Source organism: Durio zibethinus, chromosome 1 (assembly GCF_047325235.1).
Source record: "Durio zibethinus cultivar Kanyao isolate XHJ-2024 chromosome 1, ASM4732523v1, whole genome shotgun sequence".
Classification (NCBI taxonomy): Eukaryota; Viridiplantae; Streptophyta; class Magnoliopsida; order Malvales; family Malvaceae; genus Durio; species Durio zibethinus.
This window is the reverse complement of record NC_143162.1, coordinates 14,337,556-14,409,644: the sequence shown is the minus strand read 5'-3', so window position 1 is coordinate 14,409,644 and position 72,089 is coordinate 14,337,556.

Genomic DNA, 72,089 nt, shown 5'->3' with positions numbered 1-72,089 from the left:
GAAATGGGGACACTTTTTTCAAATGGTTACAAAATCTTGTACACTTGGAGTTTTTAGCTGAATTTTTTTGTGCATGCCAAAAAAAATAAAAGGATCACGTCTACCAAGTTTGGGGCCAAAACTCCTTTCAAAAAAATTTTGAAAAATCCCGAACCGTAAAAAGTTTCAAAAATTGTGAAAAATAGAAAACGAGTCACCTTGCCATGAAACTTCACATGAAGCCTTAGGGGACCATTGTATGAATTTACAAGCCATAAAAATGGCATTGGCATGTATAAATATGAAGATGTGCCTAAACCACCTACCACCCTATCGATCCACGGCTTGCGCATCCCGTCTCTCAGGCTGGTGTAGTGCCCGCCCGCTCTCTCATTTTGTCAGTTGGCTTAGGCACACGGAGTTCATTCCCAGTCTAAGATCGAATCGGACTGAGGGTTGCGACAGCAGGATCAGTAGCACGCAGAGGGGGACCGATCGATCCTCAGCTTACGCATCCCACCTCTCTGGCAGGTTGAGCGCCCGCACGCTCATTTCGTGGGTTGACTTAGGCATACGGAGTTCATTCCCAGTCTAAGATCGGATCGAATCAAGGGTTTCGACAGCACATGCTAGGTTCGGGCATGTGCTGGTGCCACATTTTTCTTCACTGGGGCACCATCGTCGTAGCATCATCGTAGAACCTGACCGACGGCATTGGGGTTTCGGTGATCGGGGGGGCCGAGGGGTGTACGCACATGATGTACGATGGGTGCTGGTACTTGGCCCTTATGTTGGCGACCTATCCCTTATCAAGCCTCGGGAACTCACACCCCCTTAAAGAGCATTTTTTGATTTTACAGGTTTGCTGCCAGTAGCCATTAAAATGTAAAAAATGGGAACACTTTTTTGAAATGGTCACAAAATCTTGTACACTTCGAGTTTTTAGCTGAATGTTTTTGTGCATGCCAACAAAAATACAAGGATCACGTCTACCAAGTTTGGGGCCAAAACTCCTTTCGAAAAACTTTTAAAAAATCTCGAACCGTAAAAAGTTTCAAAAATTATGAAAAATAGAAAACGAGTGGCCTTGCCATGAAACTTCACGTAAAGGCTTAGGGGACCATTGTATGAATTTACAAGCCATAAGAATGCATTGGCATGCAGAAATATGAAGATGTGCCAAAACCCACCTACCACCCTATCGCTCCACGGCTTGCGCATCCCGTCTCTCAAGCCGGTGTAGTGCCCGCTCGCCCGCCCACCCGCCCGCTCGTATCTTCGGTTGGCTTAGGCACACGGAGTTCATTCCCAGTCTGAGATTGGACCAGACCGAGGGTTGCGGTAGCAAGATCAGCAGCACATAGAAGGGGACCCGACCGATCCTCGGGTTACGCATCCCGCCCTTCTGGTCGGCTGAGCACCCGTACGCTCGTTTCGTGGGTTGACTTAGGCATACGGAGTTCATTCCCAGTCTAAGCATACGGAGTTTATTCCCAGTCTAAGATCGGACCGGATCGAGGGTTACGACAGCACATGCTGGGTTCAGGCATGTGCTGGTGCCGCATTTTTCTTCGTTGGGGCACCATCGCCGGAGCATCGCCTGAGAATCTGACCAGCGGCATTGGGGTTCCTGCGATCGGGGGGGTCGGGGGGGAAGGGTCTGCGCACAGGATGTGCAATGGGTGCTGGTACTTGGCCCTTATATTGGCCCCCTATCCCTCAGGAAACCTCGAGAACTGACACCCCCTTAAAGAGCATTTGAGATTTTACAGGTTTGCTGCCAGTAGCCATTAAAGTATCTGAAATGGGGACACTTTTTTCAAATGGTCACAAAATCTTGTACACTTTGAGTTTTTAGCTGAAAGTTTTTGCGCATGCCAAAAAAAATACAAGGATCACGTCTACCCAGTTTGGGGCCAAAACTCCTTCCGAAGAAATTTTAAAAAATCCTGAACCGTAAAAAGTTTCAAAAATTATAAAAAATATAAAATGAGTCGCCTTGCCATGAAACTTCATGTGAAGGCTTAGGGGACCATTGTATGAATTTACAAGCCATAAAAATGGCATTGGCACACAGAAATATGAAGATGTGCCTAAACCCACCTACCACCCTATCGATCCATGGCTTACGCATCCCGTCTCTCAGGTCGACGTAGTGCCCGCTCACCCGCTCGCCTACCCGCTCGTTTCTTCGGTTGGCTTAGGCACACGGAGTTCATTCCCAGTCTAAGATCGGACCAGACCAAGGGTTGCGACTGCAAGATCAGCAACACGTAGAGAGGGACCCGACCGATCCCCGGGTTGCACATCCCGCCCCTCCGGCCGGTTGAACGCCCGCATGCTCGTTTCATGGGTTGACTTAGGCATACGGAGTTCATTCCCAGTCTAAGATCAGACCGGAATGAGGGTTCCAACAGCACATGCTGGGCTCGGGCATGTGTTGGTGCCGTATTTTTCTTCATCGGGGCGCCATCGCCGGAGCATCGCTTGAGAATCTGACCAGCGGCATTGGGGTTCCTACGATTGGAGGGGCCGGGGGGGGAGGGGTCTGTGCACAGGATGTGCGATGGGTGCTGGTATTTGGCCCTTATATTGGCCCCCTATCCCTCATGAAACCTCGAGAACTCACACCCCCTTAAAAAGCATTTGAGAGTTTACAAGTTTGCTGCCAGTAGCCATTATAGTGTCTAAAATGGGGACACTTTTTTCAGATGGTCACAAAATCTTATAGACTTTAAGTTTTTAGCTGAATGTTTTTGTGCATGCCAACAAAAATACAAGGATCATGTCTACCAAGTTTGGGACCAAAACTCCTTCCGAAGAAATTTTAAAAAATCTTGAACCGCAAAAAGTTTTGAAAATCGTGAAAAATAGAAAACGAGTCGTCTTGCCATGAAACTTCACGCGAAGGCTTAAGGGACCATTGTATGAATTTACAAGCCATAAAAATGGCATTGGGCACAAATATGAAGATGTGCCTAAACCCACCTACCACCCTATCGATCCACGGCTTACGTATCCCGTCTCTCTGGCCGGCGTAGTGCCCGTCTGCATGCCCGCTCGCCCACCTGCTTGTTTGGTCAGTTGGCTTAGGCATACAGAGTTCATTTCCAGTCTAAGATCAGACCAGATCAAGGGTTGTGGCAGCAAAATCGACAGCATGCGGAGGGCGCCCCGGCCAATCCCCGACTTCCACATCCCGCCCCTCTAGCCGGCTGAGTGCCCGCACGCTCGTTTCATGGGTTGACTTAGGCATACAGAGTTCATTCCCAGTCTAAGCATATGGAGTTCATTCCCAGTCTAAGATTGGACCAAACCGAGGGTTACGGTAGCACATGCTGGGCTCAGGCATGTGCTGGTGCCGTATTTTTCTTCATCGGGGCACCATCGTCGGAGCATCGCCAGAGAACTTGACCGATGGCATCGGGGTTCCGACGATTGGGGGGTGTGCGCACATGATGTGTGATGGGTGCTGGTACTTGAACCCTATATTGGCCCCCTATCCCTCAACAAACCTCGAGAACTCACACCCCCTTAAAGAGCATTTGAGATTTTACAGGTTTTCTGCCCGTAGCCATTAAAGTGTCTGAAATGGGGACACATTTTTTTAAATGGACACAAAATCCTGTACACTTCGAGTTTTTAGCTGAATTATTTTGTGCATGCCAACAAAAATACAAGGATCACATCTACCAAGTTTGGGCCCAAAAATCCTTTCGAAGAAATTTTAAAAAATCTCAAACCGTAAAAAGTTTCAAAAATCGTGAAAAATAGAAAATGAGTCGTCTTGCCATTAAACTTCACGTGAAGGCTTAAAGGACCATTGTATGATTTTACAAGCCATAAAAATGGCATTGGCATGTAGAAATTTGAAGATGTGCCTAAACCCACCTACCACCCTATCGATCCATGGCTTGCGCATCGCGTCTCCCTGGCCGGCGTAGTGCCCGCGCCCCTACCCGCTCATTTTATCGGTTGGCTTAGGCATACGGAGTTCATTCCCACTTTAAGATCAGACCAGATCGAGGGTCATGATAGCAAGATCGGTGGCACGTAGAGGGGGACCCAGCAGATTCCCAGCTTGTACATCCCGCCCCTCTGGCCGGCTTAGTGCCCGCACGCTCATTTCGTGTGTTGACTTTGGCATACAGAGTTCATTCCCAGTCTAAGCATATAGAGTTCATTCCCAGTCTAAGATCCGACCAGACCGAGGGTTGCGGCAGCACATGCTGGGCTCGGGCATGTGCTGGTGCCGTATTGTTCTTCGTTGGGGCACCATCGTCGGAGAACCTGACCGACGGCATTGGGGCTCCGACAATCGGAGTGGCCGAGGGGGGTGTATGCACATGATGTGTGACGGGTGCTGGTACTTGGCCCTTATATTGGCCCCATATCCCTCATCAAGCCTCGAGAACTCACACCCCCTTAAAGAGCATTTGAGATTTTACAGGTTTGCTTTCAGTAGCAATTAAAGTGTCTGAAATGGGGACACTTTTTTCAAATGGTCACAAAATCTTGTACACTTCGAGTTTTTAGCTGAATTTTTTTGTGCATGCCAAAAAAAATACAAGGATCATGTCTACCAAGTTTGGGGCCAAAAATCCTTCTGAAAAAATTTTAAAAAATCCCGAGCCGTAAAAAGTTTCAAAAATCATGAAAAATAGAAAACGAGTCGTCTTGCTAAGAAACTTCACGTGAAGGCTTAAGGGACCATTGTATGAATTTACAAGCCATAAAAATGGCATTGGCTTGTAGAAATATGAAGATGTGCCTAAACCCACCTACCACCCTATCGATCCACGGCTTGTGCATCCCGTCTCTCTGGCCAGCATAGTGCCCGCTAGCCCACTCGTTTCGTCAGTAAGATCGGTAGCACGGAGAGGGGGACCCAGTCGATCCTCGGCTTGCGCATCCTACCCCTCTGGCCGGCTAAGCGCCCGTACGCTCATTTTGTGGGTTAACTTAGGCATACGGAGTTCATTCCCAGTCTAAGATCGGACCGGACTGAGGGTTGCGACAGCACATGCTGGGCTCAGGCATGTGCTGGTGCCGCATTTTTCTTCGCCGGGGCACCATCGTCGGAGCATCACCGAAGAACCTAACCGGCGGCATTGGGGTTCTGGCGATCGGGGGGGCCGGGGGGGTGTGCGCACATGATGTGCGATGGGTGCTGGTACTTGGCCCTTATATTGCCCCCTATCCCTCCTCAAACCTCGAGAACTCACATCCCCTTAAAGAGCATTTGAGATTTTACAGGTTTGCTGCCAGTAGCCATTAAAGTGTCTGAAATGGGGATACTTTTTTCAAATGGTCACAAAATCTTGTACACTTCGAGTTCTTACCTAAACTTTTTTATGCATGCCAAGAAAAATACAAGGATCACCTCTACCAAGTATAGGACCAAAACTTCCTCCGAAAAAATTTTAAAAAATCCCGAACCGCAAAAAGTTTCAAAAATCATGAAAAATAGAAAGTGAGTCGTCTTGCCATGAAACTTCAAGCGAAGGCTTAAGGGACCATTGTATGAATTTACAAGCCATAAAAATGGCATTAGCATGTAGAAATATGAAGATGTGCCTAAACCCACCTACCACCCTATCGATCCACGGCATGCGCATCCCGTCTCTCTGGCCAGCGTAGTGCCCGCCCGCCCGCTCGCCCGCTCGTTTCGTCAATTGGCTTAGGCATACGGAGTTCATTCCCAGTCTAAGATCAGACCGAACTGAGGGTTGCAGTAGTAGGATCGGCAGCACACAGAGGGGGACCCGGCCGATCCTCGGCTTATGCATCCCACCCCTATGGCCGACTGAGCGCCCGCACGCTCATTTCGTGGGTTGACTTAGGCATACGGAGTTCATTCCCAGTTTAAGATCAGACCAGACCGATAGTTGCAATAGCACATGCTGGGCTCGACCATCTGCTGGTGCCGTATTTTTCTTCCCGGGGCACCATCACCGGAGCATCGCTAGAGAATCTGACCGACAGTATTGGGGTTCAGGTGATCGGGGGGACCGGGGGGTGTGTGCGTACATGATGTGCGTTGGGTCCTGGTACTTGGCCCTTATATTGGCCCCCTATCCCTCATCAAACCTCGAGAACTCACACCCCCTTAAAGAGCATTTAAAATTTTACAGGTTTGCTGCCAGTAGCAATTAAAGTGTCTGAAATGGGGACACTTTTTTCAAATGGTCACAAAATCTTGTACACTTCTAGTTTTTAGCTGAATTTTTTTTGTGCATGCCAACAAGAATACAAGGATCACGTCTACCAAGTTTGGGCCCAAAACTCCATCGAAAAAAATTTTAAAAAATCTCGAACCGTAAAGTGAGTCGTCTTGCCATGAAACTTCATGTGAAGGCTTAAGGGACCATTGTATGAATTTACAAGCCGTAAAAATGGCATTGGCATGCAGAAATATGAAGATTTGCCTAAACCCACCTACCACCCTATCGATCCACAGCTTGCGCATCCCATCTCTCTAACCGGCGTAGTGCCCACCCGCCCGCCCGCCCACTCGTTTCGTTGGTTGGCTTAGGCATACGGAGTTCATTCCTAGTCTATGATCACACCGGACCGAGGGTTGCGGCAGTAGGATTGGTAGCACGCAGAGGCGGAACCTGACCGACGGCATTGTGGTTCCGGCGCTCAAGGGGGCCGGGGGGGCTGTGCGCACATGATGTGTGATGGGTGCTAGTACTTGGCCCTTATATTGGCCCCCTATCCCTCATCAAACCTCAAGAACTCACACCCCCTTAAAGAGCATTTGAGATTTTATGGGTTTACTGCCAGTAGCAATTAAAGTGTCTGAAATGGGGACACTTTTTTCAAATGGTCACAAAATCTTGTACACTTCGATTTTTTGGCTGAATTTTTTTGTGCATGCCAAAAAAAATACAAGGATCCCGTCTACCAAGTTTGGGGCCAAAACTTCTTCCGAAAAAATTTTGAAAATTCTGGAACCGCAAAAATTTTTGAAAATCGTGAAAAATAGAAAATAAGTCGTCTTGCCATGACACTTCACGTGAAGGTTTAAGGGACCATTGTATGAATTTACAAGCCATAAAAATGTCTTTGGCATGCAGAAATATGAAGATGTGCCTAAACCCACCTACCACCATATTGATCCACAGCTTGTGCATCCCGTCTCTCTAGCCGACGTAGTGCTCGGCCGTCCACCCGCCCACTCGTTTCGTCGCTTGGCTTAGGCATATGGAGTTCATTCCCAGTCTAAGATCAGACCGGATCAAGGGTTGCGGCAGCAGGATCGACAGCACGCAGAGGGGGACCCGACCGATCCCCGGCTTGCGCATCCCGCCCCTCTGGCTGGCTGAGCGCCAGCACGCTCGTTTCGTGGGTTGACTTAGGCATACGAAATTCTTTCCCAGTCTAAGATCGGACTGGAACGAGGGTTACGGTAGCACATGCTGGGCTCGGGCATGTGCTGGTGCTGTATTTTTCTTTGCCGAGGCACCATCGCCGGAGCATCGCGGGATAACCTGACCAACGGCATTGGGGTTCCGGCGCTCGAGGGGGCCGGGGGGCTGTGCGCACATGATGTGTGATGGGTGCTGGTACTTGGCCCTTACATTGGCCCCCTATTCCTCATCAAACCTCAAGAACTCACACCCACTTAAAGAGCATTTGAGATTTTACGGGTTTGCTGCCAGTAGCAATTAAAGTGTCTGAAACGGGGACACTTTTTTCAAATGGTCACAAAATCTTGTACACTTCGAGTTCTTACCTGAATTTTTTTATGCATTACAAGAAAAATACAAGGATCACCTCTAACAAGTCTAGGGCCAAAACTCCATCCGAAAAAATTTTAAAAAATCTCGAACCGCAAAAAGTTTCAAAAATCATGAAAAATAGAAAATGAGTCGTCTTGCCATGAAACTTCACGTGAAGGCTTAAGGGACCATTGTATGAATTTACAAGCCATAAAAAAGGCATTGGCATGTAGAAATATGAAGATGTGCCTAAACCCACCTACCACCCTATCGATCCACGGCTTGCGCATCCCGTCTTCTTGCCCAGCGCAGTGCCCGCCCGCCCGCCCGCCCGCTCATTTCATCGATTGGCTTAGGCATACGGAGTTCATTCCCAGTCTAAGATCAGACCGAACTGAGGGTTACAGTAGCAAGATCGGCAGCACGCAGAGGGGGACCCGACCGATCCTCGGCTTACGCATCCCACCCCTATGGCCGGCTGAACGCCCGCACGCTCCTTTCGTGGGTTGACTTAGGCATACGGAGTTCATTCCCAGTTTAAGATCAGACCAGACCGATGTTGCAACAGCACATGCTGGGCTCGACCATCTGCTGGTGCCGTATTTTTCTTCCCGGGGCACCATCACCGGAGCATCGCTGGAGAACCTGACCGGCGGCATTGGGGTTCAGGCGATTGGGGGGACCGGGGGGTGTGTGCGCACATGATGTGCGATGGGTCCTAGTACTTGGCCCTTATATTGGCCCCCTATCCCTCATCAAACCTCGAGAACTCACACCCCCTTAAAGAGCATTTGAGATTTTACAGGTTTGCTGCCAGTAGCAATTAAAGTGTCTGAAATGGGGACACTTTTTTCAAATGGTCACAAAATATTGTACTCTTCGAGTTTTTAGCTGAATTTTTTGTACATGCCAACAAAAATACAAGGATCACGTCTACCAAGTTTGGGCCCAAAACTCCTTCGAAAAAAATTTAAAAAAATCCCAAACCATAAAAAGTTTCAAAAATCGTGAAAAATAAAAAACGAGTCGTCTTGCCATGAAACTTCACGTGAAGGCTTAAAGGACCATTGTATGAATTTACAAGCCATAAAAAAGGCATTGGCATGCAGAAATATGAAGATGTGCCTAAACCCACCTACCACCCTATCGATCCACGGCTTGTTCATCCCATCTCTCTAGTCGGCGTAGTGCCAACCCGCCCGCCCGCCTGCCCGCTCGTTTCGTCAGTTGGCTTAGGCATACGAAGTTCATTCCTAGTCTATGATCACACCAGACCGAGGGTTGCAACAGTAGGATCGGTAGCACGCAGACGCAGACCCGGCCGATCCCTGACTTGCGCATCCCGCCCCTCTGGCCGGCTGAGCGCCCGCACGCTCGTTTCGTGGGTTGACTTAGGCATACGGAATTCATTCCAGTCTAAGATCGGACCGGATCGAGGGTTATGGTAGCACATGCTGGGCTCGAGCATGTGCTGGTGCCATATTTTTCTTTGCCGAGGCACCATCGCTGGAGGATCGTCGGAGCATTGTCGGAGAACCTGACCGACGGCATTGTGGTTCCGGCGCTCGAGGGGGCCGGGGGGGCTGTACGCACATGATGTGTGATGGGTGCTGGTACTTGGCCCTTATATTGGCCCCCTATCCCTCATCAAACCTCAAGAATTCACACCCCCTTAAAGAGCATTTGAGATTTTACGGGTTTGCTGCCAGTAGCCATTAAAATGTCTGAAATGGGGACACTTTTTTCAAATGGTCATAAAATCTTGTACACTTCGATTTTTTAGCTGAATTTTTTTGTGCATGCCAAAAAAAATACAAGGATCCCGTCTACCAAATTTGGGGCAAAAAATCCTTCCGAAAAAATTTTAAAAAATCCCGAATCACAAAAATTTTTGGAAATCGTGAAAAATAGAAAACAAGTCATCTTGCCATGACACTTCACGTGAAGGCTTAAGGGACCATTGTATGAATTTACAAGCCATAAAAATGGCTTTGGCATGCAGAAATATGAAGATGTGCCTAAACCCACCTACCACCATATCGATCCACGGCTTGTGCATCCCGGCTCTCTGGCCGACGTAGTGCCTGGCCGTCCGCCCGCCCGCTCGTTTCGTCGCTTGGCTTAGGCATATGGAGTTCATTCCCAGTCTAAGATTAGACCGGATCAAGGGTTACGGTAGCACGCAGAGGGGGACCCGACCGATCCCCAGTTTACGCATCCTGCCCCTCTGGCCGACTGAGCGCCTGCACGCTCGTTTCATGGGTTGACTTAGGCATACGAAATTCATTCCTAGTCTAAGATCAGACCGGACCGAGGGTTACGGTAGCACATGCTGGGCTTGGGCATGTGCTGGTGCCGTATTTTTCTTTGCCGAGGCACCATCGTCGGAGCATCGCCGGAGAACCTGACCGGCGGCATTGGGGTTCCGGCGCTCGAGGGGGCCGGGGGGGCTGTGCGCACATGATGTGTGATGGGTGCTGGTACTTGGCCCTTACATTGGCCCCCTATTCCTCATCAAACCTCCAGAACTCTCACCCCCTTAAAGAGCATTTGAGATTTTACGGGTTTGCTGCCAGTAGCCATTAAAGTGTCTGAAATGGGGACACTTTTTTCAAATGGTCACAAAATCTTGTACACTTCGATTTTTTAGCTGAATGTTTTTGTGCATGACAAAAAAAATACAAGGATCCCATCTACCAAGTTTGGGGCCAAAACTCCTTCCAAAAAAATTTTAAAAAATCCCGAACCGTAAAAATTTTTTAAAATCGTGGAAAATAGAAAACAAGTCGTCTTGCCATGACACTTCACGTGAAGGCTTAAGGGACCACTGTATGAATTTACAGGCCATAAAAATGGCATTGGCATGCAGAAATATGAAGATGTGCCTAAACCCACCTACCACCATATCGATCCACGGCTTGTGCATCCCGTCTCTCTGGTCGACGTAGTGCCCGGCCGCCCACCCGCCCGCTTGTTTCATCGCTTGGCTTAGGCATATGGAGTTCATTCCCAGTCTAAGATCAGACCAAACCGAGGGTTGCGGTAGCAGGATCAGCAGCACGCAGAAGGGGACCCGACCGATCCCCGGCTTGCGCATCCCGCCCCTCTGGCCGGCTGAGCGCCTGCACGCTCATTTCGTGGGTTGACTTAGGCATACAGAGTTCATTCCTAGTCTAAGCATATGGAGTTCATTCCCAGTCTAAGATTGGACCGAACCGAGGGTTGCGGTAGCACATGCTGGGCTCGGGCAAGTGCTGGTGCCGTATTTTTCTTCGTCGGGGCACCATCGTCGGAGCATCGCCGTAGAACCTGACAGGCGGCATTGGGGTTCCGATGATCGGGGGCGCCGAGAGGGGGTGTGCGCACATGATGTGCGAAGGGTGCTGGTACTTGGCCATTATATTGGCCCCCTATCCCTCATCAAACCTCGAAAACTCACACTCCCTTAAAGAGCATTTGAGATTTTACTGGTTTGCTTCCAGTAGCCATTAAAGTTTCTAAAATGGGGACACGTTTTTCAAATGGTCACAAAATCTTGTACACTCTGAGTTTTTAGCTGAATTTTTTTGTCCATTCCAACAAAAATACAAGGATCACGTCTACCAAGTTTGGGAACAAAACTACTTTCGAAAAAATTTTAAAAAATCCTGAACCGCAAAAAGGTTCAAAAATTGTGAAAAATAGAAAACGAGTCGTCTTGCCATGAAACATCACGTGAAGGCTTAAGGGACCGTTGTATGAATTTACAAGCCATAAAAATGGGATTGGTATGCAGAAATATGAAGATGTGCCTAAACCCACCTACCACCCTTTCGATCCATGGCTTGTGCATCCCGTCCCTCTGGCCGGCGTAGTGCCCGCCCATCCGCCTGCTCGTTTGGTCAGTTGGCTTAGGCATACAAAGTTAATTGCCAGTCTAAGATCAGACTAGACCGAGGGTTGCAGCAACAAGATTGGCAGCATGCAGAGGGGGACCCGGGCGATCCTCGGCTTGCGCATCCCACCCCTCTGGCCGGTTGAGCACCCGCACGCTCGTTTCATGGGTTGACTTAAGCATATGGAGTTCATTCCTAGTCTAAGCATACGGAGTTCATTCCCAATCTAAGATCGGATCAGATTGAGGGTTGCGACAGCACATGTTGGGCTCGGGCATGTGCTGGTGCCACATTTTTCTTCGTCGGGGCACCATCGTCGGAGCATCGCCGGAGAACCTGACCGGTGGCATTGGCGTTCCAGTGATCGGGGGGGTGTGCGCACATGATGTGCGATGGGTGCTGGTACAAGGCCCTTATATTGGCCACGTCTCCCTCATCAAACTTTGAGAACTCACACCCCCTTAAAGAGAATTTAAGATTTTACAGGTTTGCTACCAGTAGCCATTAAAGTGTTTGAAATGGGGACACTTTTTTCAAATGGTCACAAAATCTTGTACACTTTGAGTTTTTAGCTGAATTTTTTTGTGCATGCCAACAAAAATACAAGGATCCCGTTTACCAAGTTTGGGGCCAAAACTCTTTTCGAAAAAATTTAAAAAAATTTTGAACCGCAAAAAGTTTCAAAAATTATGAAAAATAGAAAATGAGTCGTCTTGCCATGAAACTTCACGTCAAAAATGCAGCACACTCGTTTCGTGGGTTGACTTAGGCATACGGAGCATCGCCGGAGAACCTGACCGACGGTATTGGGGTTTCGATGATCGGGGGGGCCGGGGGGGTGTGCACACATGATGTGCGATGGGTGCTGGTACTTGGCCCTTATATTGGCCCCCTATCCCTCATCAAACCTCGAGAACTCACACCCCCTTAAAGAGCATTTGAAATTTTACAGGTTTGTTGCTAGTAGCCATTAAAGTGTCTGAAATAGGGAGACTTTTTTCAAATGGTCACAAAATCTTGTACACTTCGAGTTTTTAGCTAAATTTTTTTGTGCATGCCAAAAAAAATACAAGGATCACGTCTACCATGTTTGGGGCCAAAACTCCTTCCAAAAAAATTTTAAAAAATCTTGAACCGTAAAAAGTCTCAAAAATCATGAAAAATAAAAAATGAGTCGTCTTGCCATGAAACTTCACGTGCAGGCTTAAGGGACCATTGTATGAATTTAGAAGCCATAAAAATGGCATTGGCACGCAGAAATATGAAGATGTGCCTAAACCCACCTACCACCCTATCGATCCACGGCTTGCGCATCCCGTCTCTCTGGCCGGCATAGTGCCTGCCTGCCCGCCCGCTTGTCCGCTCGTGTCGTCGGTTGGCTTAGGCATTCATAGTTCATTCCCAATCTAAGATTGGACTGGACCGAGGGTTACAGCAGCAGGATCGGCAGCACACAAAGGGGGACCCAACCGATTCCCGGCTTGCGCATCTCGCCCCTCTAGCTGGCTGAGCGCCAGCACGCTCGTTTCATGGTTTGACTTAGGCATACGGAGTTCATTCCTAATCTAATCGTACGGAGTTCATTCCCAGTCTAAGATCAGACTGGACTGAGGGTTGTGATGGCACATGCTGGGCTTGGGCATGTGCTGGTGCTGCATTTTTCTTCGTCGGGGCACCATCATCGGAGCATCACCGGAGAACTTGACCAGTGGCATTGAGGTTTCGGCGATTAGGGGGGCCAGGGGGTGTGCGCACATGATGTGCGATGGGTGCTGGTACTTGGCCCTTATATTGGCCCCCTATCCCTCACCAAACCTTGAGAACTCAGACCCCCTTAAAGAGCATTTGAGATTTTACAGGTTTGCTGCCAGTAGCCATTAAAGTGCCTGAAATGGGGAAACTTTTTTCAAATGGTCACAAAATCTTGTACACTTTGAGTTTTTAGCTGAATTTTTTTATGCATGCCAAAAAAAATACAAGGATCACGTCTACAATGTTTGGGGCCAAAACTCCTTTCGAAAAAATTTTAAAAAATTTTGAACCGTAAAAAGTTTCAAAAATCATGAAAAATAAAAAATGAGTCGTCTTGCCATGAAACTTCACGTGAAGGCTTAAGGGACCATTGTATGAATTTACAAGCCATAAAAATGGCATTGGCATGTAGAAATATGAAGATGTACCTAAACCCACCTACCACCCTATCGATCCACGTTGTCACGGACTAAGCTTTCTCTCAATAAGCAATAGACTGTGCGGCACTTGAATGGGTGCTCCCAACCAAGTTAGCCTTCAATAGATCAATAGCTGAACAAATAACCATAAGCTATGGTTAGTCACAAGCATTCACAATAAGGCACAACATATCAAGATCAATCTCAAGCACACATACAAGAAGGCATATTCGCATCAAAAAAAAGAAAAACACATCGAGGCAACAATCGGGACATTCAATCGGGATGAGTTTTATTATAAACGGGACTCATACATTGGGACCTCCCACCGTCACCAGGGCCAGGGGGCAGCCCTTGGTTGGTGGCCTAAGCTCGCATAGCAATCGGTGAGACAGCCCAACACTATGCTGTCGGCTCACCCCCTAAAGAGCCTTAGAGATTTTAGAACTATGCTACCAGTAACCATTACAATGTTTGAAATGGGGACACGTTTCCTAGCACAAGGGATCTACCCGGCCATGGCCCTATACATGGGTGGCTCATGGCAACCTAAGTGCCGGTCATGGCCCTATACAAGGTTGGCTCATGACATCTTCCCCCCACCTATTCTATCGACGTCCTCGTCGACTTGCTGGCTTGAAATTCTTCAATCTTCCTTTGAAATCTCTGGAGGTTGTGTTCTCTCTCCCAGTTGGTTTTTTCTGGTCCTAATCCCTCCCACTTCACTAAGTACTCTCGAACTAGTCTTCAAGATATCTTGGTTTCCCTGTCAGCCAAGATATCTTCAACTCGATGCTCTGAGGGTGGCTTCATGGTGATGGCGGCTCTGGTTAGCTCCTTTCAGCTCTCATCTGTAGGATCTACATGGAAAGGTTTCAGGTTGCTCACATGAAATACTGGGTGCACCTTCATCCACTTTGGTGGGTCAATTTTGTAAAAAGCATTCCTCACCTTGGAAAGGACCCTTACTGGACCTTCATATTTGTACACCAGTCTACGATCTCTCTTTCTCAGGAACCTGGTTTGTTCAGGAACTAGTCGAACAAGAACCAAATCACCAGCTTGAAATTATTGAGCTCTACGACCCTTGTCTACCCATTTCTTCATCCGCTTTGATGCTTTCTCCAGGTAGGCTTGCGTAATCTCTATGTTTTGTTTCCACTCTTTGCTGAGATTGAAGGCTCTTGGATTCTTTCCTCTATATTGTTCTAAGGAAGTGTGGGGTAGCCTTGGTAATTATCTATGACCACCTCAAATGGGCTCTTGTTGGTAAAAGAGCTTTTATTGGAATTAAAGCAGAGTTGAGCCACATCCAATAATGAAGGCCAGTCTTTCTAATTAGCTTGAACAAAATGCCTCAAGTATTCCTCTAATAATTCGTTGAACCGTTCTATTTGACCATCAGTTTGGGGGTGATAGCTTGAGGAGATGTTGAGTTAGGACCCCAATATCTTGAAAAGTTCTCTCCAGAAAGACCCCGTGAATCTCAGATCTCGATCACTGATAATGTTTTGAGGGAGGCCCCAGTATTTGACCACATGTTTGAATAATAGTTGAGCTGTGTCTTTCGCTATGCAATACTTGGGAGCGGGAATGAATGTGGCATGCTTAGAGAACCGATCAATTACCACCAAAATCGCTCCAAGGTCACCAACCTTAGGTAGGCTTGAAATGAAATCGAGAGAGATGCTTTCCCAAGGTCTGGTGGGTACTGGTAGTGGTTCAAGCATGCCTGCAGGTTTCCTCCTTTCAACCTTGTCTTGTTGGCAAATGAGGCAAGCCTTCGTATAGTCCATCACATCTTGTCGCATGTGAGGCCAATAGTATCCCTATTTCAATAACGCCAAAGTACGTTGCCAACCCGGGTGTCCCGCTTATGGTGTGTCATAACATTCCCTCATTAGCATCTGTTTCAGACCTTCTGTTCTTGGCACAAATACTCGAGGTCCCTTGGTCCATAGGACCCCGTTTTCTTGCCAGAAGTACTTGGACTTCCCTTCTTCCACTAGCTTCAGGATGGCACAAGCTTGTGGGTCCTTCCCTAGGTGATTTCCAATCAACTTGTGAATGTCTGTAGTGGCTCTACTAGCTGCCATTGGGGAAATTCTTCTAAGGGCCGCTAGATCTGCTCACCTACTCAATGCATCGGCCACTTGATTGGTCTTTCCAGTGGTGTGCTCAAAACAAAAGTTGAATTTTGCTAAAAATTCCTGCCACCTAGCTTGTTTTTTCGTAAGCCTTGGTTGGGTGAGAAAATGGCTAATGGTTGTATTGTCTATCTTCACGACAAAGTGTGAACCCAACAAGTAATGTCACCAAGCCCTCAAGTAGTGAACCACCATGAGGAGTTCTTTTTCCTGAGCCGCATATTTCCTTTCAGCTTCACTTAGCTTCCTACTTTCAAATGCTACAAGGTGATGTTGTTGCAAAAGCACTCCTCCAATAGCAAAATCGGATGCATCCGTCTAAACTTCGAAGGGCTTTTCAATATCAGGGAGAGCTAAGATGGGATCTTTCATAACAGCATCCTTGAATCCCTCGAAGGCCTTTTGGCACTCGCTCGTCCAACACCATTTACACTCTTTCTTCAATAGCTCTATGAGGGCTGTGGTCTTGTGAAAGTACCCTTCCACAAACCTTTTATAGTAGTTAGCTAGTCCAAAAAATGAGCGGAGCTCACTAACATTCTTTGGTGTTGTCCACTCCTTGATGGCCCTAACCTGTCCTATGTCCATTCGAATGTGGCCACATTCGACAATGCGATCGAGAAAATGGATTCGGGTCTGAGCAAATGCACATTTCTCCGTATAACTGGTGGTCATGTAATCTTTGAAGTACTTGGCACAGGTGCTCTTGACGCTCTTCCAAAGTGGAGCTATATACCACTATATCGTCTAAATAGATGACTACAAATTTGTCTAAGTAGTCATGGAACACTTAATTCATCAATGTACAAAATGTGGCAGGAGCATTGGTCAGTCCAAAAGGCATAACAAGAAATTCAAATGCACCATACCGTGTCACACAAGTGGTCTTTGGCTCATCTCTCTCAGTGATTCAAACCTGATGGTAGCCAGATCTCAGGTCTAATTTGGAGAAGTACTTGGCCCAGCTCAATTGGTCAAACAAGTTTGCTATAAGGGGAATGGGATATTTGTTTCTCACGATGACTTTGTTCAGGGCCCTGTAGTCAACACATAATCGCAAACTTCTATCGTGCTTCTTTTGAAATAGCACTGGCACTCCGAAAGGAGCCTTTGATGGTCTGATGAACCCGACTTGTAGCAGCTCATCTAACTGCTTTCTTAGTTCGGCCAACTCTGGTGGGGCCATGCGGTAGGGTGCTCTAGCAGGGGGTTTCACTCCTGGGAGGAGCTTGATTTCATGGTCCACTGCTCGTCGAGGGGGTAGAACTTTAGGCAACATCTCTGGCATCACCTCTTTGAATTCTTCCAACACTTTTTCCACACCATCAGGTATGGGTTCTACTTTTGACCCTTCTTTGTAAATCGGCACCGCCATAAAAGAAGGGTTCCCCTCTTTTTATCCCTTTCTTAAACTGCAAAGCTGAAATCATTTTCTTCCCACTCTTTAGTAGGATGTTGGCTGGCACCACACATGGGTGTTCTTCTAAGAACAACAAGTAGCTAGCGACGGGGATAGGGATAACCTGAGCCAACATCATGAAGTCCAATCTAAGGACAACATCAAAGTCATCCATGGGGGAAACTATAAAGTCTACCTTCCCTTTCCATGGCCCCAATCAGGTTGTCACACTTTTGGAGCTTCCACTGATTGCAAAGGTTGGCAAATTGACCGCCTTCATTCATCCACAGTGTTTTCTAATCTGAAGACCACACCTTTTTGCTTCTTCTGATGTGATGAAAGTGTCGGTTGCACCCGTATCCACCATGGCCTTGGTGGCTTTCTCATTGATCGTCAAGTTCACATACATCAAGCCTATCTATTCTTTCTTTATAGTGTTCAATTGGGTGTGGAGGGCATTGAGGAACCTTATTGAACCCATCGTGGCTGGTTTCTCTTCAGCTTCTTCAACGCTCTCTGGCACTTTTACGGACTCTTAAGATGAGGTCCTTAAGGCATTAAGGGCTCCCCTGTGCGGGCATTCAGCCACCCAATGCGACCCCTTGCAAAGAAAGCAAGCTAGCGGTTGTCTAGGCTTGAAAATCCCTGCGTTGCTTATCTTGGGCTGGGTGCTATCTCGAGCAAAGGACCTCTTGTCTGATCCCCTATTGAAGCGTCGGTCCAACCTAGTCATCTTTCCCCCACTCCCACAGTTAAAGCTACTGCCAACTGATGGAGGATTTTTCTGTTTTAAAGAGCCATCATTGTAATCGTGAAGACGTTCAGCTGCAGCCATGGCCGTGGCCACATCTTGCACTTTCTGCCTTTATAGTTCTGTCCTTGCCCAAGGCTTGAGGCCCTCAAGAAAATAGAACATCTTGTCCTTTTCAGACATGTCCCGAATATCCAACATCAGGGTGGAAAAGCTCCTCACAAATTCTCACACTGTTCCGGTTTGCACCAACTCTCGAAGTCTCTTTCGAGCCATATACTCCACATTCTCAGGGAAAAACTGGTTTTTCAATTCTCACTTCAGATCCGTCCAAGTCTTAATCGGGCACTCGTCATCGATGAACTTGGAGTGCCACCATAGCTTGGCATCCCCTGTAAGGTACATCGACGCCATTGTCACCTTGTCTTCCTCTGAATTTGTGTGTACAGCTCAGAAGTATTGCTCCATGTCAAACAAGAAATTTTCAAGTTCCTTAGCATCCCTTGCCCCCTTATAGCATCGAGGCTCCGGCACCTTGGGCCTTTGTGCCCTTTTCATCGAGCTTGAACCCAATCTGGCCATAGCCATTTGTAGGATGCTCACCTGTGCTCTGAGCTCCTCAAACTCCTTTTGGAGAATGTTCAAGGCATCTCTAGCCTCTTCACTCACATTGTGGAGAGTATCAGACAACTCCTGCTGGGTTGTCTCGATCTCTCTCACTCGGTCTTTCATCACCATATGAGTTTTCATTGCGGCCACCATGGCCTCAAGTTCCTCAATTCTCTGTCGATGATCCGATCCACCATTTGTGGCCATCTCATCCATTTTTCTAGCACTTCTCAACCGTGCTCTGATACCACATGTCACGGACTAAACTTTCTCTCAACAAGCAATAGACCGTGCGGCACTTGAATGGGTGCCCCCAACCAAGTCAGCCTTCAATAAATCGATATCTGAACAAATAACCATAAGCTATGGTTAGTTACAAGCATTCACAATAAGGCACAACATATCGAGATCAATCTCAAGCACACACACAAGAAGGCATATTCGCATCAAGAAAAAGAAAAACACATCGAGGCAACAATCGAAACATTTAATCGAGATGAGTTTTATTATAAATGGGATTTATACATTGGGACCTCCCACCATCACCAGGGCCAGGGGGCAGCCCTTGATGGGTGGCCTAAGCTCGCATAGCAACCGATGAGACAGCCCAACACTACGCTGCCGGCTCACCCCCTAAAGAGCCTTAGAGATTTTAGAGCTATGCTACCAGTAACCATTACAATGTTCGAAATGGGGACACTTTTCCTAGCACAAGGGATCTACCCAGCCATGGCCCTATACATGGGTGGCTCATGGCAACCTAAGTCCCGATCATGGCCTTATACAAGGTTGGCTCATGACACACGGCTTGCGCATCCCGTATCTCTGGCCGACGTAGTGCCTGCCCGCTCGTTTCGTCGGTTGGCTTAGGCATACAGAGTTTATTCCCAGTCTAAGATCAGACCGGACCGAGGGTTCTGGTAGCAGGATCGACAGCACACAGAAGGGGACCCGACCGATCCCCCGCTTGCGCATCCCGCCCCTTTGCCCGGTTGAACGCCCGCACACTCGTTTCGTGGGTTGACTTAGGCATACGGAGTTCATTCCCAATCTAAGATCAGACCAGATCGAGGGTTACAGCAGCACATGCTGGGCTCGGGCATGTGCCGATGTCACATTTTTCTTCGTCAGGGCACCATCGCCAGAGCATCGCTGGAGAACCTGACAGACGGCATTGGGGTTCCGACGATCGGAGGGGCCGGGGGGTGTGCGCACATGATGTGCAATGGGTGCTGGTACTTGGCCCTTATATTCGCCCCCTATCCCTCATCAAACCTCCAGAACTCACCCTTTAAAGAGCATTTGAGATTTTACAGGTTTGTTGCCAGTAGCCATTAAAGTGTATGAAATGGGGACACTTTTTTCAAATGGTCACAAAATCTTGTACACTTCGAGTTTTAGCTGAATTGTTTTGTGCATTACAACAAAAATACAAGGATCACATCTACCAAGTTTGGGGCCAAAACTCCTTTCGAAAAAATTTTAAAAAATCTTGAACCGTAAAAAGTTTTAAAAATTATGAAAAATAGAAAACGGGCCGTCTTGCCATGAAACTTCACGTGAAGGCTTAAGGGACCATTGTATGAATTTACAAGCCATAAAAGTGGCATTGGCATGTAGAAATATGAAGATGTGCCTAAACCCACCTACCACCCTATAGAACCACGGCTTGCGTATCCCGTCTCTTTGGCCGACGTAGTGCCTGCCCGCCCGCCCGCCTGTTCGTTTCGTCGGTTGGCTTAGGCATATGGAGTTCATTCCCAGTCTAAGATCAGACCGGACCGAGGGTTGCGACAGTAGGATCGGTGGCATACAGAGGGGGACCCGACCGATCCCCGACTTGCGCATCCTGCCCCTCTGGCCGACTGAGAGCCCGCACACTCGTTTCGTGGGTTAACTTAGGCATACGGAGTTCATTCCCAGTCCAAGATCGGATCGGATCAAGGGTCGCGGCAGCACATGCCATGAAAAATAAAAAACGAGTCATCTTGCCATGAAACTTCACATAAAGGCTTAAGGGACCATTGTATGAATTTACAAGCCATAAAAATGGCATTGGCATGCAGAAATATGAAAATGTGCCTAAACCCTATCGATCCACAGCTTGCGCATCCCGTCTCTCTGGCCGACGTAGTGCCCGCCACCCGTCCACCCGTTCATTTTGTCGGTTGGCTTAGGCATACAGACTTCATTCCCAGTCTAAGATCAGATCAGACTGAGGGTTACGGTAGCAGGATCGACAACATGCAAAGGAAGACTCGATCGATACCCGGCTTACGCATCCCGCCTCTCTGGCCGGCTGGAAACCTGCACGCTTGTTTCGTGGGTTGACTTAGGCATACAGAGTTCATTCCCAGTCTAAGCATACGGAGTTCATTCCCAGTCTAAGATCAGATCAGACCGAGGGTTGCAGCAGCACATGCTGGCCTCGGGCATGTGCTGGTGCCGTATTTTTCTTCATCGGGGCACCATCGCCGGATCATCGTCGGAGAACCTGATCGGCGGCATTGGGGTTCCGACGATCAGGGGGGCCGGGGGGGTGTGCGCACATGATGTGTGATGGGTGCTGGTACTTGGCCCTTATATTGGCCCTCTATCCCTCATCAAACCTCGAGAACTCACACCCCCTTAAAGAGCATTTGAGATTTTACAGGTTTGCTGCCAGTAGCCATTAAAGTGTCTAAAATGGGGACACTTTTTTCAAATGGTCACAAAATATTGTACACTTCGAGTTTTTAGCTGAATTTTTTTGTGCATGCCAACAAAAATACAAGGATCACGTCTACCAAGTTTGGGACCAAAAATCATTTCGAAAAAATTTTAAAAAATCCTGAACCGTAAAAAGTTTCAAAAATCATGAAAAATAGAAAACGAGTCGTCTTACCATGAAACTTCACGTGAAGGCCTATGGGACCATTGTATGAATTTACAAGCCATAAAAGTGGCATTGGCATGCAGAAATATGAAGATGTGCCTAAACCCACCTACCACCCTATCGATCCACGGCTTGCGCATCCTGTCTCTTTGGCTGGCGTAGTGCCCGCCCTCCCGTCCGCCTGTTTCGTCGATTGGCTTAGGCATACAGAGTTCATTCCCAGTCTAAGATTGGACCGGACTGAGGGTTGCGAAAGTAGGATCGACAGCACGCAGAGGGGGACCCGACCTATCCCCGGCTTGTGCATCCCGCCCCTCTGGCCGACGGAGTGCCCGCACGCTCGTTTCATGGGTTGACTTAGGCATACGGAGTTCCCAGTCTAAGATCGGATCAGACCGAGGGTTGTGGCAGCACATGCTAGGCTCAAGCATGTGCTGGTGCCGCATTTTTCTTCATCGGGGCACCATCGCCGGAGCATCGTCGGAGAACCTAACCGGTGGCATTGGGGTTCCGATGATCAGGGGGGCCGGGGTGGTGTGCGCAAATGATGTGCAATGGGTGCTGGTACTTGGCCCTTATATTGGCCCCCTATCCCTCTTCAAACCTTGAGAACTCACACCCCTTTAAAGAGCATTTGAGATTTTACAGGTTTTCTGCTAGTAGCCATTAAAGTGTATAAAATGGGGACACTTTTTTCAAATGGTCACAAAATCTTGTACACTTCGAGTTTTTACCTGAATTTTTTTATGCATGCCAAAAAAAATACAAGGATCACGTCTACCAAGTTTAGGGCCAAAACTCCTTCTGAAAAAATTTTCAAAAAATCCCGAACCGCAAAAGGGATAAAAAATCGTGAAAAATAAAAAACGAGTCATCTTGCCATGAAACTTCACGTGAAGGCTTAAGGGACCATTGTATGAATTTACAAGCCATAAAAATGAAATTGGCCTAAACCCACCTACCACGCTATTGATTCACGGCTTGTGCATCCCGTCTCTCTGGCCGGCGTAGTGCCCGCCCGCTCATTTCTTCGGTTGGCTTAGGCATACGGAGTTCATTCCTAGTCTAAGATTGGACCAGACCAAGGGTTGCGGCAGCAGGATCGACAGCATGCAGAGGGGGACCCGATCGATCCCCGGCTTGGGCATCCCGCCCCTCTGGCCGGCTGAGCGCCCGTACGCTCGTTTCGTGGGTTGACTTAGGCATACGGAGTTCATTCCCAGTCTAAGCATACGGAGTTCATTCTCAGCCTAAAATCAGACCAGACCGAGGGTTGTGGCAGCACATGCTGGGCTCGGGCATGTGCTGGTACCACATTTTTCTTCACCGGGGCACCATCACCGGAGCATCACCGGAGAACCTAACCAGCGGCATTGGGGTTTCGGCGATCGAGGGGGTCGGGGGGGGGTGCGCACACGATGTGCAATGGGTGCTGGTACTTGGCCCTTATATTGTCCCCCTATCCCTCATCAAACCTCAAGAACTCACACCCACTTAAAGAGCATTTGAGATTTTACAGTTTTGCTACCAATTGCCATTAAAGTGTCTAAAATGGAAACACTTTTTTCAAATGGTCACAAAATCTTGTACACTTGGAGTTTTTAGCTAAAATTTTTTGTGCACGCCAAAAAAAATACAAGGATTACATCTACCAAGTTTGGGGTCAAAACTCCTTCCGAAAAAATTTTAAAAAATCCTGAACCCTAAAAAGTTTCAAAAATTGTGAAAAATAGAAAACGAGTTGTCTTGCCATGAAACTTCACGTGAAGGCTTAAGGGACTATTGTAAGAATTTACAAGCCATAAAAATGGCATTGGCAAGTAGAAAAATGAAGATGTGCCTAAACCCACCTACCACCCTATCGATCCACGGCTTGCGCATCCCGTCTCTCTGGCCGGCGTAGTGCCTACTCGCCCACCCGCCCGCTAGTTTCGTCAGTTGGCTTAGGCATACAGAGTTCATTCTCAGTCTAAGATCAGACAGGATTGAAGGTTGCGACAGCAGGATCGACACCACACAGAGGGGGGCCCGACCGATCCCCGGCTTGCGCATCCTGCCCCTCTGGCTGGCTAAGCGCCCACACGCTCGTATTGTGGGTTGACTTACGCATATAGAGTTCATTCCAAGTCTAAGCATACGAAGTTCATTCCTAGTCTAAGATCGGACTGGACCGAGGGTTACGGTAGCACATGCTGGGCTTGGTCTTGGGCATGTGCTGGTGCCACATTTTTCTTCACCAGGGCACCATCGCCAGAGCATCCTCGAAGAACCTGACCGGTGGCATTGGGGTTCTGGCAATCGAGGGTGACAGCAGGATCGGCAGCACGCAAAGGGGGACCCGATCGATCCCCGGCTTGCGTATCCCACCCCTCTGGTCGGCTGAGTGCTTGCACGGCCGTTTTGTGGGTTGAATCAGGCATACAGAGTTCAGGCCCAGTCTAAGATCGGACCGGACCAAAGGTTGTGGCAGCACATACTGGGCTCGGGCATGTGCTGGTGCCACATTTTTCTTCGTCGGGGCACCATCGCCGGAGCATCACTGGAGAACCTAACGGGCGGCATTAGGGTTTCGGCGATCGGGGGGCCAGGGCCGGTGTGCGCACTCGATGTGCGATGGGTGCTCCTATTTGGCCCTTATATTGGCCCCCTATCCCTTATCAAACCTCGAGAACTCACACCCCCTTAAAGAGCATTTGAGATTTTATAGGTTTGCTACCAGTAGCCATTAAAGTGTCTGAAATGGGGACACTTTTTTCAAATGGTCACAAAATCTTGTACACTTAGAGTTTTTAGCTGAATTTTTTTTTGCGTGCCAAAAAAAATACAAGGATCACGTCTACCAAGTTTGGGGCCAAAACTCTTTCCGAAAAAATTTTAAAAAATCCCGAACCGTAAAAAGTTTTGAAAATCATGAAAAATAGAAAACGAGTCGTCTTGCCATGAAACTTCATGTGAAGGCTTAAGGGACCATTGTATGAATTTACAAGCCATAAAAATGGCATCGGCAAGCAGAAATATGAAGATGTGCCTAAACCAACCTACCACCCTATCGATCCACGGCTTGCGCATCCTGTCTCTCTAGCCGACGTAATGCCTGCCCGTCGGCCCGCCTGCTCGTTTCGTCGGTTGGTTTAGGCATACGGAGTTCATTCTCATTCTAAGATCAGACCAAATCGAGGGTTGTGGTAGCAGTATCGGCAGCACGTAGAGGGGGACCCGACCGATCCCCGACTTGCGCATCCCGCCCCTCTGGCTGACTGAGCACCCTCACGCTCGTTTCGTGGGTTAACTTAGGCATACAGAGTTTATTCCCAGTCTAAGCATACGGAGTTCATTCCCAGTTGAAGATCAAACCAGATCAAGGGTTGCGACAGCACATGCTGGGCTCGAGAATGTGCTGCTGCCGCATTTTTCTTCATCGGGGCACCATCACCGAAGCATCGCTGGAGAACCTGACCGGCGGCATTGGGGTTCCAGCGATCGGGGGGGCCGGGGGGGTGTGCGCACATGATGTGCGATGGGTGCTGGTACTTGGCCCTTATATTGGCCCCTTATCCCTCATCAAACCTCGAGAACTCACACCCCCTTAAAGAGCATTTGAGATTTTACAGGTTTGCTGCCAATAGCCATTAAAGTGTCTGAAATGGGGACACTTTTTTCAAATGGTCACAAAATCTTGTACACTTCGAGTTTTTAGCTGAATTTTTTTTAATGCCAAAAAAAATATAAGGATCACGTCTACCAAGTTTGGGGCCAAAACGTTTTTCGAAAAAATTTTAAAAAATCCCGAACCGTAAAAATTTTGAAAATCATGAAAAATAGAAAATGAGTCATCTTGCCATGAAACTTCACGTGAACACTTAAGGGACCATTGTATGAATTTACAAGCCATAAAAATGGCATCGGCATGCAGAAATATGAAGATGTGCCTAAACCCACCTACCACCCTATCGATCCACGGCTTGTGCATCTTGTCTCTCTAGCCGGCGTAATGCCCGCCTGCCCGCCCGCCCGCCCGCCCGCCCGCTCGTTTCGTCAGTTGGCTTAGGCATACGAAGTTCATTCTCATTCTAAGATCAGACCGAACCGAGGGTTGTGGCAGCAGGATCGGCAGCACGTAGAGGGGGACCCGACCGATCCTCGGCTTGCGCATCCCGCCCCTCTGGCTGACTGAGCACCCGCATGCTCGTTTCGTGGGTTAACTTAGCCATACAGAGTTCATTTCCAGTCTAAGCATACCGAGTTCATTCCCAGTTGAAGATCGAACTAGATCGAGGGTTGCGACAGCACATGCTGGGCTCAAGAATGTGCTGGTGCCACATTTTTCTTCGTCGGGGTACCATCACCGGAGCATCGCTGGAGAACCTGACCGGCGGCATTGGGGTTCCAGCGATCGGGGGGGCCGGGGGGGGTGTGCGCACATGATGTGCGATGGGTGCTGGTACTTGGCCCTTATATTGGCCCCTTATCCCTCATCAAACCTCGAGAACTCACACCCCCTTAAAGAGCATTTGAGATTTTACAGGTTTGCTGCCAGTAGCCATTAAAGTGTCTGAAATGGGGACACTTTTTTCAAATGGTCACAAAATCTTGTACACTTCGAGTTTTTAGCTGAATTTTTTTTAATGCTAAAAAAAATATAAGGATCACGTCTACCAAGTTTGGGGCCAAAACGTTTTCCGAAAAAATTTTAAAAAATCCCGAACCGTAAAAATTTTGAAAATCATGAAAAATAGAAAATGAGTCATCTTGCCATGAAACTTCACGTGAACACTTAAGGGACCATTGTATGAATTTACAAGCCATAAAAATGGCATCGGCATGCAGAAATATGAAGATGTGCCTAAACCCACCTACCACCCTATCGATCCACGGCTTGTGCATCCTGTCTCTCTAGCCGGCGTAATGCCTGCCTGCCCGCCCGCCCGCCCGCTCGTTTCGTCGGTTGGCTTAGGCATACGGAGTTCATTCTCATTCTAAGATCAGACCGAACCGAGGGTTGTGGCAGCAGGATCGGCAGCACGTAGAGGAGGACCCGATCGATCCTCGGCTTGCGCATCCCGCCCCTCTGGCTGACTGAGCACCCGCATGCTCGTTTCGTGGGTTAACTTAGCCATACAGAGTTCATTCCCAGTCTAAGCATACCGAGTTCATTCCCAGTTGAAGATCGAACTAGATCGAGGGTTGCGACAGCACATGCTGGGCTCGAGAATGTGCTGGTGCCACATTTTTCTTCGTCGGGGTACCATCACCGGAGCATCGCTGGAGAACCTGACCGGCGGCATTGGGGTTCCAGCGATCGGGGGGCCAGGGGGGTGTGCGCACATTATGTGCGATGGGTGCTGGTACTTGGCCCTTATATTGGCCCCTTATCCCTCATCAAACCTCGAGAACTCACACCCCCTTAGAGAGCATTTGAGATTTTACAGGTTTGCTGCCAGTAGCCATTAAAGTGTCTGAAATGGGGACACTTTTTTGAAATGGTCACAAAATCTTGTACACTTCGAGTTTTTAGCTGAATTTTTTTTTAATGCCAAAAAAAATATAAGGATCATGTCTACCAAGTTTGGGGCCAAAACGTTTTCCGAAAAAATTTTAAAAAATCCCGAACCGCAAAAAGTTTTGAAAATCATGAAAAATAGAAAACGAGTCATCTTGCCATGAAACTTCACGTGAACGCTTAAGGGACCATTGTATGAATTTACAAGCCATAAAAATGGCATTGGCACGTAGAAATATGAAGATGTGCCAAAACCCACCTACCACCCTATCGATCCAAGGCTTACGCATCCCGTCTCTCTGGCCGGCGTTCTGCCCGCCCACCCGCCTGCACACCTGTTCGTGTCGTCGGTTGGCTTAGACATATGGAGTTCATTCCCAGTCTAAGATCAGAGCAAATCGAGGGTTGCGGTAGCAGGATCAGCAGCACGTAAAGGGGGACCAGCCGATCCCCGGCTTGCGCATCCCACCCCTCTGGCTGGTTGAGCGCCCGTACGCTCGTTTCGTAGTTTGACTTAGACATACGGAGTTCATTCCCATCTAAGATCAGACCGGAGTGAGGGTTGTGGCAACACATGCTGAGCTCGGGCATGTGCTGGAGCCACATTTTTCTTTGTCGGGGCACCATCACCGAAGCATCGTCGGAGAACTTGACCGGCAGCATTAGGGTTTCGACGATCGGGGGGGCCGAAGCGGGTGTGCGCACATGATTTGCGATGGGTGCTGTTACTTGGCCCTTATATTGGCCCCCTATCCCTCATTAAACCTTGAGAAGTCGCACCCCCTTAAAGAGCATTTGAGATTTTACAGGTTTGCTACCAGTAGCCATTAAAGTGTCTGAAATGGGGACACTTTTTTCAAATGGTCACAAAATCTTGTACACTTCGAGTTTTTAGCTGAATTTTTTTGTGCATGCCAAAAAAAAAATACAAGGATCATGTCTACCAAGTTTGGGGCCATAAATCCTTCCGAAAAACTTTTAAAAAATCTCGAACCCTAAAAAGTTTTGAAAATCATGAAAAATAGAAAATGGGTCGTCTTGCCATGAAACTTCACATGAAGGCTTAAGGGACCATTGTAAGATCAAACTGGACCGAGGGTTACAGCAGTAGGATCGATAGCACGTAGAGGGGGACTCAGCCGATCCTCGGCTTGCGCATCCCGCCCCTCTGGCCGGTTGAGCGCCCGCACGCTCGTTTCGTGGGTTGACTTAGGCATACGGAGTTCATTCCCAGTCTAAGCATACGGAGTTCATTCCCAGTCCAAGATCGAATTGGACCGAAGGTTACGGCAGCACATGCTGGGCTCGGGCTTGTACTGGTGCCGCATTTTTCTTCATCGGGGCACCATCATTGGGGCATCACTGGAGAACCTGACCGGCGGCATTGGGGTTTCGGCGATCGAGGGGGCCGGGGGGGTGTTTGCACATGATGTGCCATGGGTGCTGGTACTTGACCCTTATATTCACCCCCTATCCCTCATCAAACCTCGAGAACTCACACCCCCTTAAAGAGCATTTGGGATTTTACAGGATTGCTGCCAGTAGCCATTAAAGTGTCTAAAATGGGGACACTTTTTCAAAAGGTTACAAAATCTTGTACACTTCGAGTTTTTAGCCTAATTTATTTTTGCATGCCAACAAAAATACAAGGATCACGTCTACCAAGTTTGGGGCCAAAACTCCTTCGAAAAAAATTTAAAAAAATCCCGAACCGTAAAAAGTTTCAAAAATCATGAAAAATAGAAAACGAGTCGTCTTGCCATGAAACTTCACGTGAAGGCTTAAAGGACCATTGTATGAATTTACAAGCCATAAAAATGGCATTCGCATGCAGAAATATGAAGATGTGCCTAAACCCACCTACCACCCTATCGATCCACGGCTTGCGCATCCCGTCTCTATGACCGGCGTAGTGCCCGCCCCCCCGCCCGCCTGCTCGTTTCGTCGGTTGGCTTAGGCATACGGATTTCATTCCTAGTCTAAGATCAGATCGGATCGAGGGTTGCTGTAGCAGGATCGACAGCACACAGAGGGGGACCCGATCGATCCCCAACTTGCGCAACCCGCTCCTCTGGCCAGTTGAGCGCCCTCACGCTCATTTCGTGGGTTGACCTAGGCATAAGGAGTTCATTCCTAGTCTAAGCATACGAAGTTCATTCCCAGTCTAAGATCAGACCAGACTGAGGGTTACGGCAGCAAATGCTAGGCTCGGGCATGTGCTGGTGCTGTATTTTTCTTCATCGGGGCACCATCGTCGGAGCATCGCCGGAGAACCTGATCGACGGCATTGGGGTTTCAGAGATTGGGGGGTCGGGGTGGTGTGCGCACATGATGTGCGATGGGTGCTAGTACTTGGCCCTTATATTGGCCCCCTATCCCTCATCAAACCTCGAGAACTCACAGCCCCTTAAAGAGCATTTGAGATTTTACTGGTTCGCTGCCAGTAGCTATTAAAGTGTCTGAAATGGGGACACTTTTTTCAAATGGTCACAAAATCTTGTACACTTCGAGTTTTTAGCTGACTTTTTTTGTGTATGCCAACAAAAATACAAGGCTCACGTCTACCAAGTTTGGGGCCAAAACTCCTTCCGAAAAAATTTTAAAAAATCCCAAACTGCAAAAAGTTTTGAAAATCGTGAAAAATAGAAAACGAGTCGTCTTGCCATGAAACTTCACGTGAAGGCTTAAAGGATGATTGTATGAATTTACAAGCCAAAAAATGGCATTGGCATGCAAAAATATGAAGATGTGCCTAAACCCACCTACCACCCTATCGACCCACGGCTTACGTATCTCGTCTCTTTAGCCAGCGTAGTGCCCGCCCGCCTACCTGCCCGCTCGTTTCATCTGTTGGCTTAGGCATACGGAGTTCATTCCCAGTCTAAGATCAGATCGAACCAAGGGTTACGGCACCAGGATCGGTAGCACGCAGAGGGGGACCTAGCCGATCCCCGGCTTGCGCATCCCGCCCCTCTGGTCAGCTGAGCGCCCGCACGCTCGTTTCGTGGGTTGACTTAGGCATACGGAGTTCATTCCCAGTCTAAGCATGCGGAGTTCATTCCCAGTCTAAGATCGGACTGGACCGAGGGTTGCGGCAGCACATGCTGGGCTCAGGCATGTGCTGGTGCCGCATTTTTCTTTGTCGGGGCACCATCGCCGGAGCATCGCCAGAGAAGCTGACCGGCGGCATTGGGGTTTCGCCGATCGGGGGACGGGAGGGTGTGCACACATGATGTACGATGGGTGCTGGTACTTGGCCCTTATATTGGCCCCCTATCCCTCATCAAACCTCGAGAACTCACACCCCCTTAAATAGCATTTGAGATTATACAGGTTTGCTGCCAGTAGCCATTAAGGGACCATTGAATGACTTTACAAGCCATAAAAATGGCATTGGCACGTAGAAATATGAAATGTGCCTAAACCCACCTACCACCCTATCGATCCACGGCTTGCGCATCCCATCTTCCTGGCCGGCGTAGTGCTCGCCCGCCCGCCCGCCCGTTCATTTCGTCACTTGGCTTAGGCATACGGAGTTCATTCCTAGTCTAAGCATACGAAGTTCATTCCCAGTCTAAGATCGGACTAGACTGAGGGTTACGACAACACATGCTGGGCTCAGCCATGTGCTGGTACCGCATTTTTCTTTGTCGGGGTACCATCGCCGGAGCATCGTCGAAGAACCTGACTGGCGGCATTGGGGTTCCGGCGATCGGGGGGTCAGGGGGCGTGCACACATGATGTGCGATGGGCACTGGTACTTGGCCCTTCTATTTGCCCCCTATCCCTCATCAAACCTTGAGAACTCACACCCCCTTAAAGAGCATTTGAGATTTTACAGGTTTGCTGCCAGCAGCCATTAAAGTGTCTGAAATGGGGACACTTTTTTCAAATGGTCACAAAATCTTGTACACTTTGAGTTTCTAGCTGAATTTTTTTGTGCAAACCAAAAAAAATAAAAGGATCACGTATGCCAAGTTTGGGGCCAAAAATCCTTCCGAAAAAATTAAAAAAAATCTCAAACCGTAAAAAGTTTCAAAAATCATGAAAAATAAAAAACGAGTCATCTTGCCATGAAACTTCACGTGAAGGCTTAAGGGACCATCGTATGAATTTACAAGCCATAAAAATGGTATTGGCATGTAGAAATATGAAGATGTGCCTAAACCCACCTACCACCCTATCGATCCACAGCTTGCGCATCCCGTCTCTCTGGCCGGCGTAGTGCCCGCACGCTCGTTTCATCGGTCGGCTTAGGCATACGGAGTTCATTCCCAGTCTAAGATTTGATCGAGTCGACGGTTGCAGCAGCAGGATCGACAGCACACAGAGGGGGACCCAACTGATCCCCGGCTTGCGCATGTCGCCCCTCTGGCCGGCTGAGCGCTCGCACGCTCATTTCGTGGGTTGACTTAGGCGTACGGAGTTCATTCCCAGTCTAAGCATACGAGGTTCATTCCCAGTCTAAGATCGGACTGGACCGAGGGTTGCGGCAACACATGCTGGGATCGAGCATGTGCTTGTACCGTATTTTTCTTCGTCGGGGCACCATCGCTAGAGCATCAACGGAGAACCTGACCGACGACTTTGGAGTTCTGACGATCAGGGAGGCCGAGGGGTGTGCGCACATGATGTGCGATGGGTGCTAGTACTTGACCCTTATATTGGCCCCCTATCCCTAATCAAACCTCAAGAACTCACACCCCCTTAAAGAGCATTTGAGATTTTACAGGTTTGCTGCCAATAGCCATTAAAGTGTCTTAAATGGGGAAACTTTTTTCAAATGGTCACAAAATCTTGTACACTTTGAGTTTTTAGCTGAATTTTTTTGTGCATGCCAAAAAAAATACAAGGATCACATCTACCAAGTTTGAGGCCAAAACTCCTTCCGAAAAAATGGCATTGCTCACAGAAATATGAAGATGTGCCTAAACCCACCTACCACCCTATCGATCCACGGCTTACGCATCCCGTCTCTCTGGCCGACGTAGTGCCCGCCCGCCCGCTCGTTCCATCGGTTGGATTAGGCATACGAAGTTCATTCCCAGTCTAAGATCAGACCAGACCGAGGGTTGTGACAGCAGGATCGGCAGCACGCAGAGGGGGACCCGGTCGATCCCCGACTTGCGCATCCCGCATCTCTAGCCAGCTGAGCACCCGAACGCTCGTTTCATGGGTTGACTTAGGCATACAGAGTTCATCCCAATTCTAAGATCAGACCAGACCGAGGGTTGCGACAGCACACGCTGGGGTCGGGCATGTGCTAGTGCTGTATTTTTCTTCACCATGGCACCATCGCCGGACGACATTGGGGTCCTGCGATTGGGGGCGCCGGGGGGTGTGCGCACATGATGTGCGATTGGTGCTGGTACTTGGCCATTATATTGGCCCCCTATCCCTCATCAAACCTCGAGAACTCACACCCCCTTAAAGTGCATTTGAGATTTTACAGGTTTGCTGCCTGTAGCCACAAAAGTGTTCGAAATGCGGACACTTTTTTCAAATAGTCACAAAATCTTGTACACTTCGAGTTTTTAGCTGAATTTTTTTTGCATGCAAACAAAAATACAAGGACCATGTCTACCAAGTTTTGGGCAAAAACTCTTTTTGAAAAAATTTAAAAAAATCTCGAACCGTAAAAAGTTTCAAAAATCATGACAAATAGAAAACGAGTCGTCTTGCCATGAAACTTCACGTGAAGGCTTAAGGGACCATTGTATGAATTTACAAGCCATAAAAAATGGCTTTGGCTTGCCAAAATATGAAGATGTGCCTAAACCCACCTACCACCCTATCGATCCACGGCTTGCGGATCCCATCTCTCTGGTCGGTGTAGTGCCCACCCGCCTGCCCGCCTGCTCGTTTCGTCGGTTGGCTTAGGCATACGGAGTTCATTCCTAGTCTAAGATCAGATCGGATCAAGGGTTGCACCAACAGGATCGGCAGCACGCAGAGGGGGACCTGGCCGATCCTCGGCTTGCGCATCCCGCCCCTCTGGCCGACTGAGCACCCACACGCTCATTTCATGGCTTGATTTAGGCAGACGGAGTTCATTCCCAGTGTAAGCAAACGGAGTTCATTCCTAGTCTAAGATCAGATTGGTCTGAGGGTTACGGCAGCACATGCTGGGCTCGAGCATGGGCTGGGGCAACATTTTTCTTCGTCGAGGCACCATCGTAGGACGAAATTGGAGTTCCGACGATCGGGAGAGTCGGGGGGTGTGTGCGCACATGATGTGCGATGGGTGCTAGTACTTGGCCCTTATCTTGGCCCCCTATCCCTCATCAAACCTTGAGAACTCACACCCCCTTAAAGAGCATTTGAGATTTTACAAGTTTGCTGCCAGTAGCCACAAAAGTGTTCGAAATGGGGACACTTTTTTCAAATAGTCACAAAATCTTGTACACTTCGAGTTTTTAGCTGAATTTTTTTTCCATGCAAACAAAAATACAAGGACCATGTCTACCAAGTTTTGGGCAAAAACTCCTTTCGAAAAAATTTTAAAAAATCCCGAACCGCAAAAAGTTTCAAAAATCGTGACAAATAGAAAACGAGTTGTCTTGCCATGAAACGTCACGTGAAGGCTTAAGGGACCATTGTATGAATTTACAAGGCATAAAAATGGCATTGGCTTGCCAAAATATGAAGATGTGCCTAAACCCACCTACCACCCTATCGATCCACGGCTTGCACATCCCGTCTCTCTAGCGGCGTAGTGCCGGACCGTCCGCCCGCCCGCTCGTTTCGTCAGTTGGCTTAGGCATACGGAGTTCATTCCCAGTCTAAGATCGAACCAGACCGAGGGTTGCGGTAGCAAGATCGGTAGGACGCAGAGGGGGACCCGGTCGATCCCCGGCTTGCGCATCCCGCCCCTCTGGCCGGCTAAGCGCCCACACGCTCATTTCATTGGTTGACTTAGGCATACGGAGTTCATTCCCAGTCTAAGATCAGACCGGACTGAGGGTTGCAGTAGCACATGCTGGGCTCGGGCATGTGCTGGTGCCGCATTTTTCTTCATCGGGGCACCATCGCCGGAGCATCACCGGAGAACCTGACCGGCGGCATTAGGGTTCTGACGATCTGGGGGGCCGAGGGGTGTGCGCACATGATGTGCGATTGGTGCTAGTACTTGGCCCTTATATTGGCCTCCTATCCCTCATCAAACCTTGAGAACTCACAACCCTTAAAGAGCATTTGAGATTTTAAAGGTTTGCTGCCAGTAGCCATTAAAGTGTCTGAAATGGGGACACTTTTTTCAAATGGTCACAAAATCTTGTACACTTCAAGTTTTCATCTGATTTTTTTTGTGCATGCCAAAAAAAATACAAGGATCACGTCTACAAGTTTGGGCCAAAACCCCTTCCGAAAAAATTTTAAAAAATCCCGAACCGCAAAAAGTTTCAAAAATCGTGAAATATAGAAAATGAGTCGTCTTGCCATGAAACTTCACGTGAAGGCTTAAGGGACTGTTGTATGAATTTACAAGTTATAAAAATGGCATTGGCAGGCAGAAATATGAAGATGTGCCTAAACCCACATACCACCCTATCGATCCACGACTTGCGCATCCCATCTCTTTTGCCGGCGTAGTGCCCGCCCACCCGTCCGCTCGTTTCGTCGATTGGCTTAGGCGTACGGAGTTCATTCCTAGTCTAAGATCGGACTGGACTGAGGGTTGTGGCTACAGGATCGGTAGCAAGTAGAGGGGGACCCGATCGATCCTCGGCTTGCGCATCCCACCCCTCTGGCCGGCTGAGCGCCCACACGCTCATTTCATGGGTTGACTTAGGCATACGGAGTTCATTCCCAGTCTAAGCATACGGAGTCCATTCCCAGTCTAAGATCAGATCAGATCGAGGGTTGCGACATCACATGCTAGGCTCGGGCATGTGCTGGTGCTGCATTTTTCTTCGCCGGGGCACCATCGTCGAAGCATTGCCGGAGAACCTGACCGACATCATTGGGGTTCCGAGGATCGAAGGGGTGTGCGCACATGATGTGTGATGGGTGCTGGTACTTGGCCCTTATATTGGCCCCCTACACCTCATCAGACCTCGAGAACTCACACCCCCTTAAAGTGCATTTGAGATTTTACAGGTTTGCTGCCAGTAGCCATTAAAGTGTCTGAAATGGGGACACTTTTTTCAAATGGTCACAAAATCTTGTACACTTTGAGTTTTTAGTTGAATTTTTTTGTGCATGCCAACAAAAATAAAGGATCACGTCTACCAAGTTTGGGGCTAAAACTCCTTCCAAAAAAATTTTAAAAAATCCCGAACCGTAAAATATTTTAAAAATCGTGAAAAATAGAAAACGAGTCGTCTTGCCATGAAACTTCACGTGAAGGCTTAAGGGACAATTTTATGAATTTACAAGCCATGAAAATGGCATTGGCATGCAGAAATATGAAGATGTGCCTAAACCCACCTACCACCCTATCGATCTACGGCTTGCACATCCCGTCTCTCTGGCTGGCGTAGTGTCTGCCTGCCCGCCTGCTCGCTCGTTTCGTCGGTAGGCTTAGGCATACGAAGTTCATTCCCAGTCTAAGATCAGACCGGACTGAGGGCTATGGCAGCAGGATCGATAGCACGTAGAGGGGGACTCGATCGATCCCCGGTTGGCGCATCCCGCCCTCTGGCTAACTGAGCGCCCGCACGCTCGTTTCGTGGGTTAACTTAGGCATACAGAGTTGATTCCCAGTCTAAGATCAGACCGGACCGAGGGTTGTGACAGCACATGTTGGGCTCAGGCATGTGCTGGTGCCGTATTTTTCTTCGTCGGGGCACCATCACCAGAGCATCACCAGAGAACCTTACCGGCGGCATTGGGGTTCCGACGATCGGGGGGGCCCGGGGGGTGTGCGCACATGATGTGCAATGGGTGCTGGTACTTGGCCCTTATATTGGCCACCTATCCCTCATCAAACCTTGAGAACTCACACCCGCTTAAAGAGCATTTGAGATTTTACAGGTTTGTTGCCAGTAGCCATTAAAGTGTCTGAAATGGGGACACTTTTTTCGAATGGTCACAAAATCTTGTACACTTCGATTTTTTAGCTGAATTTTTTTGTGCATGCCAACAAAAATACAAGGATCACGTCTACCAAGTTTGTGGCCAAAACTCCTTCCGAAAAAATTTTAAAAAATCTCGAACCGTAAAAAGTTTTGAAAATCATGAATAATAAAAAATGAGTCGTCTTGCCATTAAACTTCACGTGAAGGCTTAAGGGACCATTGTATGAATTTACAAGAAATAAAAATGGCATTGGCATGCAGAAATATGAAGATGTGCCTAAACCCACCTACCACCCTATCGATCCATGGCTTGCGCATCCCATCTCTCTGGCCGACGTAGTGCCCGCCCGCCAACTCGTTTCGTCGGTTGGCTTAGGCATATAGAGTTCATTCCCAGTATAAGATCAGACCAGACCGAGGGTTGCAACAGCAGGATCGGCAGCATGCAGAGGGGGACCCGATCGATCCCCGGCTTGTGCATCCCGCCCCTCTGGCCGGCTGAGCGCCCGCATGCTCGTTTCGTGAGTTGATTTAGGCATACGAAGTTCATTCCCTTTCTAAGATCGGACCAGACCGAGGGTTGCGACAACACATGCTGGGGTCAAGCATGTGCTGGTGCTGCATTTTTCTTCACCGTGGCACCATCGTCGGAGCATCACCAGGGAACCTGACCGATGGTATTGGGGTTGTGGCAGCAAGATCGGCAGCACGTAGAGGGGGACCCGATCGATCCCCGACTTGTGCATCCCGCCCCTCTGGCCGGTTGAGCACCCACACGCTTGTTTCGTGGGTTGACTTTGGCATACGGAGTTCATTCCCAGTCTAAGCATACGGAGTTCATTTCCAGTCTAAGATCAGAACGGACCGAGGGTTGTGGCAGCACATGCTGGGCTCGGGCATGTGCTGGTGCCGCATTTTTCTTCGTCGAAGCATCGTCGGAGAACCTCACTGGCGGCATTGGGGTTTCGACGATCGGGGGGGGCAGGGGTGTGCACACCTGATGTGCGATGGGTGCTGGTACTTGGCCCTTATATTGGCCCCTTACCCCTCATCAAACCTCGAGAACTCACACCCCCTTAAAGAGCATTTGAGATTTTACAGGTTTGTTGCCAATAGCCATTAAAGTGTTTGAAATGGGGACACGTTTTTCAAACGGTCACAAAATCTTGTACACTTCGAGTTTTTAGCTGAATGTTTGTGTGCATGCCAAAAAAAAATGCAAGGATCACATCTACCAAGTTTGGTGCCAAAACTCCTTCCAAAAAAATTTGAAAAAATCCCGAACCGTAAAATGTTTCAAAAAACTTAAAAAATAGAAAATGAGTTTTCTTGCCATGAAACTTCGTGTGAAGGCTTAAGGGACCATTGTATGAATTTGCAAGCCATAAAAATGGCATTGGCATGTAGAAATATGAAGATGTGCCTAAACCCACCTACCACCCTATCGATCCGCGGCTTGCGCATCTCGTCTCTCTGGCCGGCGTAGTGCCCGACCGCCCGTCCGCTCGTTTCGTCGGTTGGCTTAGGCATATGAAGTTCATTCCAGTCTAAGATCGGATCAGACCGAGGATTGCAGTAGCACATGTTGTGCTCGGGCATGTGCTGGTGCCGTATTTTTCTTCACCGGGGCACCATCGCCGGAGCATCGCCAGAGAACCTCACCGGCGGCAATGGGGTTCCGACCATCGGGGGGCTAGGGCGATGTGAGCACATGATGTGCGATGGGTGCTGGTACTTGGCCCTTATATTGGCCCCCTATCCCTCATCAAAATTGGAGAACTCACACCCGCTTAAAGAGCTTTTGAGATTTTACAGGTTTGTTGCCAGTAGCCATTAAAGTGTCTGAAATAGGGACACTTTTTTTTCAAATGGTCACAAAATCTTGTACACTTCGAGTTTTTAACTGAATTTTTTTGTGCATGCCAACAAAAATACAAGGATCACGTCTACCAAGTTTACGGTCAAAAATCCTTCCAAAAAAATTTTAAAAAATCCCGAACCTTAAAAGGTTTCAAAAATCGTGAAAAATAAAAAACGAGTCGTCTTGCCATGAAACTTAACGTGAAGGCTTAAGGGACCATTGTATGCATTTACAAGCCATAAAAATGGCATTGGCACACAGAAAATATAAAGATGTGCCTAAACCCACCTACCACCCTATCGACCTACGGCTTGCGTATCCTGTCTCTCTGGCCGGCGTAGTGCCTGCCCGCCCACCCGCTAATTTCGTCAGTTGGCTTAGGCATACGGGGTTCATTCCCAGTCTAAGATCGGACTAGACCGAAGGTTGCGGCAACAAAAGTGACAGCACACAGAGGGGGACCCGATCGATCCCCGGCTTGTGCATCCCGCCCCTCTGGCCGGTTGAGCGCCCGCACGCTTGTTTCGTGGGTTGACTTAGGCATACGGAGTTCATTCCATGTCTAAGCATATGGAGTTCATTCCCAGTCTAAAATCAGATCGGACCGAGGGTTGTGGCAGCAGATGCTGGTCTCGGGCATGTGCTGGTGCCACATTTTTCTTCTTCGGGGCACCATCGTCGGAGCATCGCCAGAGAACCTGACCGACGGCATTGGGGTTCCGGCGATCGGCGGGGCCGGGGGGTGTGCGCACATGATGTGCGACGGGTGCTGGTACTTGGCCCTTATATTGGCCCCTTATCCCTCATCAAACCTCGAGAACTCACACCTCCTTAAAGAGCATTTGAGATTTTACAGGTTTGTTGCCAGTAGCCATTAAAGTGTTTGAAATGGCGACACGTTTTTCAAATGGTCACAAAATCCTGTACACTTCAAGTTTTTAGCTGAATGTTTTTGTGCATGCCAACAAAAATGCAAGGATCACGCCTACCAAGTTTGGTGCCAAAACTCCTTCCGAAAAAATTTTAAAAAATCCCGAACCGTAAAATGTTTCAAAAATCTTGAAAAATAGAAAACGAGTTGTCTTGCCATGAAACTTCACGTGAAGGGTTAAGGGACCATTGTATGAATTTGCAAGCCATAAAAATGGCATTGGCACGTAGAAATATGAAGATTTGCCTAAACCCACCTACCACCCTATCGATCCGCGGCTTGCGCATCCTGTCTCTCTGGCCGACGTAGTGCCCACCCGCCCGTCCGCTCGTTTCGTCGGTTGGCTTAGGCATACGGAGTTTATTCTAGTCTAAGATCGGACCAGACCGAGGGTTGCAGCAGCACATGCTGTGCTCGGGCATGTGCTGGTGCCGCATTTTTCTTTGTCGGGGCACCATCGTCGGAGCATCGCCAGAGAACCTCACCGGCGGCATTGAGGTTCCGGCCATTGGGGGGCTGGGGCGGTGTGCGCACATGATGTGCGTTTGGTGCTGGTACTTGGCCCTTATATTGGCCCCCTATCCCTCATCAAACTTGGAGAACTCACACCCGCTTAAAGAGCTTTTGAGATTTTATAGGTTTGTTGCCAGTAGCCATTAAAGTGTCTGAAATAGGGACACTTTTTTCAAATGGTCACAAAATCTTGTACACTTTGAGTTTTTAGCTGAATTTTTTGTGCATGCCAACAAAAATACAAGGATCATGTCTACCAAGTTTGGAGACACAACTCCTTCCAAATAAATTTTAAAAAATCTTGAACCGTAAAAAGTTTCGAAAATCGTGAAAAATAGAAAATGAGTCATCTTGCCATGAAACTTCACGTGAAGGCTTAAGGGACCATTGTATGCATTTACAAGCCAAAAAAATGGTGTTGGCATGCAGAAATATCCCTTATATTGTCCCCATATCCCTCATCGGGGGGGACCTGGCCGATCCTCGGCTTGCACATCCCGCCCCTTTGGCTGACTCAGCGCCCGCATGCTCATTTCATGGCTTGATTTAGGCATACGGAGTTCATTCCTAGTCTAAGCAAACGGAGTTCATTCCCAGTCTAAGATCAGATTGGTCTGAGGGTTGCGGCAGCACATGCTGGGCTCGAGCATGTGCTGGGGCAGCATTTTTCTTCGTCGGGGCACCATCGCCGGACGAAATTGGGGTTCCGGTGATCGGGAGAGTCGGGGGGTGTGTGCGCACATGATGTGCGATGGGTGCTAGTACTTGGCCCTTATCTTGGCCCCCTATCCCTCATCAAACCTTGAGAATTCACACCCCCTTAAAGAGCATTTGAGATTTTACAAGTTTGCTGCCAGTAGCCACAAAAGTGTTCGAAATGGGGACACTTTTTTCAAATAGTCACAAAATCTTGTACACTTTGAGTTTTTAGCTGAATTTTTTTTTGCATGCAAACAAAAATACAAGGACCATGTCTACCAAGTTTTGGGCAAAAAATACTTTAAAAAAAATTTAAAAAAATCCCGAACCGTAAAAAGTTTCAAAAATCGTGACAAATAGAAAACTAGTCCTCTTGCCATGAAATTTCACGTGAAGGCTTAAGGGACCATTGTATGAATTTACAAGCCATAAAAATGGCATTGGCCTGCCAAAATATGAAGATGTGCCTAAACCCACCTACGACCCTATCGATCCACGGCTTGCGCATCCCGTCTCTCTGGCCGGTGTAGTGCCCGACCGCCCGCCCACCCGCTCCTTTCGTCAGTTGGCTTAGGCATACGGAGTTCATTCCCAGTCTAAGATCGAACCAGACTGAGGGTTACGGTAGCAGGATCGACAGCAGGCATGGGGACCCGGTCGATCCCCAGCTTGCGCATCCCACCCCTCTGGCCGGCTAAGCGCCCACACACTCGTTTCGTTGGTTGACTTAGGCATACAGAGTTCATTCCCAATCTAAGATCAGACCGGACCGAGGGTTGCGACAGCACTTGCTGGGCTCGAGCATGTGCCGGTGCCGTATTTTTCTTCGTCGAGGCTCCATCATCAGAGCATCGTCAGAGAACCTGACCGACGACATTAGGGTTTCGACGATCGGGGGGGTCGGGGGGTGTCCGCACATGATGTGCGATGGGTGCTGGTACTTGGCCCTTATATTGGCCCCCTATCCCTCATCAAGCCTGGAGAACTCACACCCCCTTAAAGAACATTTGAGATTTTATAGGTTTGCTGCCAGTAGCCATTAAAGTATCTGAAATGGGGACACTTTTTTCAAATGGTCATAAAATCTTGTTCACTTCGAGTTTTTAGCTGAATTTTTTATGCATGCCAACAAAAATACAAGGATCCTGTCTACCAAGTTTGGGGCCAAAACTCCTTCCGAAAAAATTTTAAAAAATCCCGAACCGTAAAAAGTTTCAAAAATTGTGAAAAATAGAAAATGAGTCGTCTTGCCATGAAACTTCACGTGAAGGCTTAAGGGACCATTGTATGCATTTACAAGCCAAAAAAATGGTGTTGGCATGTAGAAATATGAACATGTGCCTAAACCCACCTACCACCCTATCGATCCACAGCTTGTGCATCCCTTCTCTCTGGGCGACGTAGTGCCCGTCCGCCCGCCTGCTCATTTTGTCGATTGGCTTAGGCATACGGAGTTCATTCCCTATCTAAGGTCAGATCGGACTGAGGGTTGTGGTAGTAGGATCAGCAGCACGTAGAGAGGGACCCGACCGATCCACGACTTGCGCATCTCGCCCCTCTGGCCGGCTGAGCACCCGCACGCTCGTTCCGTGGGTTAACTTAGGCATACAGAGTTCATTCCCAGTATAAGCATACGAAGTTCATTCCCAGTCTAAGATCGGACCGGACCGAGGGTTGCGGTAGCACATGTCGGGCTCGGGCATGTGCTGGTGTTGCATTTTTCTTCCTCGGGGCACCATCGTCGGAGTATCACCAAAAAACTTGATCGACGGCATTGGGTTTACAACGATCGGCGGGCCGGGGGCGTGTGCGCACATGATGTGTGATGGATGCTGGTACTTGGCCCTTATATTGTCCCCCTATCCCTCATCAACCTCCAGAACTCACACCCCCTTAAAGAGCATTTGAGATTTTATAGGTTTGCTGCCAGTAGCCATTAAAGTGTCTGAAATCGAGACACTTTTTTCAAATGGCCACAAAAATCTTGTACACTTCGAGTTTTTAGCTAAATTTTTTTGTGCATGCCAAAAAAAATACAAGGATCACGTCTACCGAGTTTGGGGCCAAAACTCCATTCGAAAAAATTTTAAAAAATCTTGAAAGTTTTGAGAATCGTGAAAAATAGAAAACGAGTCGCCTGCCATGAAACTTCACATGAAGGCTTAAGGGACCATTGTATGCATTTACAAGCCATAAAAATGGCATTGGCATGCAGAAATATGTAGATGTGCTTAAACTCACCTACCACCCTATCGATCCACAGCTTGCGCATCCCGTCTCTCTGTCCGGCAAAGTGCTCGCCCGCCCGCCCGCCCGCTCGTTTCGTCGGTTGGCTTAGCATACGGAGTTCATTCCTAGCCTAAGATCAGACCGGATTGAGGGTTGCCATAGCAGGATCGATAGCATGTAGAGGGGGAGTCGGCCGATCCCCGGCTTGTGCATCCCACCCCTCTGGCCGGTTGAGCGCCCGTACGCTCGTTTCGTGGGTTGACTTAGGCATACGAAGTTCATTCCCAGTCTAAGCATACGGAGTTCATTCCCAGTCTATGATCGGACTGGACCAAGGGTTGCGGCAGCACATGCTGGGCTCAGGCATGTGCTGGTGCCGCATTTTTCTTCGTTGGGGCACCATCTCCGGAGCATTGTCGGAGAACCTGACCGGTGGCATTGGAGGTTCCGATGATCGGGGGGGTCGGGGGGGTGTGCGCACATGATGTGTGATGGGTGCTGGCACTTGGCCCTTATATTGGCCCTCTATCCCTCATCAAACCTCAAGAACTCACACCCCCTTAAAGAGCATTTGAGATTTTACAGGTTTGCTGCCAATAGCCATTAAAGTGTCTGAAATGGGGACACTTTTTTCAAATGGTCACAAATCTTGTACACTTCGAGTTTTTAGCTGAATTTTTTTTTGCATGCCAAAAAAAATACAAGGATCACGTCTACCAAGTTTGGGGAGAAAAATCCTTTTGAAAAAATTTTAAAAAGTCCCGAACCGTAAAAAGTTTCAAAAATCGTGAAAAATAGAAAACGAGTCGTCTTGCCATGAAACTTCACGTGAAGGCTTAAGGGACCATTGTATGAATTTACAAGCCATAAAAATGGAATTGGCATGCAAAAATGTGAAGATGTGCCTAAACCCACCTACCACCCTATCGATCCACGACTTGCGCATCCCGACTCTCTGGCTGGCGTAACGCCCGCACGCCTGCCCGCACGCTCGTTTCGTCGGTTGGCTTAGGCATACAGAGTTCATTCTGAGTCTAAGATCGGACCGGACTGAGGGTTGCGACAGCAAGATCAGCAGCATGCAGTGGGGACCCGACCAATCCTCGGCTTGCGTATCCCACCCCTCTGGCCGACTGAGCGACCGCACGTTCGTTTCGTGGGTTGACTGAGGCATAGGGAGTTCATTCCTAGTCTAAGCATACGAAGTTCATTCTCAGTCTAAGATCAGACTAGACCGAGGGTTGCGACAGCACATTTGGGCTCGGGCATGTGCTGGTGCCACATTTTTCTTCATTGGGGCACCATCGTCGGAGCATCATCGGAGAACCTGATAGGCGGCATTGGGGTTCCGGCGATCAGGTGTGCGCACATGATGTGCGATGGGCGCTGGTACTCTGCCCTTATATTGGCACCCTATCCTTCATCAAACCTCGAGAACTCACACCCACTTAAAGAACATTTGAGATTTTACAGGTTTGCTGCCAGTAGCCATTAAAGTGTCTGAAATGGGGACACTTTTTTGAAATGGTCACAAAATCTTGTACACTTCGAGTTTTTAGCTGATTTTTTTTTAGCATTCCAACAAAAATACAAGGATCATGTCTACCAAGTTTGGGGCCAAAAATCCTTTCGAAAAAATTTTAAAAACTTTCAAAAAAATTTTAAAATGTTTCGAAAACTGTGAAAAATAGAAAGCGAGTCTTCTTGCCATGAAACTTCACGTGAAGGCTTAAGGGACCATTGTATGAATTTACAAGCCATAAAAATGGCATTGGCACATAGAAATATGAAGATGTGCGTAAACCCACCGACCACCCTATCGATTCACGGCTTGTGCATCCCGTCTCTCTAGCCGTCGTAGTGCCCGCCCGCCCATCCACTTGCTCTTTTCGTCTGTTGGCTTAGGCATACGGAGTTCATTCCCAGTCTAAGATTGGACTGGACCAAGGGTTGCGGTAGCAAGATCAGCAGCACGCAGAGGGGGACCCAGTCGATCCTCGGCTTGCGCATCCTGCTCCTCTGGCCAGCTGAGCGCCCGCACGCTCATTTCATGGGTTGACTTAGGTATATAGAGTTATTTTTCCCAGTCTAAGCATACGGAGTTCATTCCCAGTCTAAGATAAGACCGGACCGAGGGTTGCGTCAGCACATACTGGGCTTGGGCATGTGCTGGTGTCGCATGTTTCTTTGTCGGGGCACCATCGTCGAAGAACCTGACCGACGGTAATGGGGTTCAGGCGATCGAAGGGGCCGGGGGGTGTGCGCACATGATGTGCGATGGGTGCTGATACTTGGCCCTTATATTGGCCCCCTATCCCTCATCAAACCTCAAGAACTCACACCCTCTTAAAGAGCATTTGAGATTTTACAGGTTTGCTGCCAGTAGCCATTAAAGTGTCTGAAATGGGGACACTTTTTTCAAATGGTCACAAAATCTTGTACACTTTGACTTTTTAGCTGATTTTTTGTGCATGCCAAAAAAAATACAAGGATCACGTCTGCCAAGTTTGGGGCCAAAACACCTTCCGAAAAAATTTTAAAAAATCTCGAACCGCAAGAAGTTTCAAAAATCATCAAAAATAAAAAACGAGTCATCTTGCCATGAAACTTCACGTGAAGGCTTAAGGGACCATTGTATGAATTCACAAGCCATAAAAATGGCATTGGCACTCAAAAATATGAAGATGTGCCTAAACCCACCTACCAGCCTATCGATCCACGACTTGCGCATCCCGTCTTTCTGGTTGGCATAGTGTCCGCCTGCCCGCTCGTTTCATCTGTTGGCTTAGGTAGACAGAGTTCATTCCCAGTCTAAGATCGGACCCGACCGAGGGTTGCGACAGCAGGATCGATAGCACGTAGAGGGGGACCCGGCCGATCCCCGACTTGCGCATCCCACCCCTCTGGCCGGCTGAGTGCCGCCCGCACGTTCGTTTCGTGGGTTGACTTAGGCATACAGAGTTCATTCCCAGTCTAAGATCGGACCGGACCGAGGGTTGTGGCAGCACATGCTGGGCTCGAGCATGTGATGGTGGTGTATTTTTCTTCCCTGGGGCACCATCGCCGGAGAACCTGACTGGATGCATTAGGGTACCGACGGCATTGGGGTTCCGACGATCGGGGGGCTGGGGGTGTGCGCACATGATGTGCGATGGGTGCTGGTACTTGGCCCTTATATTGGCCCCCTATCCCTCATCAAACCTTGAGAACTCACACCCCCTTAAAGAGCATTTGAGATTTTACAGGTTTGCTGTCAGTAGCCATTAAAGTGTCTAAAATGGGGACACTTTTTTCAAATGGTCACAAAATCTTGTACACTTTGAGGTTTTAGCTAAATTTTTTTGTGCATGCCAAAAAAAATACAAGGATCACGTCCACCAAGTTCGGGGCCAAAAATCCTTCTGAAAAAATTCGAAAAAATCTTGAACCGTAAAAATTTTTGAAAATCATGAAAAATAGAAAACGAGTCGTCTTGCCATCAAACTTCACGTGAAGGTTTAAAGGACCATTGTATGAATTTACAAGGCATAAAAATGGCATTGGCATGCAGAAATATGAAGATGTGCCTAAACCCACCTACCACCCTATCGATCCTCGGCTTGCACATCCTTTTTCTCTGGCCGACGTAGTGCCTGCCCGCCCACTCGTTTCGTCGGTTGGCTTAGGCATACGGAGTTCATTCCCAATCTAAGATCAGACCAGACCGAAGGTTGTGGCAGCAAGATCGACAGCATGGAGAGGGGGACCCGACCGATCCTCGACTTGCGCATCCCACCCCTCTAGTCGACTGAGTGTCCGCACGCTCGTTTCGTGGGTTGACTTAGGCATACGGAGTTCATTTCCAGTCTAAGCATACGGAGTTCATTCCCAGTCTAAGATCAGACCAGACCGAGGGTTACGGCAGCACATGCTGGGCTCGGCCATGTGCTGGTGCTGCATTTTTCTTTGCCGGGGCACCATCGTCGGAGCATCGACGGAGAACCTGACCGACGGCATTGGGGTTCCGATGATCGGGCGGGCCGGGGGGGTGTGCGCACATGATGTGCGATGGGTGCTGGTGCTTGGCCCTTATATTGGGCCCCTATCCCTCATCAAACCTCGAGAACTCACACCCCCTTAAAGAGCATTTGTGATTTTACAGGTTTGCTGCCAATAGCCATTAAAGTGTCTGAAATGGGGACACTTCTTTCAAAGGGTCACAAAATCTTGTACACTTCGAGTTTTTGCCTGATTTTTTTTGTGCACGCCAAAAAAAATACAAGGATCACGTCTACCAAGTTTGGGGCCAAAAATCCTTACGAAAAAATTTTAAAATATCCCAAACTGCAAAAAGTTTCCAAAATCGTGAAAAATAGAAACCGAGTCGTCTTGGCATGAAACTTCACGTGAAGGCTTAAGGGACCATTGTATGAATTTCCAAGCCATAAAAATGGCATTGGAATGCAAAAATATGAAGACGTGCCTAAACCCACCTACCACCCTATCGATCCATGGCTTGCGCATCCCGTCTCTCTAGCCAGTGTAGTGCCCGCCCACCCGCCTGCTCATTTCGTCGGTTGGCTTAGGCATACGGGGTTCATTCCCAGTCTAAGATCAGACCGGACCAAGGGTTGCGGTAGCACATGCTGGGTTCGGGCATGTGCTGGTGCCCCATTTTTCTTCACCGGGGCACCATCGTCGGAGCGTCGCCAAAGAACCTGATCGGTGACATTGGGGTACCGGCGGCATTGGCGTTCCGGCGATCGGGGGGCCAGGGGAGGTGTGCGCACATGATATGCGATGGGTGCTGGTACCTGGCCCTTATATTGGCCTTCTATCCCTCTTCAAACCTCGAGAACTCACACCCGCTTAAAGAGCATTTGAGATTTTACAGGTTTGCTGCCAGTAGCCATTAAAGTGTCTGAAATGGGGACACTTTTTTTAAATGGCCACAAAATCTTGTACACTTTGAGTTTTTAGCTAACTTTTTTTGTGCACGCCAACAAAAATACAAGGATCACGTCTACAAAGTTTTTGGCCTAAACTGCTTCCGAAAAAATTTTAAAAAATCACGAACCGTAAAAGTTTCAAAAATTGTGAAAAATAGAAAACGAGTCGTGTTGCCATGAAACCTCACGTGAAGGCTTAAGGGACCATTGTATGAATTTACGGGCCATAAAAATGGCATTGGAATGCAGAAATATGAAGATGTGCCTAAACCCACCTACCACCCTATCGACCCACACTTGCGCATCCTGTCTCTTTAGCCAACGTAGTGCCCGCCTGCCCGCCCGCTCGTTTCGTCAGTTGGCTTAGGCATACGGAGTTCATTCCCAGTCTCAGATTAGACTGGACCGAGGGTTGTAGTAACAGGATGGACAGCATGTAGAGGGGGACCCGGACGATCCTCGGCTTGCGCATCCCACCCCTCTAGTCGGCTGAGCGCCCGCACGCCCGTTTCATGGGTTGACTTAGGCATACAGCGTTCATTCCTAGTCTAAGCATACGGAGTTCATTGCTAGTCTAAGATCAGACTGGACGGAAGGTTGCGGTAGCACATCCTGGGCTCGGGCATGTGTTGGTGCCGAACTTTTCTTCATCGAGGCACCATCGTCGAAGCATCATCGGAGAGCCTGATAGGTGGTATTGGGGTACCGACGACATTGAGGTTCCGGCAATCAGGGGGCCGGGGGAGGTGCACGCACATGATGTACGATGGGTGCTTGTACTTGGCCCTTATATTGGCCCCCTACCCCTCATCAAACCTCGAGAACTCACACCCCCTTAAAGAGCATTTGAGATTTTACAGGTTTGCTGCCATTAGCGATTAAAGAGTCTGAAATGGGGACACTTTTTTCAAATGGTCACAAAATCTTGTACACTTCCAGTTTCTAGCTGATTGTTTTTGTGCAAGCCAACAAAAATACAGGGATCACGTCTGCCAAGTTTCGGGCCAAAACACCTTTCAAAAAAATTTAAAAAAATCTCGAACCCCAAAAAGTTTTGAAAATCGTGAAAAATGGAAAACGAGTCGTCTTGCCATGAAACTTCACGTGAAGGCTTAAGGGATCATTGTATGAATTTACAAGCCACAAAAATGGCATTGGCATGCAGAAATATGAAGATGTGACTAAACCCACCTACCACCCTATCGATCCACGGCTAGCGCATCCCCTCTCTCTGGCCGATGCAGTGCCCGCCCGGCCACCCGCTTGTTTTGTCGGTTGGCTTAGGCATACGGAGTTCATTCCCAGTCTAAGATCAGACCGAACCGAGGGTTACGGCTGCACATGCTGGGCTCGGGCATGTGCTGGTGCCGCATTTTTCTTCGCTGGGGCACCATCACCGGAGAACCTGACCGATGGCATTAGGGTTCCGCCGATCGGGGGGGTGTGCGCACATGATGTACGATGGGTGCTGGTACTTGGCCCTTATATTGGCCCCTTATCCCTCAACAAACCTCGAGAGCTCACACCCCCTTAAAGAGCATTTGAGATTTTACAGATTTGCTGCCAGTAGCAATTAATGTGTCTGAAATGGGGACACTTTTTTCAAATGGTCACAAAACCTTGCACACATTGAGTTTTTAGCTGAATTTTTTTGTGCTTGGCAAAAAAAATACAAGGATCACGTCTACCAAGTTTGGGGCCAAAACTCCTTCCAAAAAATTTTAGAAAATCCCAAACCGCAAAAAGTTTCAAAAATCACGAAAAATAGAAAACGAGTCGTCTTGCCATGAAACTTCACGTGAAGGCTTAAGGGACCATTGTATGAATTTACAAGCCATAAAAATGGCACTGGCATGCAGAAATATGAAGATGTGCCTAAACCCACCTGCCACCCTATCGATCCACGGCTTGCGCATCCGCCTCTCTGGCCGGTGTAGTGCTCGCCCGCCCACCCATCTGCTCGTTTTGTCGGTTGGCTTAGGCATACAGAGTTCATTCCCAATCTAAGATCGGACCAAACCGAGGCTTGTGACAGCAGGATCAACAGCTTACAGAGGGGGACCCGGCCGATCCCCGACTTGCGCATCCCGCCCCTCTGGCCGAATGAGCGCCCGCACGCTCGTTTCGTGGGTTGACATAGGCATACGGAGTTCATTCCCAGTCTAAGCATACGGAGCTCATTCCTAGTCTAAGATCAGATCGGACCGAGGGTTACGGCAGCACATGCTGGGCTCAGGCATGTGCTGGTGCCTCATTTTTCTTCGTCGGGGCACCATCGCCGGAGCATCGCTGGAGAACCTGACTGGCAGCATTGGGGTTCCGACGATCGGAGGGGTAGAAAAACGAGTCGTCTTGCCATGAAACTTCACGTGAAGGCTTAAGGGATCATTGTATGGATTTACAAGCCATAAAAATGGCATTGGCATGCAGAAATATGAAGATGTGCCTAATCCACCTACCACCCTATCGATCCACGGCTTGCACATCCCGTCTCTCTGGCCGGCATAGTGCCCGCCCACCCACCCGTCTGCTCGTTTTATCGGTTGGCTTAGGCATACGGAGTTCATTCCTAGTCTAAGATCAAGCCAAATCGAGGCTTGCGGTAGCAGGATCAACAGCTTGCAGAGGGGGACTCGGTCGATCCTCGGCTTGCGCATCCTGCCTCTTTGGTCGACTGAGCGCCCGCACGCTCGTTCCGTGGTTTGACATAGGCATACGGAATTCATTCCCAATCTAGGCGTACGGAGCTCATTCCTAGTCTAAGATCATATCCAACCGAGGGTTGCGGCAGCACATGCTGGGCTCAGGCATGTGCTGGTGCCTCATTTTTCTTCATCGAGGCACCATCACCAGAGCATCACCAAAGAACCTGACCGGCGGCATTGGGGTTCCGGCGATCGGGGGGCAGAAAAATGAGTCGTCTTGCCATGAAACTTCACGTGAAGGCTTAAGGGATCATTGTATGAATTTACAAGCCATAAAAATGGCATTGGCATGCAGAAATATGAAGATGTGCCTAAACCCACCTACCACCCTATCGATCCACGGCTTGCACATCCTGTCTCTCTGGCCGGCGTAGTGCCCGCCCGCCCACCCGCCTGCTCGTTTTGTCGGTTGGCTTAGGCATACGTAGTTCATTCCCAATCTAAGATTGGACCAAATCGAGTCTTGCGGCAGCAGGATCGGTAGCTTGCAGAGGGGGACCCGATCGATCCCCGATTTGCGCATCCCGCCCCTTTGGCCGACTGAGCGCCCGCACGCTCGTTTAGTGGGTTGACATAGGCATACGGAGTTCATTCCTAGTCTAAGCATACGGAGCTCATTCCTAGTCTAAGATCAGATCAGACCGAGGGTTGCAGCAGCACATGCTGCGCTCAGGCATGTGCTGGTGCCTCATCTTTCTTCGTCGGGGGACCATCGCCAGAGCATCGCCAGAGAACCTGACCGGCGGCATTGGGGTTCCGGCGACCGGGGGGGCGGAAAAATGAGTCGTCTTGCCATGAAACTTCACGTGAAGGCTAAGGGATCATTGTTTGAATTTACAAGCCATAAAAATGGCATTGGCATGCAGAAATATGAAGATGTGCCTAAACCCACCTACCACCCTATCGATCCACGGCTTGCGCATCCCGTCTCTCTGGTCGACGCAGTGCCCGCCCGACCTCCCGCTTGTTTCGTCGGTTGCCTTAGGCATACGGAGTTCATTCCCAGTCTAAGATCAGACCAGACCGAGGGTTGCGACTGCACATGCTGGGCTCGGGCATGTGCTGGTACCGTATTTTTCTTCGCTGGGGCACCATCGTCAGAGAACCTGACCGGCGGCATTGGGGTTCCAGCGATCGGGGGTCGGGGGGTGTGCGCACATGATGTGCGATGGGTGCTGGTACTTGGCCCTTATATTGGCCCCCTATCCCTCATCAAACCCCGAGAACTCACACCCCCTTAAAGAGCATTTGAGATTTTACAGGTTTGCTGCCAGTAGCCATTAAAGCGTCTAAAATGGGGACACTTTTTTCAAATGATCACAAAATCTTGTACACTTTGAGTTTTTAGCTGAATTATTTTGTGCATGCCAAATAAAATGCAAGGATCATGTCTACCAGGTTTGGGCCAAAAATCCTTTTGAAAAAATTTAAAAAAATCCCAAACCGTAAAAAGTTTCAAAAATCGTGAAAAATAAAAAACGAGTCGTCTTGCCAGGAAACTTCATGTGAAGGCTTAAGGGACCATTGCCTGAATTTACAAGCCATAAAAATGGCATTGGCATGCAGAAATATGAAGATGTGCCTAAACCCACCTACCACCCCATCGATCCACGGCTTGCGCATCCCGTCTCTCTGGCTGACGTAGTGCCCGCCCGCCCGCCCGCCTGCTCGTTTCGTTGGTTGGCTTAGGCATATGGAGTTCATTCCCAGTCTAAGATCGGACCAGACTGAGGGTTGCGGCAGCACATGCTGGGCTTGGGCATGTGCTGGTGCCGCATTTTTCTTCGCCAAGGAACCATCACCGGAGAACCTGACTGGTGGTATTGGGGTTCCGGTGATTAGGGGCTGGGGGGGTGTGCGCACATGATGTGCGATGGGTGCTGGTACTTGGCCCTTATATTGGCACCCTATCCCTCATCAAACCTCCAGAACTCACACACCCTTAAAGAACATTTGAGATTTTACTGGTTTTCTGCCAGTAGCCATTAAAGTGTCTGAAATGAGGACACTTTTTTCAAATGGTCACAAAATCTTGTACACTTTGAGTTTTTAGCTGAATTTTTTTATGCATGCCAAAAAAAATACAAGGATCACGTCTACAAAGTTTGGCACAAAAACTCCTTTTGAAAAAATTTTAAAAAATCCCGAACCACAAAAAGTTTCAAAATTTGTGAAAAATAAAAAACGAGTCGTCTTGCCATGAAACTTCACGTGAAGGATTAAGGGACCATTGTATGAATTTACAAGCCATAAAAATGGCATTGGCATGCAGAAATATGAACATGTGCCTAAACCCACCTACCACCTTATCGATCCATGGCTTGCGCATCCCGTCTCTCTGGCCGGCGTAGTGCCCACCCACCCTTCCACCCGCTTGTTTCGTCGATTGGCTTAGGCATACGGAGTTCATTCCCAGTCTAAGATTGGTGCAGATCAAGGGTTGCGGCAGCAGGATCAGTAGCACGTAGAGGGGGACCCGGCCTCCCCGGCTTGCGTATCCCACCCCTCTGGCTGGCTGAGCATCCGCACGCTCATTTCGTGGGTTGACTTAGGCATACGGAGTTCATTCCATGTCTAATCATACGGAGTTCATTCCCAGTCTAAGATCAGACCGGACCGAGGGTTATGGCAGCACATGCTGGGCTCGAGAATGTGCTGCTGACGGCATTGGGGTTTCGACGATCGGGCGGGCCGGGGGGTGTGCGCACATGATGTGCGATGGGTGCTGGTACCTGGCTCTTATATTGGTCCCCTATCCCTCATCAAACCTCGAGAACTCATACCCTCTTAAAGAGCATTTGAGATCTTATAGGTTTGCTGCCTGTAGCAATTAAAGTGTCTGAAATGGGGACATTTTTTTCAAATGGTCACAAAATCTTGTACACTTCGAGTTTTTAGCTGATTCTTTTGTGCATGCCAACAAAAATACAATGATCATATCTACCAAGTTTGGGGCCAAAAATCCTTACGAAAAAGTTTTAAAAAATCTCGAACCACAAAAAGTTTCAAAAATCTTGAAAAATAGAAACCGAGTCGTCTTGGCATGAAACTTCACGTGAAGGCTTAAGGGACCATTCTATGAATTTACAAGCCATAAAAATGGCATTGGCTTGCAAAAATATGAAGATGTGGCTAAACCCACCTACCACCTTATCGATCCACGGCTTGCGCATCCCATCTCCCTTGTCGGTGTAGTGCCCGCTCGGCCGCCCGCACGCTCGTTTCGTCGGTTGGCTTCGGCATACGAGGTTCATTCCCAGTCTAAGATCGGATCGGACTGAGGGTTGCGGCAGCACATGCTGGGCTCGGGCATGTGCTGGTGCCGCATTTTTCTTCGTCGGGGCACCATCATCGGAGCATCATTGGAGAACCTGACCGACGGCATTGGGTTCCGGCGATCGGGGGGGCCGGGGGGGTTTGCACATGATGTGCGATGGGTGCTGGTACTTGGCCCTTATATTGGCCCCCTATCCCTCATCAAACCTCGAGAACTCACACCACCTTAAAGAGCATTTGGGATTTTACAGGTTTGCTACCAGAAGCCATTAAAGTGTTTGAAATGGGGACAATTTTTTCAAATGGTCACAAAATCATGTACACTTTGAGTTTTTAGCTGAATTTATTTGTGCATGCCAACAAAAATACAAGGATCACGTCTACCAAGTTTGGGGCCAAAACTCCTTCCGAAAAAATTTTAAAAAATCCCAAACCACAAAAAGTTTCAAAAATCGTGAAAAATAGAAAACGAGTCGTCTTGCAATGAAACTTCACGTGAAGGCTTAAGGGACCATTGTATGAATTTACAGGCCATAAAAATGGCATTGGCATGCAGAAATATGAAGATGTGCCTAAACCCACCTACCACCTTATCGATCCACGGCTTGCGCATCCCGTCTCCCTGGCCGGCGTAGTGCCCGCCCGCCCTTCCGCCCGCTTGTTTCGTTGATTGGCTTAGGCATACGGAGTTCATTCCCAATCTGAGATCGAATCAGACCGAGGGTTGCGACAGCACATGTTAGGCTCGGGCATGTGCTGGTGCCGTAATTTTCTTCACCGGCTGAGCGTCCGATCGTTCGTTTCGTGGGTTGACATAGGCTTATAGAGTTCATTCCCAGTCTAGGCATACGGAGTTCATTCCCAGTCTAAGATCGGACCGGACTGAGGGTTGCGATAGGACACGCTGGGCTCGGGCATGTGTTGGTGCCGCATTTTTCTTCGTCGGGGCACCATCGTCGGAGCATCGCCAGAGAACCTGACCGACAGCATTGGGGTTCCGACGATAGGGTGGGTTAGGGGGTGTGCGCACATGATGTACGATGGGTGCTGGTACTTGGCCCTTATATTGGCCCCCTATCCCACATCAAACCTCGAGAACTCACACCCCTTAAAGAGCATTTGAGATTTTACAGGTTTGCTGCCAGTAACTATTAAAATGTCTGAAATGGGGACACTTTTTTCAAATGGTCACAAAATCTTGTACACTTTGAGTTTTTAGCTGATTTTTTTTATGCATGCCAAAAAAAATAAAATGATCATGTCTACCATGTTTCGAGCCAAAACTCCCTTCAAAAAAATTTTAAAAAATCCCGAACCGTAAAATGTTTCAGAAATCATGAAAAATAGAAATTGAGTCATCTTGCCACGAAAGCTCATGTGATGGCTTAAGGGACCACTGTATGAATTTACAAGCCATAAAAATGGCATTGGCACGTAGAAATATGAAGATGTGCCTAAACCCACCTACCACCCTATCGATCCACGGCTTGCGCATCCCATCTCTCTTGCCGACGTAGTGCCTGCCCGCTCGTTTCGTCGATTGGCTTAGGCATACAGAGTTCATTCCCAGTCTAAGATTGGACTGGACCGAGGGTTGTTGCAGCAGGATCGGCAGCACGCAGAGGGTTACCTGGTCGATCCCCAACTTGCGCATCCCGCCCCTCTTGTCGGCTGAGCGTCCGCACGCTCGTTTCAAGGGTTAACTTAGGCATATGGAGTTCATTCCCAGTCTAAGCATACGGAGTTCATTCCCAGTCTAAGATAGGACCAGATCGTGGGTGGCAGCAGCACATGCTGGGCTTGGGCATGTGCTGGTGCCGCATTTTTCTTCATCGGGGAACCATCATCGGAGCATCGTCGGAGAACCTGACCGGCGGCATTGGGGTTCCAGCAATCGGGGGGGCCGGGGGGTGTGCGCACATGATGTGCGATGGGTGCTGGTACTTGGCCCTTATATTGGCCCCCTATCCCTCATCAAACCTTGAGAACTCACACCCCCTTAAAGACCATTTGAGATTTTACAGGTTTGCTGTCAGTAGCCCTTAAAGTGTCTAAAATGGGGACGTTTTTTTCAAATGTTCACAAAATCTTGTACACTTCGAGTTTTTAGCTGAATTTTTTTGTGCATGCCAACAAAAATAAAAGGATCACGTCTACCAAGTTTGGGTGCAACACTCCTTCCGAAAAAATTTTAAAAAATCCCGAACCATAAAAATTTTGAAAATTGTGAAAAATAGAAAACGAGTTGTCTTGCCATGAAACTTTACGTGAAGGCTTAAGGGACCATTGTATGAATTTACAAGCCATAAAAATGGCGTTGGCATGCAGAAATACGAAAATGTGACTAAACCCACCTACCACCCTATCGATCCACGGCTTGCGCATCTCGTCTCTCTGGCCAGTGTAGTGCCCGCCCACCCGTCCGCTTGTTTCGTCGGTTGGCTTAGGCATACGAATTTCATTCCCAGTCTAAGATCAGACCAGACCGAGGGTTACGGCAGCACATGCTGGGCTCAGGCATGTGCTGGTGCCACATTTTTCTTCGCCGGGGCACCATCACTGCAGCATCGCCAGAGAGCCTGATCGATGGCATTGGGGTTCCAGCGATCGGGGGGGCCGGGGGGTGTGCACACATGATGTGCGATGGGTGCTGGTACTTGGCCCTTATATTGGCCCCCTATCCCTTATCAAACCTCGAGAACTCACACCTCCTTAAAGACCATTTGAGATTTTATAGGTTTGCTATCAATAGCCCTTAAACTGTCTGAAATGGGGACACTTTTTTCAAATGGTCACAAAATATTGTACACTTCGAGTTTTTAGCTGAATTTTTTTGTGCATGCCAAAAAAAATACAAGGATCATGTCTTCCAAGTTTGGGGTTAAAACTCCTTTCGAAAAAATTTTAACAAATCCCGAACCTCAAAAAGTTTTAAAAATCATGAAAAATAGAAAACGAGTCGTCTTGCCATGAAACTTCACGTGAAGGCTTAAGTGACCATTGTATGAATTTACAAGCCATAAAAATGGCATTGGCTCACAGAAATATGAAGATGTGCCTAAACCCACCTACCACCCTATCGATCCACGGCTTGCGCATCCCGTCTCTCTGGCCAGCGTAGTGCCCGCCCGCCCGCCCGCCCGTCCGCTCATTTCGTCGGTTGGCTTAGGCATATGGAGTTCATTCCCAATCTAAGATCAGACCGGATTGAGGGTTGCAGAAGTAGGATCGACAGCATGCAGAGGGGGACCAGATCGATCCCTAACTTACGCATCCCGCCCTCTGGTCGGATGAGCGCCCACACACTCGTTTCGTGGGTTGACTTAGGCATGCGGAGTTCATTCCCAGTCTAAGCATATGGAGTTCATTCCCAGTCTAAGATCAGACCGGACCGAGGGTTGCGGCAGCAGATGTTGGGTTCGAGCATGTGCTGGTGCCGTAATTTTCTTCGTCGGGGCACCATCGCCAGATCTTCGCCAGAGAACTTGACAGCAGCCTTGGGTTCCGACGATCGGGGGGGCCGGGGGGTGTGTGCACATGATGTGCGATGGGTGCTGGTACTTGGCCCCTATATTGGCCCCCTATCCCTCATCAAACCTCGAGAACTCACACCCCCTTAAAGAGCATTTGAGATTTTACAGGTTTGCTGCCAGTAGCCCTTAAAGTGTCTGAAATGGGGACACTTTTCTCAAATGGTCACAAAATCTTGTACACTTCGAGTTTTTAGCTGATTTTTTTTGTGCATGCCAACAAAAATAAAAGGATCACATCTACCAAGTTTGGGTGCAACACTCCTTCCAAAAAAATTTTAAAAAATCCCGAACCGCAAAAAGTTTTGAAAATCATAAAAAATAGAAAACGAGTCGTCTTGCCATGAAACTTTACGTGAAGGCTTAAGGGACCATTGTATGAATTTACAAGCCATAAAAATGGCATTGGCATACAGAAATATAAAGATGTGACTAAACCCACCTACCACCCTATCGATCCACGGCTTGCGCATCCCGTCTCTCTGGCCGGTGTAGTGCCAGCCCACCCGTTCGCTTGTTTCGTCGGTTGGCTTAGGCATACGAAGTTCATTCCCAGTCTAAGATTAGACCAGACCGAGGGTTGCGACAGTACATGCTAGGCTCAGGCATGTGCTGGTGCCACATTTTTCTTCGTCGGGGCACCATCGTCGGAGCATCGCCGGAGAGCCTGACCGGCGCCATTGGGGTTCCGGCAATCGGGGGGGCCGGGAGGTGTGCGCACAAGATGCACAATGGGTGCTGGTACTTGGCCCTTATATTGGCACCCTATCGCTCATCAAACCTCGAGAACTCACACCCCCTTAAAGAGCATTTGAGATTTTACAGGTTTCCTGCAAGTAGGCATTAAAGTGTCTGAAATGGGGACACTTTTTTCAAATGGTCACAAAATCTTGTACACTTCGAGTTTTTAGCTGAATTGTTTTGTGGAAGCCAATAAAACTACAAGGATCACGTCTACCAAGTTTGGGACCAAAAATCCTTCCGAAAAAATTTTAAAAAATCCCAAACCGTAAAAAGTTTCAAAAATAGTGAAAAATAGAAAACGAGTCGTCTTGCCATGAAACTTCACGTGAAGGCTTAAGGGACCATTGTATGAATTTACAAGCCATGAAAATGGCATTGGCACGTAGAAATATGAAGATGTGCCTAAACCCACATACCACCCTATCGATCCACGGCTTGCGCATCTCGTCTCTCTGGCCGACGTAGTGCCCGCCCCCCGCCCGCCCGCTCGTTTCGTCGGTTGTCTTTGGCATACGGAGTTCATTCCCAATCTAAGATCAGACCAAACTGAGGGTTACGGTAGTAGGATCGACAAGATACAGAGGGGGACCCGATCGATCCCCTGCTTGCACATCCCGCCCCTCTGGCCGGTTGAGCGCCCGTACGCTCGTTTCGTGGGTTGACTTAGGCATACGGAGTTCATTCCCAGTCTAAGCATACGGAGTTCATTGCCAGTCTAAGATCAGACCAGACTGAGGGTTGCCATAGCACATGCTGGGCTCGGCCATGTGCTGGTGCCACATTTTTCTTCGTCGGGGCACTATCGCCAGAGCATCGTCGGAGAACCTGACCGGCAGTATTGGGGTTCCGGCAATCAGAGGGGCCGGGGGGTGCGCGCACATGATGTGTGATGGGTGCTGGTACTTGGCCCTTATATTGGCCCCCTATCCCTCATCAAACCTTGACAACTCACACCCCCTTAAAGAGCATTTGAGATTTTACAGGTTTGCTGCTAGTAGCCATTAAAGTGTCTCAAATAGGACACTTTTTTCAAATGGTCACAAAAACTTGTACACTTTGAGTTTTTAGCTGAATTTTGTTGTGCCCACCAACAAAAATAAAAGGATCACGTCTACCAAGTTTGGGGCCAAAACTCCTTCCGAAAAAATTTTAAAAAATCCCGAACCGTGAAAAGTTTCAAAAATTGTGAAAAATAGAAAACGAGTCGTCTTGCCATGAAACTTCACGTGAAGCCTTAAGGGACCATTGTATGAATTTACAAGCCATAAAAATGGCATTAGCATGTAGAAATATGAAGATTTGCCTAAATCCACCTACCACCTTATCGATCCACGGCTTGCGCATCCCGTCTCTCTCGCTGGTGTACTGCCCGCCCGTCCGCCCGCTCGTTTCGTCAGTTGGCTTAGGCATACAAAGTTCATTCTCAGTCTAAGATCGGACCAGACTGAGGGTTGCAGCAGCATGCAAAGGGGGACTCGGCCGATCCCCAGCTTGCGCATCCCCCCCTCTGGCCGGCTGAGCGCCCGTACGCTCATTTTGTGGGTTGACCTAGGCATACGGAGTTCATTCCCAGTCTAAGCATACGGAGTTCATTCCCAGTCTAAGATCAGACCGGACCGAGAGTTGTGGCAGCACATGCTAGGCTCGGGCATGTGTTGGTGCCGCATTTTTCTTCGTCGGGGCACCATCGTCGGAGAACCTAACCGGCGGCATTGGGGTTCCGACGGTCGGGGGGTCGGGGGGTTGTGCGCACATGATGTGCGATGGGTGCTAGTACTTGGCCCTTATATTGGCCACCTATCCTTCATCAAACCTCAAGAACTCACACCCCCTTAAAGATCATTTGAGATTTTACAGGTTTGCTACCAGTAGCCATTAAAGTGTCTAAAATGGGGACACTTTATTCAAATGGTCACAAAATCTTGTACACTTCGAGTTTTTAGCTGAATTTTTTTGTGCATGCCAACAAAAATAAAAGGATCACGTCTACCAAGTTTGGGGCCAAAAGTCCTTCTGAAAAAAGTTAAAAAAATCTCGAACCGTAAAAAGTTTCAAAAATCGTAAAATATAGAAAACGAGTCATCTTGCCATGAAACTTCACGTGAAGTCTTAAGGGACCATTGTATGAATTTACAAGCCATAAAAATGGCATTGGTAGGCAGAATTATGAAGGTGTGCGTAAACCCACCTACCACCTTATCGATCCACGGCTTGCGCATCCTGTCTCTCTGGCTGGCGTAGTGCCCGCCCGCCCACCCGCTCGTTTCGTCGGTTGGCTTAGGCATACAGAGTTCATTCCCACTCTAAGATCAGACCAGAATGAGGGTTACGGCAGCTCAAGCTGGGCTCGGGCATGTGCTACGATCGCATTTTTCTTCGTCGGGGCTCCACCGTCAGAGAACCTGGCGATCGGGGTAGCCGGAGGGGGTGTGCGCACATGATGTGCATTGGGTGATGGTACTTGGCCCTTATGTTGGCCCCCTATCCCTCATCAAACCTCGAGAACTCACACCCCCTTAAAGAGCATTTGAGATTTTACAGGTTTGCTGCCAGTAGCCATTAAAGTGTCTGAACTGGGGACACTTTTTTCAAATGGTCACAAAATCTTGTACACTTTGAGTTTTTAGCTGAATTGTTTTGTGCATGCCAAAAAAAATACAAGGATCATGTCTACCAAGTTTGGGGCCAAAAATTCATCCAAAAATATTTTAAAAAATCCCAAACCGTAAAAAGTTTCAAAAATCGTGAAAAATAGAAAACGAGTCATCTCGCCATGAAACTTCACGTGAAGGCTTAAAGGACCATTGTATGAATTTACAAGCCATAAAAATGGCATTGGCATGCAGAAATATGAAGATGTGCCTAAATCCACCTACCACCCTATCGATCCACAGCTTGCGCATCCCATCTCTCTGGCCGACGTAGTGCTCGCCCGCCCGCTCGTTTCGTCGGTTGGCCTAGGCATACGGAGTTCATTCCTAACCTAAGATTGAACCGGACCAAGGGTTGTGGCAGCAGGATCGGCAACACGTAGAGGGGGACCCGGTCGATCCCCGGCATGCGCATCCCGCCCCTCTGGGCGGCTGAGCGCCCGCACGCTTGTTTCATGGGTTGACTTAGGCATACGGAGTTCATTCCCAGTCTAAGCATACGGAGTTCATTCCCAGTCTAAGATCGGATCAGACTGAGGGTTGCAGCAGCACATGCTGGGCTCAGGCTTGTGCTGGTACCACATTTTTCTTCACCGGGGCACCATCGTCGGAGCATCGCCGGAGAACCTAACCGGCGGCATTGGGGTTCCGGCGATCGGGGGGGCCGGGGGGTGTGCGCACATGATATGCGATGGGTGCTGGTACTTGGCCCTTATATTGGCCCCCTATCCCTTATCAAACCTCGAGAACTCACACCCCCTTAAAGCAAATTTGAGATTTTCCAGGTTTCCTGCCAGTAGCCATTAAAGTGTTTGAAATGGGGACACTTTTTTCAAATGGTCACAAAATCTTGAACACTTTGAGTTTTTAGCTGAATTTTTTTGTGCATGCCAAAAAAAATACAAGGATCACATGTACCAAGTTTGGGGCGAAAAATCCTTCCGAAAAAATTTAAAAAAATCCCGAACCAAAAAAAGTTTCAAAAATCGTGAAAAATAGAAAACAAGTCGTCTTGCCATGAAACTTCACGTGAAGGCTGAAGGGACCATTGTATGAATTTACAAGCCATAAAAATGGCATTGGCATTCAGAAATATGAAGATGTGCCTAAACCCACCTACCACCCTATCGATCCACGGCTTGCGCATCCCGTCTCTCTGGCCGACGTAGTGCCCGCCTGCCCGGCCGCTCGTTTCATCGGTTGGCTTAGGCATACGGGGTTCATTCTCAGTCTAAGATGGGACTGGATCGAGGGTTGCGGCGTAGGATCGGCAGCACGAGGAGGGGGACCCGATCGATCCCTGGCTTGCGCATCCCGGCCCTTTGGCCGGTTGGGCGCCTGCACGCTCATTTCGTGGGTTGACTTAGGCATACGAAGTTCATTCCCAGTCTAAGCATACGAGTTCATTCCCAGTCTAAGATCAGACCAGACCGATGGTTGCGACAGCACATGCTTGGCTCGGTCAAAATGCAAAGGGGGACCCAGCCGATCCCCGCCTTGCGTATCCTGCCCCTCTGGCCGGTTGAACGCCCGTACGCTAATTTCGTGGGTTGACTTAGGCATACGAAGTGCTTTCCTAGACTAAGATCGGATTGGACCAAGAGTTACGATAGCACATGCTGGGCTCGGGCATGTGCTGGTGCAACATTTTTCTTCGTCGTGGCACGACCACCGGAGCATCATCGAGAACCTGACCAGTGGCATTGGGGTTCCGGCGACCGAGGGGGGCCGAGGGGGGTGTGCGCACATGATGTGCGATTGGTGCTGGTACTTGGCCCTTATATTGGCCCCTATATTGGCCCCCTATCCCTCATCAAACCTCGAGAACTCACACCCTCTTAAAGAGCATTTGAGATTTTACAGGTTTGCTGCCAGTTGCCATTAAAGTGTCTAAAATGGAAACACTTTTTTCAAATGGTCACAAAATCATGTACACTTCGAGTTGTTAGCTAAATTTTTTTATGCATGCCAACAAAAATACAAGGACCACGTCTACCAAGTTTGGGGTCAAAAATCCTTTCGAAAAAAATTTAAAAAATCCTAAACCACAAAAAGTTTCAAAAATCGTGAAAAATAGAAAACGAGTCGTCTTGCCGTGAAACTTCACGTGAAGGCTTAAAGGACCATTGTATGAATTTACAAGCCATAAAAATGGCATTGGCATACAGAAATATGAAGATGTGCCTAAACCCAACTACCACCTTATCGATCGACGGCTTGCGCATCCCGTGTCTCTGGTCGGCGTGGTGCCCGCCCGCCCGCCCGTTCTTTTCGTCGGTTGGCTTAGGCATACGGAGTTCATTCCCAGTCTAAGATCAGACCAGACCGAGGGTTGCGGCAGCAAGATCGGTAGCACGCAGAGGGGGTCCCGGCCGATCCCCGGCTTACGCATCCCACCCCTCTGGCCGGTTGAGCGCCCGCACGCTCGTTTCATGGGTTGACTTAGGCATACGGAGTTCATTCCCAGTCTAACCATACGGAGTTCATTCCCAGTCTAAGATCAGACCGGACCGAGGGTTACGGTAGCACATGCTAGGCTCGGGCATGTGATGGTGCCACATTTTTCTTCACCGGGGCACGATCACCGAAGCATAACCGGTGGCATTGGGGTTCCAGTGATCGAGGGGGCCGGGGGGGTGTGCGCACATGATGTGCGATTGGTGCTGGTACTTGGCCCTTATATTGGCCCCCTATCCCTCATCAAACCTCGAGAACTCACACCGTCTTAAAGAGCATTTGAGATTTTACATGTTTGCTGCCAGTTGCGATTAAAGTGTCTAAAATGGAAACACTTTTTTCAGATGGTCACAAAATCATGTACACTTCGAGTTTTTAGCTAAATTGTTTTGTGCATGCCAACAAAAATACAAGGACCACGTCTACCAAGTTTGGGGTCAAAAATCCTTTTGAAAAAATTTTAAAAAATCTTCAACCACAAAAAGTTTCAAAAATCATGAAAAATAGAAAACGAGTCGTCTTGCCGTGAAACTTCACGTGAAGGCTTAAGGGACCATTGTATGAATTTACAAGCCATAAAAATGGCATTGGCACACAGAAATATGAAGATGTGCCTAAACCCACCTACCATCTTATCGATCCACGGCTTGCGCATCCCGTCTCTCTGGCCGGCGTGGTGCCCGCCCGCCCGCTAATTTCGTCGGTTGGCTTAGGCATACGGAGTTCTTTCGCAGTCTAAGATCGGACAGGATCGAGGGTTGGGACAGCAGGATCGGCAGCACACAGAGGGGGACCTGACCGATCCCCGGCTTGCGCATCCCGCCCTTCTGGCCGGCTGAGCGCTCGCACGCTCGTTTCGTGGGTTGACTTAGGCATACTGAGTTCATTCCCAGTCTAAGCATACAGAGTTCATTCCTAGTCTAAGATCGGACCGGACCGAGGGTTGTGGCAGCACATGCTGGGATCGGGCATGTGTTGGTGTCGTATTTTTCTTCATTGGGGCACCATCACCGAAGAATCACCGGAGAACCTGACCGGTGGCATTGGGGTTCCGGTGATCAGGGCGGTCAGGGGGGTGTGCACACATGATGTGCGATGGGTGCTGGGACTTGGCCCTTATATTGGCCCCCTATCCCTCACCAAACCTCAAGAACTCATACCCCCTTAAAGAGCATTTGAGATTTTACAGGTTTGCTGCCAGTAGCCATTAAAGTGTCTAAAATGGGGACACATTATTCAAATCGTCACAAAATCTTGTACACTTCGAGTTTTTAGCTGAATTTTTTTTGCATGCCAACAAAAATAAAAGGATCACGTCTACCAAGTTTTGGGTCAAAACTCCTTCCGAAAAAATTGTAAAAAATCCCGAACCGTAAAAAGTTTCAAAAATCATGAAAAATAAAAAATGAGTCGTCTTGCCAGGAAACTTCACGTGAAGGCTTAAGGGACCGTTGTATGAATTTAGATGCCATAAAAATGGCATTGGTATGCAGAAATATGAAGATGTGCCTAAACCCACCTACCACCCTATCAATCCACGGCTTGCGCATCCCGTCTCTCAGGCCGGTGCAGTGCTCGCCCGCCCGATAGTTTCGTCGGTTGGCTTAGGCATACAGAGTTCATTCCCAGTCTAAGATTCGACTAGACCGAGGGTTGTGGCAGCAAGATCGGTAGCACCTGGAGGGGGACCCGACCGATCCTCGGCTTGTGCATCCCGCCCCTCTGGCCGGCTGAGCACCTGCACGCTCGTTTCGTGGGTTGACTTACGCATACGGAGTTCATTGTCAGTCTAAGCATACAGAGTTCTTTCCCAGTCTAAGATCGGACCAGACCGAAGGTTACAGCAACACATGCTGGGCTCAGGCATGTGCTGGTGCGACATTTTTTCTTTGCCGGGGCACCATCGCCAGAGCATCGCTAGAGAACCTGGCCGATGGCATTGGGGTTCGGGCGATCGGAGGGGCCGGGGGGGTGTGCGCACATGATGTGCGATGGGTGCTGGTACTTGGCCCTTATATTGGCCCCCTATCCCTCATTAAACCTCGAGAACTCACACCCCCTTAAAGAGCATTTGAGATTTTACAGGTTTGCTGCCAGTAGCCATTAAAGTGTTTGAAATGGGGACACTTTTTTCAAATGGTCACAGAATCTTGTACACCTCAAGTTTTTAGCTTAATTTTTTTGTGCATACCAAAAAAAATAAAAGGATCACGTCTACTAAGTTTGGGGCCGAAACTCCTTACGAAAAAATTGTAAAAAATCCCGAACCGCAAAAAGTTCCAAAAATCATGAAAAATAGAAAATGAGTCGTCTTGCCAGGAAACTTCACGTGAAGACTTAAGGGACCATTGTATGAATTTATAAGCCATAAAAATGGCATTGGCATGCAAAAATATGAAGATGTGCCTAAACCCACCTACCGCCCTATCGATCGACGGCTTGCACATCTCGTCTTTCTAGCCAGCGTAGTGCCCGCCCGCCCACCCGCCCGCTTGTTTCGTCGGTTGGCTTAGGCATACGGAGTTCATTCCCAGTCTAGGATTGGATCGAACTGGGGGTTGTGGCAGCAGAATCGGCAGCACGCAGAGGGGGACCCCACCAATCCTCGACTTGTGCATCCCGCCCCTCGGGCCGACTGAGCACCCGCACTCTCATTTCGTGGGTTGACTTACGCATACGGAGTTCATTCCCAGTCTAAGATCGGACTGGACCGAGGGCTGCGGTAGCACATGCTTGGCTCCGGCATGTGCTGGTGTCACATTTTTCTTCATCGGGGCACCATCGCCAAAGCATCACTGGAGAACCTAACCGGCGGCATTGGGGTTCCGGTGATCGGGGGGGCCAGGGGGTGTGCGCACATGATGTGCGATGGGTGCTGGTACTTGGCCCTTATATTGGCCTCCTATCCCTCATCAAACCTCTAGAACTCACACCCCCTTAAAGAGCATTTGAGATTTTACAAGTTTGCTGCCAGTAGCCATTAAAGTGTCTGAAATAGGGACACTTTTTTCAAATGGTCACAAAATCTTGTACACTTCGAGTTTTGAGCTTAATTTTTTTGTGCATGCCAACAAAAATACAAGGATCACGTCTACCAAGTTTGGGGCCAAAAATCCTTCCGAAAAAATTTTAAAAAATCTTGAACCGTAAAAAGTTTTGAAAATAGTGAAAATTTTTAGGGCCATTGGATGAATTTACAAGTCATAAAACTGGCATTGGCAAGCAGAAATATGAAGATGTACCTAAACCCACCTACCACCATATCGATCCACGGCTGGCACATCCCTTCTCTCTGGCTGGTTTAGTGCCCGCCCGCTCGTTTTGTTAGTTGGCTTAGCTGAATTTTTTAGCGCATGGCAATAAAAATATACGGATCATGTCTACCAAGTTTGGGGCCAAAACCCCTTTCAAAAAAATTTTAAAAAATCTCGAACCGTAAAAAGTTTCAAAAATTGTGAAAAATAGAAAACAAGTCGTCTTGCCATGAAACTTCACGTGAAGGCTTAAGGGACCATTGTATGAATTTACAAGCCATAAAAATGGCATTGGCACACAAAAATATGAAGATGTGGCTAAACCCACCTACCACCCTATCGATCCACGGCTTACGCATCCCGTTTCTCTGGCTGGCGTAGTGCCCGCCCGCCCGCTCGTCCACTCATTTCATTGGTTGGCTTAGGCATATGGAGTTCATTCACAGTCTAAGATCAGATCGGACCAAGGGTTACGGTAGCAAGATCGGTAGCACATAGAGGGGGACCCGAACGATCCCCAGCTTGCGCATCCCGCCCCTCTGGCCGACTAAGCGCCCGCATGCTCATTTTGTGGGTTGACTTAGGCATACGGAGTTCATTCCCAGTCTAAGATTAGACCGGACCGAGGGTACGGCAGCACATACTGGGCTCGGGCATGTGCTGGTGCTGTATTTTTCTTCGTCAGGGCACCATCACCGGAGCATCGCCAGAGAACCTGACCGACGGTATTGGGGTTTCGACGATCGGGGGGGCCGGGGGGGTGTGTGCACACGATGTGCGATGGGTGCTTGTACTTGGCCCTTATATTGGCCCCCTATCCCTCATTAAACCTCGAGAACTCACACCCCCTTAAAGAGCATTTGAGATTTTACAGGTTTGCTGCCAGTAGCCATTAAAGTGTCTGAAATGGGGACACTTTTTTCAAATGGTCACAAAATCTTCTACACTATGAGTTTTTAGCTGAATTTTTTTGTGCATGCCACCAAAAATACAAGGATCACGTCTACCAAGTTTGGGGTCAAAAATCCTTCGAAAAAAATTTTCAAAAATCCTGAACCGCAAAAAGTTTGCAAATTCGTAAAAAATAGAAAAGGAGTCGTCTTGCCTTGAAACTTCATGTGAAGGCTTAAGGGACCATTGTATGAATTTACAAGCCATAAAAATGGCATTGGCACACAGAAATATGAAGATGTGCCTAAACCCACCTACCACCCTATCGATCCATGGCTTGCGCATCCCGTCTCTTCGGCCGACGTAGTGCCCGCCCGCCAGCCCGCCCGTACGCTCGTTTCTTCGGTTGGCTTAGGCATACGGAGTTCATTCCCAGTCTAAGATCAGATCAGACCGAGGGTTGCGGTAGTAGGATCGACAGCACATAGAGGGGGACCCAGTCGATCCTCGGCTTACGCATCCCGCCCCTCCAGCATGCTGAATGCCCGCACGCTCGTTTCGTGGCTTGACTTTGGCATACGGAGTTCATTCCCAGTCAAGCATACGGAGTTCATTCCCAGTCTAAGATCGGACCGAACCGAGGGTTGCGGCAACACATGCTGGGCTTGGGCATGTGCTGGTGCCGCATTTTTCTTCACCAGGGCACCATCGTCGGAGCATCGCCGGAGAACTTGACCGACGGCATTGGGGTTCCGACGATCGGGGGGCTGGGGGTGTGCGCACATGACGTGCGATGGGTGCTGGTACTTGGCCCTTATATCGGCCCGCTATCCCTCATCAAACCTCGATAACTCACACCCCCTTAAAGAACCGTTTGAGATTTTATAAGTTTGCAGCCAGTAGCCATTAAAGTGTCTGAAATGGGGACACATTTTTCTAATGGTCACAAAATCTTGTACAATTCAACTTTTTAGCTGAATTTTTTTGTGGATGCCAACAAAAATATAAGGATCACGTCTATGAAGTTTGGGGTAAAACTCCTTTCGAAAGAATTTTAAAAAATCCTGAACCGCAAAAAGGATAAAAAATTATGAAAAATAAAAAACGAATCGTCTTGCCATGAAACTTCACGTGAAGGCTTAAGGAACCATTGTATGAATTTACAAGCCATAAAAATGGCATTGGCATGCAGAAATATGAAGATGTGCCTAAACCCACCTACCAACTTATCGATCCATGGCTTGCGCATCCCGTCTCTCTGGCCGGCGTAGTGCCCGCCCGCTCGTTTCATCGGTTGGCTTAGGCATACGGAGTTCATTCCTAGTCTAAAATCAGACAGGATCGAGGGTTGGGATAGTAGGATCGACATCACGCAGAGGGGCACCTGACCGATCCCCGGCTTGCGCATCCCACCCCTCTGGTGGGCTGAGCACCGCACGCTCGTTTCGTGGGTTCACTTACACATACGGAGTTCATTCCTAGTCTAAGCATACAGAGTTCATTCCTAGTCTAAGATCAGACCAGACCGAGGGTTGTGACAGCACATGCTGGGATCGAACATGTGCTGTTGCCGTATTTTTCTTCGTCGGGGCACCATCATCGGAGAATCGCCGAAAAACCTGACCGACAGCATTGGCGTTCCGATGATCGGGGGGGTCGGGGGGGTGTGCGCACATGATGTGCGATGGGTGCTGGGACTTAGCCCTTATATTGGCCCCCTATCCCTCATTAAACCTCGAGAACTCACACCCCCCTAAAGACCATTTGAGATTTTACAGGTTTGCTGCCAGTAGCCATTAAAGTGTTTGAATTGGGGACACTTTTTTCAAATGGTCACAAAATCTTGTAGACTTCGAGTTTTTAGCTGAATTTTTAATGCATGCCAACAAAAATACAAGGATCACGTCTACCAAGTTTGGGGCCAAAACTCCTTCCGAAAGAATTTTAAAAAATCCCGAACCGTAAAAAGTTTTAAAAATCGTGAAAAATAGAAAACAAGTCGTCTTGCCATGAAACTTCAAGTGAAAATTTAAAGGACCATTGTATGATATTACAAGCCATAAAAATGGCATTGGCATGTAGAAATATAAAGATGAGCCTAAACCCACCTACCACCCTATCGATCCACGGCTTGCGCATCCCGTCTCTCTAGTCGGTGTAGTGCCCGTCCGCCCGCCCGCCCACTCGTTTCGTCGGTTGGCTTAGGCATACGGAGTTCATTTCTAGTCTAAGATTGGACCAGATAGAGGGTTACAGCAGCAGCATCGGTAGCACATAGAGGGGGACACGGTCGATCCCCGGCTTGTGCATCCCACCTCTCTGGCCGGTTGAGCGCTCACACGCTCATTTCGTGGGTTGACTTAGGCATACGGAGTTCATTCCCAGTCTAAGCATACGAAGTTCATTCCCAGTCTAAGATCGGATTGGACCCAGGGTTGCGACAGCACATGCTGGGCTCGGGCATGTGCTGGTGCCACATTTTTCTTCGCCGGGGCACCATCGCCGGAGCATCGCCGAAGAACCTGATCGATGGCATTGGCGTTCCGGATATCAGGGGGGCCGGGGGTGTGTGCGAACATGATGTACGATGGGTGCTGGTACTTCGCCCTTATATTGGCCCCCTATCCCTCATCAAATCTCGATAACTCACACCCCCTTAAAGAGCATTTGAGATTTTACAGGTTTGCTGCCAGTAGCCATTAAAGTGTCTGAAATGGGGACACTTTTTTCAAATGGTAACAAAATCTTGTACACCTCAAGTTTTTAGCTTAATTTTTTTGTGCATACCAACAAAAATACAAGGATCACGTCTACCTAGTTTGGGGCCGAAACTCCTTCCGAAAAAATTGTAAAAAATCCCGAACCGTAAAAAGTTCCAAAAATCATGAAAAATAGAAAATGAGTCATCTTGCCAGGAAACCTCACGTGAAGGCTTAAGGGACCATTGTATGAATTTATAAGCCATAAAAATGGCATTGGCACGCAGAAATATGAAGATGTGCCTAAACCCACCTACCACCCTATCGATCGACGGCTTGCGCATCCCGTCTCTCTAGCCGGCGTAGTGCCCGCCCACCCGCCCGCTTGTTTCGTCGGTTGGCTTAGGCATACGGAGTACATTCCTAGTCTAGGATTGGATAGGACCGAGGGTTGTGGCAACAGAATCAGCAGCACGCAGAGGGGGACCCGACCGATCCCCGACTTGCGCATCCCGCCCCTCTGGCCGGTTGAGCACCCGTATACTCGTTTCATGGGTTGACTTAGGCATACGGAGTTCATTTCCAGTCGAGCCATACGGAGTTCATTCTCAGTCTAAGATCAAACTGGACCGAGGGTTGCGGTAGCACATGCTGGGCTCGGGCATGTGCTGGTGCCGCATTTTTCTTCGTCGGGGCACCATTGCCAGAGCATCGCTGGAGAACCTGACCGGTGGTATTGGAGATCTGGCGATTGGGGGGGCCGAGGGGTGTGCGTACATGATGTGCGATGGGTGCTGGTACTTGGCCCTTATATTGGCCCCCTATCCCTCATCAAACCTCTAGAACTCACACCCCCTTAAAGAGCATTTGAGATTTTACAGGTTTGCTGCCAGTAGCCATTAAAGTGTCTGAAATAGGGACACTTTTTTCAAATGGTCACAAAATCTTGTACACTTTGAGTTTTGAGCCTAATTTTTTTGTGCATGCCAACAAAAATACAACGATCACATCTACCAAGTTTGCGGTGAAAAATCCTTCCGAAAAAATTTTAAAAAATCCTAAACCGTAAAAAGTTTTGAAAATAGTGAAAAATAGAAAACAAGTCGTCTTGCCATGAGACTTCAAATGAAGGCTTAAGGGGCCATTGTATGAATTTACAAGTCATAAAACTGGCATTGGCAAGCAGAAATATGAAGATGTACCTAAACCCACCTAGCACCCTATCGATCCACGACTTGCGCATCCCTTCCCTCTGGCGGACATAGTGCCCGCCCGCCCACTCGCCCGCTCGTTTCGTCGGTTGGCTTAGCTGAATTTTTTAGTGCATGGCAAAAAAAATATATGGATCATGTCTACCAAGTTTGGGGCCAAAACCCCTTTCGAAAATAATTTAAAAAATCTCGAACCGTAAAAAGTTTCGAAAATCATGAAAAATAAAAAATGAGTCGTCTTGCCATGAAACTTCACGTGAAGGCTTAAGGGACCATTGTATGAATTTACAAGCCATAAAAATGGCATTGGCACATAGAAATATGAAGATGTGCCTAAACCCACCTACCACCCTATCGATCCACGGCTTGCGCATCCTGTTTCTCTGGCCGGCGTAGTGCCCGCCCGCCCACCCGTCCATTCGTTTCGTTGGTTGGCTTAGGCATACGAAGTTCATTCCCAGACTAAGATCAGACCAGACCAAGGATTACGGCAGCAGGATCGGCAGCACGTATAGGGGGACCCAACCGATCCCCGGCTTGCGCATCCCGCCCCTCTGGCCGACTGAGCGCCCGCACGTTCATTTTGTTGGTCGACTTAGGCATACGGAGTTCATTCCCAGTCTAAGATCGGACTGGACCGAGGGTTGCAGCAGCACATGCTGGGCTCGGGCATGTGCTGGTGCTGTATTTTTCTCCATCGGGGCACCATCGTCGGAGCATCGCCAGAGAACCTGACCGACGGTATTGGGGTTTTGACGATCGGGGGGGCCGGGGGGTGTGTGCACACGATGTGCGATGGGTGCTTGTACTTGGCCCTTATATTGGCCCCCTATCCCTCATTAAACCTCGAGAACTCACACCCCCTTAAAGAGCATTTGAGATTTTACAGGTTTGCTGCCAGTAGCCATTAAAATGTTTGAAATGGGGACACTTTTTTCAAATGGTCACAAAATCTTCTACACTTTGAGTTTTTAGCTGAATTTTTTTTTGCATGCCACCAAAAATACAAGGATCACGTCTACAAAGTTTGGGGTCAAAACTCCTTGGAAAAAATTTTTCAAAAATCCTGAACCACAAAAAGTTTCCAAAATCGTGAGAAATAAATTAAGGGACCATTGTATGAATTTACAAGCCATAAAAATGGCATTGGCATGCAGAAATATGAAGATGTGCCTAAACCCACCTACCACCCTATCGATCCACGGCTTGCACATCCCGTCTCTTTGGCCGGCGTAGTGCCCGCCCGCCCGCTCGTTTCATCGGTTGGCTTAGGCATACGGAGTTCATTCCCAGTCTAAGATCAGACCAGACTGAGGGTTACGGTAGTAAGATCGGCAGCACGCAAAGGGGGACCCGGTCGATCCTCAGCTTGCACATCCCACCCCTCTGGCCGGCTTAGCGCTCACACACTCGTTTTATGGGTTGACTTAGGCATACGGAGTTCATTCCCAGTCTAAGCA